The sequence below is a fragment of the Carcharodon carcharias genome, assembly GCF_017639515.1.
Source record: "Carcharodon carcharias isolate sCarCar2 chromosome 36 unlocalized genomic scaffold, sCarCar2.pri SUPER_36_unloc_2, whole genome shotgun sequence".
NCBI lineage: Eukaryota > Metazoa > Chordata > Chondrichthyes > Lamniformes > Lamnidae > Carcharodon > Carcharodon carcharias.
In genome coordinates this window covers 2332103-2403855 of record NW_024470737.1, presented here as the reverse complement: position 1 = coordinate 2403855, position 71753 = coordinate 2332103, and the positions used below count along the sequence as shown (strand labels likewise).

The window sequence follows — 71753 nt, the reverse complement described above, 5'->3', positions numbered from 1 at the left end:
AACCTCAGAACAGGTAGAGCAGAGGTCTAGATACAGAGTAAATCTCCTTCTACACTGTCCCCATCAAACAATCCCAGGACAGGTACAGCACGGGGTTAGATCCAGAGTAAAGCTCCCTCTACACTGTCCCCATCAAACACTCCTAGGGCAGGTACAGCACGGGATTAGATATAGAGTAAAGCTCCCTCTGCACAGTCCTCATCAAACAGTTCCAGGACAAGTGCAGTACAGGTTTAGATACAGAGTGAAGCTCCCTCAACACTGTCCACTTCAAACACGCCCAGGACAGGTACAGCACGGGGTTAGATACAGAGTAAAGCTCCCTCTACACTGTCCCCATCAAACACTCCCAGAGCAGGCACAGCACGGGGTTAGATAAATTGTAAAGCTCCCTCTACACTGTCACCATTACACACGCCCAGTACAGGTACAGAATGGGGTTAGATACAGAGTAAACCTCCCTCTACACTGTCACCAGCAAATATTCCGAGGACCGGTACAGCACGGGGTTAGATACAGAGTAAAGCTCCCTCTACGCTGTCCCCATCAAACCCTCCCAGGACAGGTACAGCACGGGGTTAGATACAGAGTAAAGCTCCCTCTACACTGTCCCCATCAAACCCTCCCAGGACAGGTACAGCACGGGGTTAGATACAGAGTAAAGCCCCCTCTACACTGTCCCCATCAAACACTCCCAGGACAGGTACAGCACGGGGTTAGATACAGAGTAAAGCTCCCTCTACACTGTCCCCATTACACACGCCCAGGACAGGTACAGCACGGGGTTAGATACAGAGTAAAGCTCCCTCTACACTGTCCCCATCAAATATTCCGAGGACAGGTACAGCACGGTGTTAGATACAGAGAAAAGCACCATCTACACTGTCCCCATCAAACAATCCTAGGACAGATATAGCACGGGGTTAGATACAGAGTAAATCTCCTTCTACACTGTCCCCATCAAACAATCCCAGGACAGGTATAGCACGGGGTTAGATCCAGAGTAAAGCTCCCTCTACACTGTCCACATTACACACGCCCAGGACAGGTACAGCACGGGGTTAGATACAGAGTAAAGCTCCCTCTACACTGTCTAAATCAAATATTCCGAGGACAGGTACAGCACGGGGTTAGATACAGAGTATAGCTCCCTCTTCACTGTCCCCATTACACACGCCCAGGACAGGTAAAGCACGGTGTTAGATACAGAGAAAACCTCCATCTACACTGTCCCCATCAAACAACCTCAGGACAGGTAGAGTACGGGGTCAGTTACAGAAAATAATCTCCTTCTTCACTGTCCCAATCAAACACACACAAGACAGAAACATCACGGAGTTAGATCCAGAATAAAGCACCCTCTACCCTGTCCCCATCAAACAATCCCAGGACAAGTACAGCACGGGGATAGGTTCAGAGTAAAGCTCCTGCTACACTGTCACCATCAAACACTCCCAGGACAGGTACAGCACGGGGTTAGATCCAGAGCGAATCTTCTTCTACACTGTCCTCATCAAACATACCTGGAACAGGAAGGGTACAGGGTTAGATATGGAGTAAAGCTGCCTCTAAAGTGTCCCCATCAAACACTCCCATGGCAGGTACAGCACTGGGTAAGATACATAGTAAAGCTCCCTCTACACTGTCCCCATCAAATGTTCCGAGGACAGGAACAGCACGGGGTTAGATACAGAGTAAAGCTCCCTCTACACTGTCCCCATTACACACGCCCAGGACAGGTACAGCATCGGGTTAGATACAGAGTAAAGCTCCCTCTACACTGTCCACATCAAATATTCCGAGGACAGGTACAGCACGGGGTTAGATACAGAGTATAGCTCCCTCTACACTGTCCCCATCAAACACTCCCAGGACAGGTACAGCACGGGGTTAGATACAGAGTAAAGCTCCCTCTACACTGTCCCCATCAAGCACTCCCAGGACAGGTAAAGCACGGTGTTAGATACAGAGAAAACCTCCATCTACACTGTCCCCATCAAACAACCTCAGGACAGGTAGAGTACGGGGTCAGTTACAGAAAATAATCTCCTTCTTCACTGTCCCAATCAAACACTCACAAGACAGATACATCACGGAGTTAGATCCAGAATAAAGCACCCTCTACCCTGTCCCCATCAAACAATCCCAGGACAAGTACAGCACGGGGATAGGTTCAGAGTAAAGCTCCTGCTACACTGTCACCATCAAACACTCCCAGGACAGGTACAGCACGGGGTTAGATCCAGAGCGAATCTTCTTCTACACTGTCCTCATCAAACATACCTGGAACAGGAAGGGCACAGGGTTAGATATGGAGTAAAGCTGCCTCTAAAGTGTCCCCATCAAACACTCCCAGGACAGGTATAGCACGGGGTTAGATACAGAGTAAAGCTCCCTCTACACTGTCCCCATCAAATGTTCCGAGGACAGGAACAGCACGGGGTTAGATACAGAGTAAAGCTCCCTCTGCACTGTCCCCATTACACACGCCCAGGACAGGTACAGCATGGGGTTAGATACAGAGTAAAACTCCCTCTACACTGTCCCAATCAAATATTCCGAGGACAGGTACAGCACGGGGTTAGATACAGAGTAAAGCTCCCTCTACACTGTCCCCATTTAACACGCCCAGGACAGGTACAGCACGGGGATAGATATAGAGTGAAACTCGAACTAAATTGTACCAATCAAACACTCCCAGGACAGGTACAACACGGGGTTAGGTACAGAGTAAAGCTCCCTCTACACTGTCCCCATCAAACACTCCCAGGACAGGTACAGCACGGAGTTAGATACAGAGTAAAGCTCCCTCTACACTGTCCCCATCAAACACTCCCAGGACAGGTACAGCACGGGGTTAGATACAGAGTAAAGCTGCCTCTGCACTGACCCCATCAAACACTCCCAGGAGAGGTACAGCACGGGGTCAGATACAGAATAAAGCACCATCTACACTGTCCCCATCAAACACTCATCGGACAGATACAGCACTGGGTTAGATTCAGAGTAAAGCTCCTGCTACACTGTCACCATCAAACACTCCCAGGACAGGTACAGCACGGGGTTAGATACAGAGTAAATCTTCTTCTACACTGTCCCCATCAAACACTCACCGGACAGGTACAGCACGGGGATAGATATAGAGTGAAACTCGCACTAAATTGTACCAATCAAACACTCCCAGGACAGATAGAGCAGAGATTTAGATACATAATAAGTCTCCTTCTACACTGTCCTCATCAAAAAATCCCAGGACAGGTATAGCACGGGGTTAGATCCAGAGTAAAGCTTCATCTACATTTCCCCATCAAATAATCCCAGGACAGGTACAGCACGGGGTTGGATACAGAGTACAGCTCCCTCTACACTGTCCCAATCAAATATTCCCAGGGAAGGTACAGCACCGGATCAGGTGTAGAGTAAAGCTCCCTCTACACTGTCCCCATCAAACACTCCCAGGAAAGGTACAGCAATGGGTTAGAAACAGCGTAAAGCTCCCTCTACACTGTCCCAATCAAATACACCCACGAGAGGTACAGCACGGGGTTAGATACAGAGTAAAGCTCCCTCTACACTGACCCATCAAACACTCCCAGGACAGGTACAGCACGGGATTAGATATAGAGTAAAGCTCCCTCAACACTGTCCACATCAAACACGCCCAGGACAGGTACAGCACGGGGTTAGATACAGAGTAAAGCTCGCTCTACACTGACCCATCAAACACTCCCAGGGCAGGTACAGCACGGGATTAGATATAGAGTAAAGCTCCCTCAACACTGTCCACATCAAACACGCCCAGGACAGGTACAGCACGCAGTTAGATACAGACTAAAGCTCCATCTACAATGTCCCTATCAAATACTCCCAGGACAGGTACAGCAGGTTGTTAGATACAGAGTAAAGCTCCTTCTACACTGTCCCCATCAAAAACACACCCGGAACAGGCAAGGCACAGAGTTAGATATACAGTAAAGCACCCTCTCAAGTGCCCACATCAAACACTCCCAGGACAGGTACAGCACGGGGTTAGATACAGAATAAAGCACCCTCTACACTGTCTCCATCAAACACTCCCAGGACAGGTATAGCACGGGGTTAGATACAGAGTAAAGCTCCCTCTACACTGTCCCCATCAAGCACTCCCAGGACAGGTACAGCACGGTGTTAGATACAGAGTAAACCTCCATCTACACTGTCCCCATCAAACAACCTCAGGACAGGTACAGCACAGGGTCAGATAAAGAAAATAACCTCCTTCTTCACTGTCCCAATCAAACACTTACAAGACAGAAACATCACGGAGTTAGATCCAGAGCAAAGCACCCTCTACCCTGTCCCCATCAAACACTCCCAGGATAAGTACAGCACGGGGTTAGATTCAGAGTAAAGATCCTGCTACACTGTCACCGTCAAATACTCACAGGACAGGTACATCATGGGGTTAGATCTAGAGTAAATCTTCTTCTACACTGTCTTCATCAAACATACCTGGAACAGCCAGGGCACAGGGTTAGATACAGAGTAAAGCTCCCTCTACGCTGTCCCCATTACACACGCCAAGGAGAGGTACAACACGGGGTTAGATACAGAGTAAAGCTCCCTCTACACTGTCCCCATCAAATATTCCGAGGACAGGTACAGCACGGGGTTAGATACAGAGTAAAGCACCCTCTATACTGTCCCCATTACACACGCCCAGGACAGGTACAGCACGGGGATAGATATAGAGTGAAACTCGCACTAAATTGTACCAATCAAACACTCCCAGGACAGGTACAACACGGGGTTAAGTACAGAGTAAATCTCCTGCTACACTGTGCCCAACAAACACTCACAGGACAGGTACAGCACGGGGTTAGATACAGACTAAATCTCCCTCTACACTGACCCCATCGAATGTTCCGAGGACAGGTACAGCACGGGGTTAGATACAGAGTAAAGATCCCTCTACACTGTCCCCATCAAACACTCCCAGGACAGGTACAGCACGGGTTAGATACAGAGTAAAAGTCCCACTACACTGTTCCCATCAAACACTCCCAGGACATGAACAGCACAGGGTTGGATACAGACTAAAGCTCTCTGTACACTGACCGCATCAAATATTCTTAGGACAGGTACAGCACAGGGTTGGATACAGAGTAAAGCTCCCTCTACACCGTCCCCATCAAGCACTCCCAGGACAGGTACAGCACGGGGTTAGACACAGAATAAAGCTCCATCTACACTGTCCCCATCAAACACTCACAGGACAGGTACAGCACGGGGTTAGTTACAGAGTAAAGCTCCAGCTACACTGTCACCATCAAACACTCCCAAGACAGGTACAGCACGGGGTTAGATACAGAGTAAATCTTCTTCTACACTGTCCCCATCAAACACTCCCAGGACAGATATAGCACGGGGCTAGACACAGAGTAAATCTCCTTCTACACTGTCCCCATCAAACATTCCCAGGACAGGTATAGCACGGGGTTAGATCCAGAGTAAAGCTCCCTCTACACTGTCCCCATCAAACACTCCCAAGACAGGTACAGCACGGGGTTAGATACAGAGTAAATCTTCTTCTACACTGTCCCCATCAAACACTCCCAGGACAGATATAGCACGGGGCTAGACACAGAGTAAATCTCCTTCTACACTGTCCCCATCAAACATTCCCAGGACAGGTATAGCACGGGGCTAGACACAGAGTAAATCTCCTTCTACACTGTCCCCATCAAACATTCCCAGGACAGGTATAGCACGGGGTTAGATCCAGAGTAAAGCTCCCTCTACACTGTCCCCATCAAACACTTCCAGGACAGGTACAGCACGGGGTTAGATAGAGTAAAGCTCCCTCTACACTGTCCCCATCAAATGTTCCGAGGACAGGTACAGCACGGGGTTAGAAACAGAGTAAAGCTCCCTCTACACTGTCCCCATTACACACGCCTAGTACAGTTACAGCATGGGGATAGATATAGAGTGAAACTCGCACTAAATTGTACCCATCAAACACTCCCAGGACAGGTACAACACGGGGTTAGGTACAGAGTAAAACTCCCACTACACTGTCCCCATCAAACACTCCCAGGACATGAACAGCACGGGGTTAGATACAGAGTAAAGCTCTCTGTTCACTGACCGCATCAAATATTCTTAGGACAGGTACAGCTTGGGGTTGGATACAGAGTAAAGCTCCCTCTACACGGTCCCCATCAAACATTCCCAGGACATGAACAGCACGGGATTAGATACAGAGTAAAGCTCCCTCTACAATGTCCTCATCAAATGTTCCGAGGACAGGTACAGCACGGGGTTAGATACAGAGTAAAGCTCCCTCTACACTGTCCCCATCAAATATTCCGAGAACAGGTACAGCTTGGGGTTAGATACAGAGTAAATCTCCGTCTACGCAGTCCCCTTCAAACGCTCCCAGTACAGGCACAGCACGAGGTTAGATACAGAGTAAACCTCCCACTACACTGTCCCCATCAAACACTCCCAGGACAGATACAGCACAGGTTAGATACAGAGTAAAACTCCCACTACACTGTCCCCATCAAACACTCCCAGGACATGAACAGCACGGGGTGAGATGAAGAGAAAAGCTCCCTCTACACTGTCCCCATCAAACAATCACAGAACAGGTAGAGCAGAGATTTAGATACATAGTAAGTCTCCTTCTACACTGTCCCCATCAAACAATCCCAGGACAGGTATAGCACGGGGTTAGATCCAGAGAAAAGCTCCCTCTACACTGTCCCCAACAAACACTTCCAGGACAGGTACAGAACGGGGTAAGATACAGAGTAAATCTTCATATACATTTCCCCATCAAATAATCCCAGGACAGGTACAGCACCAATTTAGGTGAAGAGTAAATGTCCCTATACACTGTCCCCATCAAACACTCCCAGGAAAGGTACAGCAATGGGTTAGATGCAGAGTAAAGCTCTCTCTGCACTGTCCACATCAAACACTGCAAGGAAAGGTACAGCACGGGGTTTGATACAGGGTAAAGCTCCCTCGACACTGTCCCCATCAAACACTCCCAAGACAGGAACAGCACCTTGTGAGATGCAGAGTAAACGTCTTTCTACACTGTCCCCATCAAACACTCCCAGGACAGGTACAGCACGGGTTTCGATACAGAGTAAAGCTCTCTCTGCAATCTCCACATCAAACACTCACAAGACAGGTACAGCATGGGGTTAGATACAGAGTAAAGCTCTCTCTGCACTGTCCCCATCACACACTCCCAGGACAGGTACAGGATGGGGTTAGATACAGCGTAAAGCTCCCTCTACATTGTCCCCATCAAATAAACCCACAAGAGGTACAGCACGGGGTTGGATACAGAGTAAAGCTCCTTCTACACTATCCCCATCAAACACTCCCAGGACAGGTACAGCACAGGGTTAGATACAGAGTAAAGCTTCATCTACATTTCCCGATCAAATAATCCCAGGAGAGGTACAGCACGGGTTTGGATACAGACTAAAGCTCCCTCTACACCGTCCCCATCAAACACTCCCAGGACAGGTACAGCACAGGGTTAGATACAGAGTAAAGCTCCCTCTACACTGTCCCCATTACACACGCCCAGGACAGGTACAGCATGGGGTTAGATACAGAGTAAAGCTCCCTCTACACTATCCCAATCAAACACTCCCAGGACAGGTACAGCACGGGGTTAGACACAGAGTAAAGCACCTTTTACACTTCCCCATCAAACAATCCCAGTACAAGTACAGCACGGGGTGAGATACAGAGAAAATCTCACACTACACTGTCCCTATCAAACACTCACAGGACAGGTACAGCACTGGGTTAGATAAAGAGTAAAGCTCCCTCTACACTGTCCCCATCAAACACTCCCAGGACAGATATAGCACGGGGTTAGATACAGAGTAAATCTCCTTTTACACTGTCCACATCAAACAAGCACAGAAGAAGTAGAGCAGAGATTTAGATACATAGTAAGTCTCCATCTACACTGTCCCCATCAAACAATCCCAGGACAGGTAAAGCACGGGGTTAGATCCAGAGTAAAGCTCCCTCTACACTGTCCCCATCAAACACTCCCAGGACAGGTACAGCACGGGGTTAGATACAGAGTAAAGCTCCCTCTACACTGTCCCCATCAAACACTTCCAGGATAGGTACAGAATGGGGTTAGATACAGAGTAAAGCTTCATCTACATTTCCCCATCAAATAATCCAAGGACAGATACAGCACGGGGTTTTATACAGAGTAAAGATCTCTCTACACTGTCCCCATCAAATATTCCCAGTAGAAACAGCACCGATTTAGGTGTAGAGTAATGCTCCCTCTACACTGTCCCCATCAAACACTCCCAGGAAAGGTACAGCAATGGGTTAGATACAGAGTAAAGCTCTCTCTGCACTATCCACATCAAACACTCACTGGAGAGGAACAGCACAGGGTTAGATACAGAGTAAAGCTCCCTCTACACTGTCCCCATCAAACACTCCCAGGACAGGTACAGCACCTTGTGAGATGCAGAGTAAACCTCTATCTACACCGTCCCCATCAAACATTCCCAGGACAGGTACAGCACAGGGTTCGATACAGAGTAAAGCTCTCTCTGCACTCTCCACATCAAACACTCCCAAGACAGGTACAGCATGGGGTTAGATACAGAGTAAAGCTCTCTCTGCACTGTCCACATCAAACACTCCCAGGACAGGTACAGCATACAGTTAGATACAGAGTAAAGCTCCATCTACAATGTCCCTATCAAATACTCCCAGGAAAGGTACAGCACGGGATTAGATACAGAGTAAATCTCCTTCTACAATGTCCCTATCAAATACTCCCAGGAAAGGTACAGCACGGGATTAGATACAGAGTAAATCTCCTTCTACAATGTCCCCATCAAACACTCCCAGGACAGGTACAGCACGGGGTTAAATACAGAGTAAAGCTCCTTCTACACTGTCCCCATTAAAAACACACCCGGAACAGGCAAGGCACAGGGTTAGATATACAGTAAAGCACCCTCTCAAGTGCCCCCATCAAACACTCCCAGGACAGGTACAGCACGGGGTTAGATACAGAGCAAAGCTCGCTCTACACTGTCCCCATCAAGCACCCCCAGGACACGTAAAGCACGGTGTTAGATACAAAGTAAACCTCCATCTCCACTGTCCCCATCAAACAACCTCAGGACAGGTAGAGCACAGGGTCAGATACAGAAAATAATCTCCTTCGACACTGTCCCAATCAAACACTCACAAGACCGAAACATCATGGGGTTAGATCCAGAGTAAGGCACCCTCTATCCTGTCCCCCTCAAACACTCGCAGGACAAGTACAGCACGGGGTTAGATTCAGAGTAAAGCGCCTGCTACACTGTCACCATCAAACACTCCCAGGACAGGTACAGCACGGGGTTAGATCCAGAGTAAATCTTCTTCTACACTGTCCTCATCAAACATACCTGGAATAGGCAGGGCACAGGGTTAGATATAGAGTAAATCTCCCTCTAATGTGTCCCCATCAAACACTCAAAGGGCAGGTACAACACGGGGTTAGATACATAGTAAAGCTCCCTCTACACTATCCCCATCAAATGTTCCGAGGACAGGTACAGCACGGGGATAGATATAGAGTGAAACTCGCAATAAATCGTACACATCAAACATTCCCAGGACAGGTACAACACGGGATTAGGTACAGAGTAAAGCTCCCTCTACACTGTCCCCATCAAACATTCCCAGGACAGGTACAGCACGGGGTTAGATACAGAGTAAAGCTCCTTCTACACTGTCCCCATCAAAAACACACCCGGAAAAGGCAAGGCACAGGGTTAGATATACAGTAAAGCACCCTCTCAAGTGCCCACATCAAACACTCCCAGGACAGGTACAGCACGGGGTTAGATACAGAGTAAAGATCCCTCTACACTATCCCCATCAAACACTCCCAGGACAGGTACAGCACGGGGTTAGATACAGAGTAAACCTCCATCTACACTGTCCCCATCAAACAACCTCAAGACAGGCAGAGCACGGTGTCAGATACAGAAAATAATCTCCTTCTACACTGTCCCAATCAAACACTCACAAGACAGAAACATCACCGTGTTAGATCCAGAGTAAAGCACCCTCTATCCTGTCCCCATCAAACACTCCCAGGACAAGTACAGCACGGGGTTAGATTCAGAGTAAAGCGCCTGCTTCACTGTCACCATCAAACATTCCCAGAACATGAACAGCACGGGGTTAGATACAGAATAAAGCTCCCTCTACACTAACCCCATCAAATGTTCCGAGGACAGGTACAGCACGGGGTTAGATACAGAGTAAAGCTCCCTCTACACTGTCCCCATTACACACGCCCAAAACAGGTACAGCACGGGGTCAGACACAGAGTAAAGCTCCCTCTACACTGTCCCCATTACACACGGCTAGGACAGGTACAGCACGGGGATAGATATAGACTGAAACTCGCACTAAATTGCACCCATCAAACACTCCCAGGACAGGTACAACCCGGGGTTAGGTACAGAGTAAAGCTCCCTCTACACTGTCCCCATCAAACACTCCCAGGATAGGTACTTCACGGCTTAGATACAGAGTAAAACTCCCACTACACTGTCCACTGTCCCCATCAAACACTCCCAGGACATGAAGAGCACGGGGTTAGATACAGAGTAAAGCTCTCTGTACACTGACCGCATCAAATATTCTTAGGACAGGTACAGCACGGGGTTAGATACAGAGTAATGCTCCCTCTACACTGTCCCCATCAAACACTCACAGGACAGATATAGCATGGGGTTAGACACAAAGTAAAGCTCCTTTTACACTTCCCCATCAAACAATCCCAGAACAGGTACAGCACGGGGTCAGATACAGAGAAAATCTCCCTCTGCACTGTCCCTATCAAACACTCACAGGACAGGTACAGCACGGGGTTAGATACAGAGTAAAGCTCGATCTACACTGTCCACATTAAATATTCCGAGGACAGGTACAGCACGGGGTTAGATCCAGAGTAAAGCTCCCTCTACACTGTCCCCATTACACACGCCCAGGACAGGTACAGCACGGGGTTAGATACAGAGTAAAGCTCCCTCTACACTGTCCCCAACAAACACTTCCAGGACAGGTACAGAACGGGGTAAGATACAGAGTAAATCTCCCTCTACACTGTCCCCAACAAACACTTCCAGGACAGGTACAGAACGGGGTAAGATACAGAGTAAATCTTCATATACATTTCCCCATCAAATAATCCCAGGACAGGTACAGCACCAATTTAGGTGAAGAGTAAAGGTCCCTATACACTGTCCCCATCAAACACTCCCAGGAAAGGTACAGCAATGGGTTAGATACAGAGTAAAGCTCTCTCTGCACTGTCCACATCAAACACTGCAAGGAAAGGTACAGCACGGTGTTAGATACAGGGTAAAGCTCCCTCGACACTGTCCCCATCAAACACTCCCAAGACAGGAACAGCACCTTGTGAGATGCAGAGTAAACGTCTTTCTACACTGTCCCCATCAAACACTCCCAGGACAGGTACAGCACGGGTTTCGATACAGAGTAAAGCTCTCTCTGCAATCTCCACATCAAACACTCACAAGACAGGTACAGCATGGGGTTAGATACAGAGTAAAGCTCTCTCTGCACTGTCCCCATCACACACTCCCAGGACAGGTACAGGATGGGGTTAGATACAGCGTAAAGCTCCCTCTACATTGTCCCCATCAAATAAACCCACAAGAGGTACAGCACGGGGTTGGATACAGAGTAAAGCTCCTTCTACACTATCCCCATCAAACACTCCCAGGACAGGTACAGCACAGGGTTAGATACAGAGTAAAGCTTCATCTACATTTCCCGATCAAATAATCCCAGGAGAGGTACAGCACGGGTTTGGATACAGACTAAAGCTCCCTCTACACCGTCCCCATCAAACACTCCCAGGACAGGTACAGCACAGGGTTAGATACAGAGTAAAGCTCCCTCTACACTGTCCCCATTACACACGCCCAGGACAGGTACAGCACGTGGATAGTTATAGAGTGAAATTCGCACTGAATTGTACCCATCAAACACTCCCAGGACAGGTACAGCACGGGGTTAAATACAGAGTAAAGCTCCCTCTACACTGTCCCCATCAAACACTCCCAGGACAGGTACAGCACGGGTTAGATACAGAGTAAAACTCCCACTACACTGTCCCCATCAAACACTCCCAGGACATGAACAGCACGGGGTTAGATACAGAGCAAAGCTCTCTGTACACTGACCACATCAAATATTCTTAAGACAGGTACAGCACGGGGTTGGATACAGTGTAAAGGTCCCTCTACACTGTCCCCATTACACACGCCTAGGACAGGTACAGCATGGGGATAGATATAGAGTGAAACTCGCACTAAATTGTACCCATCAAACACTCCCAGGACAGGTACAACACGGGGATAGGTACAGAGTAAAGCCCCCTCTACACTGTCCCCATCAAACACTCCCAGGACAGGTACAGCACGGGGTTAGATACAGAGTAAAGCTCCCCCTACACTGTCCCCATTACACACACCCAGGACAGGTACAGCACGGGGTTAGATACATAGTAAGTTACCTTCTACACTGTCCCCATTAAATATTCCGAGGACAGGTACAGCACGGGGTTAGATACAGAGTAAAGCTCCCTCTACACTGTCCCCATCAAACACTCCCAGGACAGGTACAGCACGGGGTTAAATACAGAGTAAATCTCCCTCTACACTGTCCCCATCAACCACTCCCAGGACAGGTACAGCACAGGGTTAGATACAGAGTAAAGCTCCCTCTACACTGTCCCCATTACACACGCCTAGGATAGGTACAGCACGGGGTTAGGTATAGAGTGAAACTCGCACTAAATTGTACCCATCAAACACTCCCAGGACAGGTACAGCACGGGGTTAGATACAGAGTAAAGCTCCCTCTACACTGTCCCCATTACACACGCCTAGGATAGGTACAGCACGGGGTTAGGTATAGAGTGAAACTCGCACTAAATTGTACCCATCAAACACTCCCAGGACAGGTACAGCGCGGGATTAAATATAGAGTAAAGCTCCCTCTACACAGTCCTCATCAAACAGTTCCAGGACAGGTACAGCACAGGGTTAGGTACAGAGTAAAGCTCTGTCAACACTGTCCTCATCAATCATTTCCAGGACAAGTACAGCACTGGTTTAGATACAGAGTGAAGCTCCCTCAACACTGTCCCCATCAAACACTCCCAGTACAGGTACAGCACGGGTTTAGATACAGAGTAAAGCTCTTTCTACAATGTCCCCATCAAAAACACACCCGAAACAGAAAAGGCACAGCGTTAGATATACAGTAAAGCTCCCTCTCAAGTGCCCCCATCAAACACTCACAGGACAGCTACAGCACAGGGTTAGATACAGAGTAAAGCTCCCTCTACACTGTCCCCATTACACACGGCTAGGACAGGTACAGCACGGGGATAGATATAGAGTGAAACTCGCACTAAATTGTACCCATCAAACACTCCCAGGACAGGTAATGCACGGCTTAGATACAGAGTAAAACTCCCACTACACTGTCCCCATCAAATACTCCCAGGACATGAAGAGCACGGGGTTAGATACAGAGTAAAGCTCTCTGTACACTGACCGCATCAAATATTCTTAGCACAGGTACAGCACGGGGTTGGATACAGAGTAATGCTCCCTCTACACTGTGCCCATCAAACACTCCCAGGACAGGTACAGCACGGTGTCAGACACAGATTCAAGCTCCATCTACACTGTCCCCATCAAGCACGCCCAGGACAGGTACAGCACGGTGTTAGATACAGAGTAAACCTCCATCTACACAGTCCCCATCAAACAACCTCAAGACAGGTAGAGCACGGTGTCAGATACAGAAAATAATCTCCTTCTACACTGTCCCAATCAAACACTCACAAGACAGAAACATCACCGTGTTAGATCCAGAGTAAAGCACCCTCTATCCTGTCCCCATCAAACACTCCCAGGACAAGAACAGCACGGGGTTAGATTCAGAGTAAAGCACCTGCTACACTGTCACCATCAAACACTCCCAGGACAGGTACAGCACGGGGTTAGATCCAGAGTAAATCTTCTTCTACACTGTCCTCATCAAACATACCTGGAACAGGCAGGGCACAGGGTTAGATATCGAGTAAAGCTCCCTCTAAAGTGTCCCCATCAGACACTCCCAGGGCAGGTACAGCACGGGGTTAGATACATAGTAAAGCTCCCTCTATACTGTCCCCATCAAATGTTCCGAGGACAGGTACAGCACGGGGTTAGATACAGAGTAAAGCTCCCTCTACACTGTCCACATTACACACGCCCAGGAATGGTACAGCATGGGGTTAGATACAGAGTAAAGCTCTCTCTACACTGTCCCCATCAAATATTCAGAGGACAGGTACAGCACGGGGTTAGATACAGAGTAAAGCTCCCTCTACACTGTCCCCATTACACACGGCTAGGACAGGTACAGCACGGGGATAGATATAGAGTGAAACTCGCACTAAATTGTACCCATCAAACACTTCCAGGACAGGTACAACCCGGGGTTAGGTACAGAGTAAAGCTCCCTCTACACTGTCCCCATCAAACACTCCCAGGAAAGGTACTGCACGGCTTAGATACAGAGTAAAACTCCCACTACACTGTCCCCATCAAACACTCCCAGGACATGAAGAGCACGGGGTTAGATACAGAGTAAAGCTCTCTGTACACTGACCGCATCAAATATTCTTAGGACAGGTACAGCACGGGGTTAGATACAGAGTAAATCTCCCTCTACACTGTCCCCATCAAACACTCCCAGGACAGGTACAGCACGGGGTTAGATACATAGTAAGGCTCCTTCTACACTGTCCCCATCAAATATTCCGAGGACAGGTACAGCACGGGGTTAGATACAGAGTAAAGCTCCCTCTACACTGTCCCCATCAAATATTCCGAGGACAGGGACAGCACGGCGTTAGATACAGAGTAAAACTCCCTCTACACTGTCCCCATTACACACGCCTAGGACAGGTACAGCACGGGGATAGATATAGAGTGAAACTCGCACTAAATTGTACCCATCAAACACTCCCAGGACAGGTACAGCATGGGATTACATATAGAGTAAAGCTCCCTCTACACTGTCCTCATCAAACAGTTCCAGGACAAGTACAGCACTGGTTTAGATACAGAGTGAAGCTCCCGCAACATTGTGCATATCCAACACTCCCAGGACAGGTACAGCACGGGGTTAGATACAGAGTAAAGCTTTCTCTACACTGTTCCCATCAAACGCTCCCAGGACAGCTACAGCACGGGGTTAGATACAGAGTAAAGCTCCCTCTACACTGTCCCCATCAAACACTCCCAGGACAGGTACAGCACGGGGTTAGGTACAGAGTAAAGCTCCCTCTACACTGTCCCCATCAAACACTCCCAGTACAGGTACAGCACGGGGTTAGTTACAGAGTAAAGCTCCCTCGACACTGTCCCCATCAAACGCTCCCAGGACAGGTACAGCACGGGGTTAGTTACAGAGTAAAGCTCCCTCTACACTGTCCCCATCAAACACTCCCAGGATAGGTATAGCATGGGGTTAGATTCAGAGAATATCTGCCTCTCTGCTGATTCAGCGTGAAGTTCAAAGTTTGAGCTAAGATTAAGATTAGAGGTAGAGCTGGGGTTAGGATTACGATTAACCTGAATTTTATGATGACGAATCCGGTTAGGCTTAGCGTTACAGTTAGTTTCAAGGGTTTAGGGTCTGGTTTAGCTTTAAGTTTCAGTGTTAAGTTTCGTGTCAGAGTTAAACGTTAGGGTTTCTGTTGAAGTTTATTGTTTGGGTTAGTGTTACGGGTTAGTCTTAATGTTAAGGTTTAAGGTTAGGGTTAGGGTTACGGTTAGGGTTATTGTTAAGGGTTAGGGTTAAGGATGCGGGAAGGGTTAGATTTAGGTTTGAGAGTTAGGGTTAGGGTTACAGTTAAGGGTTAGGGTTAGTGTTAGGGAAGTTTTATTGTTAAGTGTTAGGGTTAAGGGTTGGGGTTAGGGTTAGTGTTATGGTTAAGAGTATTGGTTAGGGTTATGGTAGGGTTAGGGTTAGGGTTAAGTGTTTGGGGTTAGGGTAAGGTTAGGGTTAGGGTTAGGATAAGGGTTAAGTGTTAGGGCTAGGCTTAGGGTTAGGCTTAAATGTTAGGGTTAGGATCGGGTTAGGGTTAGGTTAGGGTTAGGATTAGGGTTAGGGTCGGGTTAGGGTTAGGGTAGGGTTAGGGTTAGGCTTAAGTGTTAGGGTTGGACTTAGAGTTAGGGTTAAGTGTAATGGTTAAGGGTTAGTGTTAGGGTAGGGTTAATCTTATGGTAGAGTAGGGTTAGGGTTAGGGTAGGGTTATGGTTAGTGTTAGGGTTAAGAATAAGGGTTATGTTTTAGGGTAGGGTTAGGGTTAGGGTTGAGATTTATTTTTAGGATTAGTGTTAGGGTTAAGGGTTAGGGCGAGGGTTAAATGTTAGTGGTTAAGGTTGGGTTTAGGCCAAGATTATGGGTTAGGGTTAGGGTTAGGGTTCAGGCTGAGGGTTAGTGTTAGGATTAGGGCTATGGTTAAGGTTAGGGTTAGGGTTAGGGTTAATGTTAGAGTTCGTTTTAGGGTTAGGGTTAGGTTTAGTGTTAGGGTGACGGTTATGGTTAGGGTTAGGGTTAGGGTTAAGAGTTAGGGTTAGGGTTAGGGTTAGGGTTAGGGTTAGGTTTAAGTGTTAGTGGGAAGTGTTTGGGCAGGGTTAGGATAGGGTTAGTGTTAGGGTTAAGTGTTAGGGTGAGGGTTAAATGTTAGTGTTAAGGTTGGGTTTAGGCCTAGGGTTATGGGTTAGGGTTAGGGTTAGAGTTCGGGTTGAGGGTTAGTGTTAGGATTAGGGCTATGGTTAAGATTAGGGTTAGGGTTAAGGTTAAGGTTAGGGTTAGGGTTAGGGTTACGGTTTGGGTTAGCGTTAGTGTTAATGTTAGAGTTCGTTTTAGGGTCAGGGTTAGGGTTTGGTTTAGGGTTAGGGTTAGGGTTATGGTTAGGGTTAGGGTTAGTGTTAAGAGTTAGGGTTAGGGTTAGGATTAGGGTTAGGATTAAGGTTAGGTTTAAGTGTTGGGGGAAGGGTTTGGGCAGGGCTAGGGCTAGGGTTAGGGTTAATGTTAAGTATTAGGGTTAGGGTTAGGGCTAGTGTTCAATGTCAGGGTTAGGGTTAAGGGTTCGGGCATTAAGGTTAGGGTTATGGTTATGGTTAGGGTTCAGTGATAGGGTTAGGGTTAGGGTTATATTTTGGGTTAGGATTCAGGTTAGGGTTCAGTGTTAGTGTTAGGGTTAGGGTTCAGTGTTAGGGTTGGGGTTTGGTTCAGAGTTAGGGTTAGGGTTAAGGTTAGGGTTAGGGTTAGGGTTAGTGTTAGGGTTAGGGTTAGGGTTAGTGTTAGAGTTAGGGTTAGGGTTAGGATTAGGGTTGTTTTAAGTGTTAGGGCAAAGGGTTTGGGCAGTGTTAGGGTTAGGGTTATGGGTTAGGGTTCGGTGTTAGGGTTAGGGTTAGGGATAGAGTTAGGGTTAGGGTTAGGCTTAGGGTTAGGTTTAGGGTTAGGCTTCAGTTTTAGGATTAGGTTTAGGGTTAGGCTTCAGTGTTAGGGTTAGGGTTCAGTGTTAAGGTTAGGGTTAGGGTTAGGGATAGGTTTAGAGTTAGGGTTAGGTTTAGGGTTAAGGGTTAGGGTTAAGGGTTAGGGTTAGGGATAGTGTTAGGGTTAGTGTTAGGGTTAGGCTTAGGGTTAGGGTTAGGGTTAGTCTTAGAGTTAGGATTAAGGTTAGAGTTAGGTTTAGGGTTACGGTTCAGTGTTAGGGTTAGGGTTAGGATTAGGTTTAGGGTTGGGGTTCAGTATTAGGGTTAGGCTTCAGTGTTAAGGTTAGGGTTAGGGTTAGGGTTAGGGTTCAGTGTTAGGGTTAGGGTTAGGATTAGGTTTAGGGTTGGTGTTCAGTGTTAGGGTTAGGCTTCAGTGTTAAGGTTAGGGTTAGGGTTAGGGTTAGGGTCAGGGTTAGTTTTAGGGTTAGGGTTCAGTGTTAGGGTTAGGGTTCAGTTTTAATGTTAGGGTTAGGGTTAGGGTTAGGGTTAGTATTAGGGTTAGGGATAGGTTTAGAGTTAGGGTTAGGGTCAGGTTTTGGTTTAGGTTTAAGTGTTAGGGTGAAGGTTTTGACCAGGGTTAGGGTTAGGGTTAGGCGTTAGGGTTTGGGTTAGTGTTAGGGTTAGGGGTTAGGGATAGGGGTTCAGGTTAGTGTTAGGGTTAAGGGTTAAGGTTAGGGTTAGGGTTGGGGTTCAGTGTTAGTGTTAGTGTTACGGTTAAGTGTTCGGGCATTAGGGTTAGGGTTAGGGTTAGGGTTAAGGGTTAGGGTTAGGTTTAGGGTTAGTTTTAGGGTTAGGGTTCAGTGTTAGGGTTAGGGTTCAGTGTTAATGTTAGGGTTAGGGTTAGGGTTAGTGTTAGGTTTAGGGATAGGTTTAGAGTTAGGGTTAGGGTTAGGGTCAGGTTTTGGTTTAGGTTTAAGTGTTAGGGTGAAGAGTTTGACCAGGGTTAGGGTTAGGGTTAGGGTTAGCGTTAGGGTTAGGGTTAGGGTTAGTGTTAGAGTTAGGGTTAGGGTTAGGATTAGGGTTGTTTTAAGTGTTAGCGCAAAGGGTTTGGGCAGTGTTAGGGTTAGGGTTATGGGTTAGGGTTAGGTGTTAGGGTTAGGGTTAGGGATAGAGTTAGGGTTAGGGTTAGGCTTAGGGTTAGGTTCAGGGTTAGGCTTCAGTGTTAGGGTTAGGTTTAAGGTTAGGCTTCTGTGTTAGGGTTAGGGTTCAGTGTTAAGGTTAGGGTTAGGGTTAGGGATAGGTTTAGAGTTAGTGTTAGGTTTAGGGTTAAGGGTTAGGGTTAAGGGTTAGGGTTAGGGATAGGGTTAGGGTTAGTGTTAGGGTTAGGCTTGGGGTTAGGGTTAGGGTTAGGCTTAGGGTTAGGATTAAGGTTAGAGTTAGGTTTAGGGTTACGGTTCATTGTTAGGGTTAGGGTTAGGATTAGGTTTAGGGTTGGGCTTCAGTGTTAGGGTTAGGCTTCAGTGTTAAGGTTAGGGTTAGGGTTAGGGTTAGGGTTCAGTGTTAGGGTTAGGGTTAGGATTAGGTTTAGGGTTCGGGTTCAGTGTTAGGGTTAGGCTTCAGTGTTAAGGTTAGGGTTAGGGTTAGGGTTAGGGTTCAGTGTTAGGGATAGGGTTAGGGTTAGGGTTAGGGTTAGTGTTAGGCTTAAGTGTTCGGGCATTCGGGTTAGGGTTAGGGTTAGGGTTAAGAGTTAGGGTTAGGGTTAGGGTCAGGGTTAGTTTTAGGGTTAAGGTTCAGTGTTAGGTTTAGGGTTCAGTGTTAATGTTAGGGTTAGGGTTAGGGTTAGTATTAGGGTTAGGGATAGGTTTAGAGTTAGGGTTAGTGTTAGGGTCAGGTTTTGGTTTAGGTTTAAGTGTTAGGGTGAAGGGTTTGACCAGGGTTAGGGTTAGGGTTAGGCGTTAGGGTTTGGGTTAGTGTTAGGGTTAGGTGTTAGGGATAGGGGTTCAGGTTAGTGTTAGGGTTAAGGGTTAGGGTTAGGGTTAGGGTTGGGTTTCAGTGTTAGTGTTAGTGTTAGTGTTACGGTTAAGTGTTCGGGCATTAGGGTTAGGATTAGTGTTAGGGTTAAGTGTTAGGGTTAGGGTTAGGGTTAGGGTTAGTTTTAGGGTTAGGGTTCAGTGTTAGGGTTAGGGTTCAGTGTTAATGTTAGGGTTAGGGTTAGGGTTAGTGTTAGGTTTAGGGATAGGTTTAGAGTTAGGGTTAGGGTTAGGGTCAGGTTTTGGTTTAGGTTTAAGTGTTAGGGTGAAGAGTTTGACCAGGGTTAGGGTTAGGGTTAGGGGTTAGGGTTAGGGTTAGTGTTAGGGTTAGGGGTTAGGGTTAGAGTTAGGGTTAGGGTTAGGGTTAGGGTTAGAGGTTAGGTTTAGGGTTAGTGTTAGGGTTAGGGTTCAGTGTTAATGTTAGGGTTAGGGTTAGGGTTAGTGTTAGGTTTAGGGATAGGTTTAGCGTTAGGTTTAGGGTTAGGGTCAGGTTTTGGTTTAGGTTTAAGTGTTAGGGTGAAGAGTTTGACCAGGGTTAGGGTTAGGGGTTAGGGTTAGTGTTAGGGTTAGGGGTTAGGGTTAGAGTTAGGGTTAGGGTTAGGGTTAGGGTTAGAGGTTAGAGGTTAGGTTTAGGGTTAGTGTTAGGGTTAGGGTTAGAGTTAGGGTTAGGGTTAGGTTTAAGTTTAAGGGTTCGGGCATTAGAGTTAGGGTTTGGGTTAGGGTTAGGGATAGGTTTGGATTTAGGGTTAGGGTTAGCATTAGGGTTAGTGTTAGGTTTGGGTTTAGGGTTAGGGTTAGAGTTAGGGTTAGGGTTAGGATTAGGGTTAGGTTTAAGTGTTAGGGTGAAGGGTTTGGGCAGGGTTAGTGTTAGGGTTAGAGTTAGGGTTTAGGGTTAGGGTTAAGGATAGGGTTAGGGTTAGGGTTAGGTTGAGGGTTAGGGATAAGGTTATGGTTAGGGTTAGTGTTTTGGTTAGGGTTAAGGGTTCGGGCATTAGGGTTAGAGTTAGGTTTAGGGTTAGGGTTAATGGTTCGGGCAGGGTTAGGGTTAGAGTTAGGGTTAGGGTTAGGTTTAGTGTTACGGCGAGGTTTAGGGTTAGGGTTAGGGCTAGGGTTAGTGTTGAGGGTACATTTTCTCCTCTTGGGCTTTGTTTTGTTCCCTTTCCCCATTGACAATATTCCAATCTGCCAACCTGTCTGGAGTCGATGAATTTGCCTATCACCAGCTCCTCGGGCATTAAGGTTAGGGTTATGGTTATGGTTAGGGTTCAGTGATAGGGTTAGGGTTAGGGTTATATTTTGGGTTAGGATTCAGGTTAGGGTTCAGTGTTAGTGTTAGGGTTAGGGTTCAGTGTTAGGGTTGGGGTTTGGTTCAGAGTTAGGGTTAGGGTTAAGGTTAGGGTTAGGGTTAGGGTTAGTGTTAGGGTTAGGGTTAGGGTTAGTGTTAGAGTTAGGGTTAGGGTTAGGATTAGGGTTGTTTTAAGTGTTAGGGCAAAGGGTTTGGGCAGTGTTAGGGTTAGGGTTATGGGTTAGGGTTCGGTGTTAGGGTTAGGGTTAGGGATAGAGTTAGGGTTAGGGTTAGGCTTAGGGTTAGGTTTAGGGTTAGGCTTCAGTTTTAGGATTAGGTTTAGGGTTAGGCTTCAGTGTTAGGGTTAGGGTTCAGTGTTAAGGTTAGGGTTAGGGTTAGGGATAGGTTTAGAGTTAGGGTTAGGTTTAGGGTTAAGGGTTAGGGTTAAGGGTTAGGGTTAGGGATAGTGTTAGGGTTAGTGTTAGGGTTAGGCTTAGGGTTAGGGTTAGGGTTAGTCTTAGAGTTAGGATTAAGGTTAGAGTTAGGTTTAGGGTTACGGTTCAGTGTTAGGGTTAGGGTTAGGATTAGGTTTAGGGTTGGGGTTCAGTATTAGGGTTAGGCTTCAGTGTTAAGGTTAGGGTTAGGGTTAGGGTTAGGGTTCAGTGTTAGGGTTAGGGTTAGGATTAGGTTTAGGGTTGGTGTTCAGTGTTAGGGTTAGGCTTCAGTGTTAAGGTTAGGGTTAGGGTTAGGGTTAGGGTCAGGGTTAGTTTTAGGGTTAGGGTTCAGTGTTAGGGTTAGGGTTCAGTTTTAATGTTAGGGTTAGGGTTAGGGTTAGGGTTAGTATTAGGGTTAGGGATAGGTTTAGAGTTAGGGTTAGGGTCAGGTTTTGGTTTAGGTTTAAGTGTTAGGGTGAAGGTTTTGACCAGGGTTAGGGTTAGGGTTAGGCGTTAGGGTTTGGGTTAGTGTTAGGGTTAGGGGTTAGGGATAGGGGTTCAGGTTAGTGTTAGGGTTAAGGGTTAAGGTTAGGGTTAGGGTTGGGGTTCAGTGTTAGTGTTAGTGTTACGGTTAAGTGTTCGGGCATTAGGGTTAGGGTTAGGGTTAGGGTTAAGGGTTAGGGTTAGGTTTAGGGTTAGTTTTAGGGTTAGGGTTCAGTGTTAGGGTTAGGGTTCAGTGTTAATGTTAGGGTTAGGGTTAGGGTTAGTGTTAGGTTTAGGGATAGGTTTAGAGTTAGGGTTAGGGTTAGGGTCAGGTTTTGGTTTAGGTTTAAGTGTTAGGGTGAAGAGTTTGACCAGGGTTAGGGTTAGGGTTAGGGTTAGCGTTAGGGTTAGGGTTAGGGTTAGTGTTAGAGTTAGGGTTAGGGTTAGGATTAGGGTTGTTTTAAGTGTTAGCGCAAAGGGTTTGGGCAGTGTTAGGGTTAGGGTTATGGGTTAGGGTTAGGTGTTAGGGTTAGGGTTAGGGATAGAGTTAGGGTTAGGGTTAGGCTTAGGGTTAGGTTCAGGGTTAGGCTTCAGTGTTAGGGTTAGGTTTAAGGTTAGGCTTCTGTGTTAGGGTTAGGGTTCAGTGTTAAGGTTAGGGTTAGGGTTAGGGATAGGTTTAGAGTTAGTGTTAGGTTTAGGGTTAAGGGTTAGGGTTAAGGGTTAGGGTTAGGGATAGGGTTAGGGTTCGTGTTAGGGTTAGGCTTAGGGTTAGGGTTAGGGTTAGTCTTAGGGTTAGGATTAAGGTTAGAGTTAAGTTTAGGGTTAGGTTTCAGTGTTAGGGTTAGGGTTAGGATTAGGTTTAGGGTTGGGATTCAGTGTTAGGGTTAGGCTTCAGTGTTAAGGTTAGGGTTAGGGTTAGGGTTAGGGTTCAGTGTTAGGGTTAGGGTTAGGATTAGGTTTAGGGTTCGGGTTCAGTGTTAGGGTTAGGCTTCAGTGTTAAGGTTAGGGTTAGGGTTAGGGTTAGGGTTCAGTGTTAGGGATAGGGTTAGGGTTAGGGTTAGGGTTAGTGTTAGGCTTAAGTGTTCGGGCATTCGGGTTAGGGTTAGGGTTAGGGTTAAGAGTTAGGGTTAGGGTTAGGGTCAGGGTTAGTTTTAGGGTTAGGGTTCAGTGTTAGGTTTAGGGTTCAGTGTTAATGTTAGGGTTAGGGTTAGGGTTAGTATTAGGGTTAGGGATAGGTTTAGAGTTAGGGTTAGTGTTAGGGTCAGGTTTTGGTTTAGGTTTAAGTGTTAGGGTGAAGGGTTTGACCAGGGTTAGGGTTAGGGTTAGGCGTTAGGGTTTGGGTTAGTGTTAGGGTTAGGTGTTAGGGATAGGGGTTCAGGTTAGTGTTAGGGTTAAGGGTTAGGGTTAGGGTTAGGGTTGGTTTTCAGTGTTAGTGTTAGTGTTACGGTTAAGTGTTCGGGCATTAGGGTTAGGATTAGTGTTAGGGTTAAGTGTTAGGGTTAGGGTTAGGGTTAGGGTTAGTTTTAGGGTTAGGGTTCAGTGTTAGGGTTAGGGTTCAGTGTTAATGTTAGGCTTAGGGTTAGGGTTAGTGTTAGTGTTAGGGCTAGGTTTAGAGTTAGGGTTAGGGTTAGGGTCAGGTTTTGGTTTAGGTATAAGTGTTAGGGTGAAGGGTTTGAACATGGTTAGGTTTAGGGTTAGGGGTTAGGGTTAGGGTTAGTGTTAGGGTTAGGGTTTAGTGTTAGGGGTTCGGGTTAGGTTTAGAGTTAGGTTTAGGGGTTAGGTTTAGGGTTAGTGTTAGGGTTAGGGTTAGAGTTAGGGTTAGGGTTAGGGTTAGGGTTAGGCTTAGGTTTAGGGTTAGGTTTAGCGTTAGGTTTAGGGTTAGGGTCAGGTTTTGGTTTAGGTTTAAGTGTTAGGGTGAAGAGTTTGACCAGGGTTAGGGTTAGGGGTTAGGGTTAGTGTTAGGGTTAGGGGTTAGGGTTAGAGTTAGGGTTAGGGTTAGGGTTAGGGTTAGAGGTTAGAGGTTAGGTTTAGGGTTAGTGTTAGGGTTAGGGTTAGAGTTAGGGTTAGGGTTAGGTTTAAGTTTAAGGGTTCGGGCATTAGAGTTAGGGTTTGGGTTAGGGTTAGGGATAGGTTTAGATTTAGGGTTAGGGTTAGCATTAGGGTTAGTGTTAGGGTTGGGTTTAGGGTTAGGGTTAGAGTTAGGGTTAGGGTTAGGATTAGGGTTAGGTTTAAGTGTTAGGGTGAAGGGTTTGGGCAGGGTTAGTGTTAGGGTTAGAGTTAGGGTTTAGGGTTAGGGTTAAGGATAGGGTTAGGGTTAGGGTTAGGTTGAGGGTTAGGGATAAGGTTATGGTTAGGGTTAGTGTTTTGGTTAGGGTTAAGGGTTCGGGCATTAGGGTTAGAGTTAGGTTTAGGGTTAGGGTTAATGGTTCGGGCAGGGTTAGGGTTAGAGTTAGGGTTAGGGTTAGGTTTAGTGTTACGGCGAGGTTTAGGGTTAGGGTTAGGGCTAGGGTTAGTGTTGAGGGTACATTTTCTCCTCTTGGGCTTTGTTTTGTTCCCTTTCCCCATTGACAATATTCCAATCTGCCAACCTGTCTGGAGTCGATGAATTTGCCTATCACCAGCTCCTTTGCCTTTTCTCTGTTTGTTGTCACAGAGGTTTGGTTTGGAGAGATAGACAAGTATTGACAGCCGTGGGTAGACCCACTCCCCTCCCAGGTATTCAGTTCGATTGCTAAAATCAGGCTCGCCCCTGTCACTGCACATCAAAGTATTTTAATTGCAGAGATTCACCTCGATAAGCACTCACTCGTTGGCGTGAAGAATATTATTAGTATGGAGATTGGATTATTTCGCAAAGGGACTCCTGTCATAAATTCCGATCAAAACCCAGCTCCTTCGTCCCTGGGAGGTTCTGCCAGTTGTTGGGGTTGGAATTAACCTTCAAGCCTGTGCTCCTGATCCCTAGATAAAGTGGGGGGGAAAAAACATGGGAAGAGACTGTATTTCTCTAGCGCCGTACACAACCTCAAGCTGTCCCTCAAGCATTCTCTCCCCTCTGAGTCAGAAGGCGGTGGGTTTGAATCCCCACTCCATAGGCTTCAGCACAAAATCCAGGCCCCACACACGCAGTACTGCGGGAGTGCTACGCTGTCAGAGGCAGCGTCTTTAACAATGGTAGTAGAATATTGTCCACAAAGGGTAATCGGGGACATGAAGAGCTGAATGGCCTCTTTCTATGCTGTAACTTTGCGATTGTTCTATGGTTCTAAGTCGGGGAGGAAGAATTAACAACATCTCTGTGGCCGACAGGACGTGTGGGCTGAAAGTAATCTTCACTGGCCGAATACACAGTGATAGAGATAATGGACACACACTCACACACTCACACACACTCATGCTCACACACCCACACTCACACCCACAAACACACAGACACACACACTCTCTTACACAAACTTGTGCAATCACACACATTCACATACACACACGTGCAAATACAGTCACACGTACACTGATACTCACACACATACACAGGTAGACATGCACTGACACACGCTCATACACAAAATTTGCACACACACGCTCACCCTCTCTCACACACACAAACTCTCACTCACACACTCTCACTCACACACACACACTCACTCACGCACACACGCTCACACACACACACATTATCATTCATACACATGCTCACACACACTCACACACACACACACACACGCTCTCACTCACACGTACACACACATTCTCTCTCTCTTGCACACACACACATACTCACATACACTCACACTCATATATGCACAGACACACACTCACACACGTTCACGCACACAGACATAGACACACACACACTCTCATACACACACACTCCCTCTCTCTCACACACACACACTCACACATACTCACCCTCTTTCACACACGCTCTCACTCACACATACACACACTCACACACACTCTCACTCACACACACACAAACGCACTCACACACACACACTCTCTCTAACATATGCACAGGGACACACACTCACACACACTCTTTCTCACACAGACACAGACTCACACACACATTCTCCCTCACACACAAACACTCACCCTCTTTCTCACACACACACTCATACACTCTCATTCACACACACAGACACACTCACACACACACATTCACACACAAACACACAGTCACACACTCTCTCTCACACACACACACACACACACACACACACATACACACACATGCACACTCTCTCTTGCACACACACACTCACACACACACTCTCACACACACTCAAACACAGTCTCTCTCTCACATACACATGCACTCACACCCACAGACACTCACATCCGCAAACACACAGACACACACAATCTCTTACACACACTTGCGCAATCACGCACATTCACATACACACACATGCAAATACACTCACACATACACTGATACACACACTCACACACATACACACACTCACACAGGCAGACATGCACTGACAGACACTCATACACACAACATACACACACACACTCACTCTGTGAAGAGCATTTAAGATTGGTCGGTGGCTTTAAAAACTACCATGGCTGCAGTTTAAAAGAGATGTTCATTCAAGCAGGAAGAGGAGAATCTACAATGTTGCTTTCTCCTGAAACAGTGTGTGCCAGATTGGACAGAATGGTGCTGGAATGGAGACCTGGCTTATGAGGGAATTGCCTAGCAACAGCATTTTGATTGGTTCCTGACCAAGTGGCCAGGTTCTGTGTGAGGATAGTGCAGTAGATCAGTTCCCAGCCTGAAAAGAGGAAAGACCCGAAACCTCTCTCTCCTGTGTTCTGTAAGACTCCAGTAACCCTGCCGTAGTAGCTAGCTGGCTATTCCTCACATCGCTGTATCCTACTTTCTTTGAGAAACCCCAGTCAGGAGGAAAAAGGGAAAAATTACCAGTCGAGAGATTAAGAGCAAGTTTCAACCAGAGAACCACAGACGGCAAGTGCTGGGACGCCCCCCCCCCCTCCACCCCCCCCCCCCACCTCTTGTCAGTCACAACAACCGGAGAGAAATTTGGGAAAAGCAGTCAAAGCCAATCCATCTAATCCTGAGCTCCAGATTGGTGATGTTGAACTGTTTTATCTCACTCTTAAAATCCATGTTTTGTCTGTCTTGTGTGTGTTTGTATGGGTGTGTGTTTGTGTGGGTGTGTTTGGGTGTGGGTGTGGGTGCATTTCTGTGTGTGTGTGTAAGTGTGTGAGTGTGAGTGTCTGAATGTGTGAGTGTGTGTGTTTGTGTATGTTTCTGTTTGTGTGTGTGTGTTTGTGATTGTGTGTGAGTGTGAGTGTGTTTTTGTGTGTGTGGGTGTGTGAGTTTGTGTGTGATTGTGTGTTTGTGTGTGACTGTGTGTGTGTGTGTGTGTGATTGTGTGTGTGTGTGTTTGTATGTGATTGTGTGTGTGTGTGCGTGTGTGTGAGTGTGTGTGTGTGGGTGATTACGTGTGTGTGTGTGTGTGATTGTCTGTGTGTGTGTTTGTATGTGATTGTGTGAGTGTGTGTGTGTGATTACGTGTGTGTGTGTGTGACTGTGTGTGTGTGTGTTTGTATGTGATTGTGTGTGTGTGCGTGTGTGTGAGTGTGTGTGTGTGTGTGATTACGTGTGTGTGTGTGTGATTGTGTGTGTTTGTATGTGATTGTATGTGATTGTGTGAGTGTGTGTGTGTGATTATGTGTGTGTGTGTGTGTGTGATTGTGTATGTGTGTGAGTGTGTGTGTGTGTGTGATTGTGTGTGTGTGTGTGATTGTGTGTGTGAGTGTGTGTGAGTGTGTGTGTGTACAGGGGTTTAAGGGGGTAGAGTTTAAGCTACAGTGTTCAAAGTTAGCAGTTCATATCTCTTTCTTTTGCCACTGGTTAACAACAATTTGTTTAATAAACAGTTATTTACTTATTAAGTTTACAAACCTGGTGCTCGTGTTCTGTTAATCTAAATTAAACAGTTAGCTAGAATTGGGGCAATCTGGTGGTCACATTTGTCTTGGCTTGGGGAGCCAAGTACTGTCACAGCACACTGTCCCCAGGGAGGGGTGACAACTCACACATACACATTCACTCACACAATCACACACACTCACACACACTCTCTCACACACACACTCTTCACACACACACTCACCCACACAATCACACACCCACACAAACATACACCCACACACTCTCTCACACACATCCACACTCACACGCTCTCTCACACACACACTCTCACACACACACTCTCTCACACACACGTTCACTCACACAATCACACACACTCACACAGACACACCCACACACTCTCACACACACATTCACTCACACAATCACACACAAAAACATACACCCACACACACTCTCTCTCACACACTCTCACACACACACGTACTCTCTCACACACACAAACATACACCCACACACACTCTCACACACTCTCTCACACACACGCACTCTCTCACACACACAAACATACACATACACCCACACAACTGCACTCACACACACACTCTCTCACATGCACACTCTCTCTCACACTCTCTCTCACACACACTCTGACACACACTCTCTCTCATGCACACTCTCTCTGACACTCTCTCTCACACACACTCTGACACACACTCTCTCTCACACACACTCTCTCACACACACTCTCACACACACGCACTCTCTCACACACTCTCTCACACACTATCTCTCTCTCACACACACACTCTCACTGTTATGACCGATGCAGTTGGTAAATTGGAGTTACTTAAAATTCCCAGAGGGAAACTTTAAACAACTGTCATAACCAATAATTTTAAGTGTTATGTTTGAGATGCGACTCTAAATTCAGGAATCAGACCACCAGTTCTCGAGGTTTTACATTAAACTAAATGAAACATTTTATTAATTTACACAGGTTAAAATATATATATACACATGGCTACAAATTACTATTATCATAACTTTTAACAAATTCCCAAACTAATTTCCATTAAGGCAACAGCAACCCACAGACTTAACCAAACACCAGGCAAAGCATTTTCACCTTACGAATCCAAAATGAGGTTCTTTTTACTTTGGTTCCTGTGGAGCCAGTTGGAGGCTTACAGCTGCCTTTTGATCTCACATTGCCTCTGCTCTCCACACCCAAAAACTACTGAAGTTACACCCACCACCACTGATTGAATTCAAATTCTCATTGTCTCACCAGCCTCTTGGAACTTCCCCTTTTAACAATGAAACCCCTTTCATAGTACCAATTGTATTAGGAATATAAACATATTGCTTGGCATCTGCTAGAAAAGTGTCAGTTATCACCCCACTTCTTGAATGCTCTATTCAAAAATTGCAAATGCACGCTATCTCTCTCACATATCAAAACTAGTACATATCAAAGCACCCGGACTAGCTAGCTTTATCCCAATTAAAACACACCCATGGGCTAAACCTCTATTTTAAAAGAGAAATACTTTCCAATAATATTATATACATTAATAGCTTCATGACACTCACACACATACTCTCACAGACTCTCTCTCACACACATACACTACCTCTCACACACTCTCTCACACACACCCTCACACACTACCTCACACACACCCTCTCACACACATTACCTCTCATACACTCTTTCACACACTGTCTCACACACACACACTCTCACACACATACCCTCTCACACACACACTACCTTTCACACACTCTCTCACACACACTCACTCTCACACACACTACCTCTCACACACACCCTCTCACACACATACCCTCACACATACCCTCACACCCTCGCACAGACTCACATACATACTCTCTCAGATACACACACATACACTTTCAGATACACACTCATACATACCCACAGTCATACACACATACACTCACATACACACACACACACACACATACACACACACACACATACACACTCACACACATACTCACATACACATACACTCACACACACACACTCACACACGCACACACACACACACACATACACACACTCATAGACACTCTCTCACATGCACAAACTTATGCATGCACTCTCTTACACACGCATACTCACGCACTCTCTCACATACACACAAACAACACACACATATTCACATTCACTCACAGAAACTTTCTCTCTCACACAAACACTCTTCCATATTCACACTCATAAACACATACACTCACACACAGACGCTCAACACATACTCTCTCACATACACTGATACACACACTCACATGGGCACACAGACACACTAACTCATATATACACACACACAAATTCAAAACTACAGACTCACATCAGTGACATGGGGAATGCTGGTTCCCAATCTGAGACAGGGGTGATACTGGGAATTCTTTATCTCTTACACTTTAGGAATTTGACTATATTCCCAAACAGAGCAGTCTCAGAGACATAGAGACATAAAACTAGGAGCAAAGCAGGCCATTCAGTCCTTCAAGCCTGCTCCACATTCAATATGATCATGGCTGATCCTCTATCTCAATACCATATTCTCGCTCTCTCCCCATACCCCCAGACATCTTTAGAGTCCAGAAATCTATCGACTTCCTTCTTAAATATATTCAGTTACTTGGCCTCCACAGCCTCTGTGGTAGAGAATTCCACAGGTTCACCACCCTCTGAATGAAGAAGTTTCTCCTCATCTCAGTCCTAAATGGTCTACCCCGTACCCTGAGACTGTGACCCCTTGTCCTAGACCCCCCCCAGCCAGAGGAAACATCATCCCTGAATCCAGACTGTCCATCCCTGTCAGAATTTTATATGTTTCAATCAGATCCCCTCTCATTCTTCTAAACTCCAGTGAACACAGGCCTAGTCAGCCCAATCTCTCCTCATACGACAATCCTGCCATCCCAGGAATCAGTCTGGTGAACCTTCGCTGCACTCCCTCTATGGTAAGTATATCCTTTCTTAGGTAAGGAGACTAAAACTACACGCAATACTCCAGATGTGGTCTTGCCAAGGCCCTGTCCAGCTGCAGTAAGACATCCTTGCTCCTGTACTCAAGTCCTCTCACAATGAAGACCAACACTCCATTTGCCTTTTTAACTGCTTGCTGCACCTGCATGTTTGCTTTCAGTGACTGGTGTACAAGGACTGAAAACTGAGAAACAGTGAGTGTAAAAGAGAGGAAAGCGGAACAGATAGGAAGATCGGAGACCATAAGAGGGAGGGGGGGGTGGGGGTGGTGGAGGGGGGGTGGGGTAGAGAAACAGAGAGGAAGGCAGATGGAGAGAGAGGGACAAACAGGGACAGGGAGGGAACAAGGGAGTTGCAATGCGGCAGAGATAAAGAGGGAGAATGAGAGAGGGATGGAGACAGGCTGAGAAAAGGGAATAAGAGTGAGAGAGATGAGAAAGCAAACGAGGGAAGTAGAGAGAGAGTTCTAGGATGACAGAGAAATGAAAGACAGGGGAAGAGAGAGTGGGAATGAGAGAGCGATGGAAAAGAGATAGGGTGAGATAGAGCCCTGTCACTGTGGGTGATAGTATAACACATCCCAGAAGGAATATCACTGGGATTCGTCACGGAGAGCCAGACAAAGACCACTGGAAATCTGAAATAAGAATTCTGGAAAAGTTGAAGCACATTTCTGAAAAATTATTAACCCAGAGAGAGAGAGAGAGAGAGAGAGACAGGGAGAGAGAGAGAAAGGGCTGTTCCAGTTGGAGGTGATGGGTGTGTTCCCTCGATTAATTATGTTTTTTTTAAAAAAAAGTGATTTGTTCAGCCGATGGGTGGGGACTTAAACACCCAGTCGGTGAGATCACCTTTGGCACCCTCCAATGGAGGTTGATGTCCACGCCCAGGATGGGGGGAGGTGAGAGGGTTCGGGTGGGTATAAAGGGTTGGGATTGGCTGCCAGACACGCACACATCATCCTCCTGAAGAGTTCCTGCATCCACTGCTCAGCGGGTGAGTGACTGAGGACAGCCATGGGGGTGGAGGGGTGTGGGGCGCAGAGGTGGTCGAGCAGGGGGTGCTGCTGACTCGGCAGGCGCGGGCTCTGCCCGGGGTTTGTAGAGCGTGCCCAGGCGCGGCGCCAGCTCACAGCTTCCTCTCCTGCACGGACCCCGGGCCAGACAGCCCCGTGCAGCCCTTAAGTGCGGACGGGTGATGCCCCCAGGGTTCAATAGCCTGCCCCACCACCCCTGCCAGCTCCCTTGCTGCGTGGCGCCAGCCGTAGCTCAGCGGTGAATGCTCTCGCGTCGCCGAGTCAGAAGGAGGTGAGTTCGAGTTCCCTTTTCAGGGGCAGGAGTACATATCCCAGGCTGACACTCCCAGTGCCGGTGCCGCATTGTCGGAGGGTCAGTACTGAGGGAACGCCGCACTGTCGGAGGGTCAGTACTGAGGGAGAGCCGCACTGTCAGAGGGTCAGTACTGAGGGTGCGCTGCACTGTCGGAGGGTCAGTACTGAGGGAACGCCGCACTGTCGGAGGGTCAGTACTGAGGGAGAGCCACACTGTCGGAGAGTCAGTACTGAGGGAACGCCGCACTGTCGGAGGATCAGTACTGAGGGTGCGCTGCACTGTCAGAGGGTCAGTACTGAGGGAGCGCCGCTCTGTCAGAGGGTCAGTACTGAGAGAGTGCCGCACTGTCAGAGGGTCAGTACTGAGGGAGTGCCACACTGCCGGAGGGTCAGTACTGAGGTAGTGCCGCACTGTCGGAGGGTCAGTACTGAGGGAGTGCCACACTGTCGGAGGGTCAGTGCTGAGGGAGTGCCGCACTGTCGGAGGGTCAGTACTGCGGGAGCGCCACACTGTCAGAGGGTCAGTACTGAGGGAGCGCCGCACTGTCGGAGGGTCAGTACTGAGGGAGTGCTGCACTGTTGCAGGTGTCATCTCTCAGGATGAGAAGTTAAGTCGAGTCTCCCAATTACCCCACCAGGCGGATCGAGAAGATCCCACAGCCTCTGTTGGAAGAAGAGCTGGGTGGAGTTCTTCCTACCTCTGTAACCTCCTGCAGCCCCTATACCCCTCCCTATCTCTGTAACCTCCTCCAGCCTCTATACTCCTCCCTATCTCTGTAACCTCCTCCAGCCTCTACACCCCTCCCTAGCTCTCTAACTTCCTCCAATCCCTACACCCCTCCCTATCTCTGTAACCTCCTCCAGCCCCTACGCCCCTCCCTATCTCTGTAACCTCCTCCATCCCTTACACCCCTCCCTATCTCTGTAACCTCCTCCAGCCCCTACACCCCTCCCTATTTCTGTAACCTCCTCCAGCCCCTACACCCCTCCCTATCTCTGTAACCTCCTCCAGCCCCTACACCCCTCCCTATCTCTGTAACGTCCTCCAGCCCCTATACCCCTCCCTAGCTCTGTAACCTCCTCCAGCCCCTATACCCCTCCCTATCTCTGTAACCTCCTCCAGCCCCTACACCCCTCCCTATCTCTGTAACCTCCTCCAGCCCCTATACCCCTCCCTATCTCTGTAACCTCCTCCAGCCCCTACAACCCTCCGAGATCTCTGCGCTCCTCCAATTCCGGCCTCTTGACCATCTCCCGATTCCCATCGCTCCACCATTGGCGGCCGGGCCTTCAGCTGCCTGGGGGCAGCCCTGAGCTCAGTAATTCCCTCCCTAATCCTCTACGTCCCTCTTTCCCTTTCTCTCTCTCTCTCTCCTCAAAAGCGACCTCTTTCCCCGAAGCCTGACCCTAATAGCTCATGCACCTCTGGTTTTGGAGTATAACACCACTGGGGAGCACCTTGAGGCATTTGGTGCCTTAAATGCGCTACCTAAAAACAGAGAATTGTTTTTGCTCTCCATGGCCTGAGCCAGTGAAGTGAAGGGGATGTGAGGTATTCATCTTCCTTCACGCTTTTGCTTTTGATTGGCTTCAATGGATTAATACACGTGACACATTATTCTTTTGCCCGGACACAGCTGTATAGATCCCAAGATGGGCAAGCTGGAAGACTCTCTGCGCGCAATTCACAGCATCTTTACCACCTACGCCTCACAACAGGGGAAAGCGGACACCTTGAACCAGGTGGAACTGAAAAATTTACTTCAAGCTGAAATATCCAGCTATGATGTGAGTACAACATACTGAGCTCACTTTGCATAGGGAGCAGGTACAATCCCTCGTGTCGCCTTCCCCTCATCGCCCCTGAGTTGAGCATCTCGCCTGGCCATTTAAGAGTCGACCACGTGGGCTGTGGGGTCTGGAGTCACGTGTAGGCCAGACCGGGTAAGGAGGGCAGATTTCCCTCCCCGGAGGGGATTTAGTGAACCAGGTTGGGGTTTTTACGACAACCGATGATGGTCGTCATGGTCACCGTCACTGAGACTAACTTAGTAACTCCCGATTTATCAATCGGATTTAAATTCCACCAGCCGCCGGGGTGGGATTTGATCCTGCGTCCCCCAGACCATTAGCCTGGGGAACTAGATTATTCGTCCAGGGGCATTACCACAATGCCACCACCGCAACCCCCCCCCACCCCACAACCTTCAGACTCTCGGTTCGTTCAAAATAATTCTGCTGCTTTGATCCTGAAAGTGTTGCCGGGTGGGTGGACAGGTGCATTTCAGCTATGTGACCGCACAGGGGCAGATAATGATTGTTTGAAAGACCCACTCTCCCCTCCCCCCCCCCCACCCCCACCCCCGCCCCGCCCGCCCCCCCCACCCCTCAACCCCGCACCCTGGGAGTAAGTGAAATCACAAGGGGCACCGAAGCCACACTTGACATTATTTTGAGAGTTCGAATCACGGAGCTGGGAATGATACCACTGCATGTCCCAGAAAGGTTAGGTTGTAGCTACAATAAATGATTAGGAAGGCAAGTGGAGTGTTGGCCTTTATTGCAAGGGGGATGGAGTATAAAAAAAGAGAATTCTTGTTCTAACTTGATAGGGTTTTGGTGAGGCCGCACCTAGAGTAGTGTGTCCAGTTTCCTTACTTAAGGAGGGATAGTCTTATATTGGGAGCAGTCCGGAGAAGGTTCACTGGGGCTGATTCCTGGGATGAAGGGGGTTTGTCTTATGAGGACAGGTTGAGCAGGTTGGGCCTGTACCCATTGGAGTTTAGAAGAATGAGAGGTGATCTTATTGAAACATAGAAGATCCTGAGGGGGGGGTTTGACAGGGTGGATGCTGGGAGGATGTTTACCCTCCCCTCATGGGGGAATCTAGAATGAGGAGGGGGGCACAGTTTCACGATAAGGGGTCTCCCATTGAAGATGGAGATGAGGAGGAATTTCTTCTCTCAGAGGGTGGTCAGTCTGTGGAATTCTCTTCCCCCCCCCCCCCGCCAGGGAGCAGTGGGGGCCGGGTCACTGAATATATTCAAGGCCGAGTTAGAGGGATTTCTGATTGACCGGGGGGGGAGGGGTTAGAGGCAGGAAAGTGGAGTTGAGACCAGAACCAGATCAACCATGACCTTATAGAAGGGACCATGATGGAGGGGCCGAATGGCCTCCTCCTATTCCTGTTTCTTCTAATCTCATGTCATTATAAGCGGATGGGTCAGGGTTGGATGATGGTTCAGGGTTGGATGATGGTTCAGGGTTGGATGATGGGTCAGGGTTGGATGATGGTTCAGGATTGGATGATGGTTCAGGGTTGGATGATGGTTCAGGGTTAGATGATGGGTCAGGGTTGGATGATGGTTCAGGATTGGATGATGGTTCAGGGTTGGATGATGGTTCAGGGTTGGATGATGGGTCAGGGTTGGATGATGGTTCAGGATTGGATGATGGTTCAGGGTTGGATGATGGGTCAGGGTTGGATGATGGGTCAGGGTTGGATGATGGGTCAGGGTTGGATGATGGTTCAGGATTGGATGATGGTTCAGGGTTGGATGATGGTTCAGGGTTGGATGATGGTTCAGGGTTGGATGATGGTTCAGGATTGGATGATGGGTCAGGGTTGGATGATGGGTCAGGGTTGGATGATGGGTCAGGGTTGGATGATGGGTCAGGGTTGGATGATGGGTCAGGGTTTGATGATGGGTCAAGGTTGGATGATGGGTTAGGGTTGGATGATGGTTCAGGATTGGATGATGGGTCAGGGTTGGATGATGGGACAGGGTTGGATGATGGGTCAGGGTTGGATGATGGGTCAGGGTTGGATGATGGGACAGGGTTGGATGATGGGTCAGGGTTTGGTGATGGGTCAGGGTTGGATGATGGGTTAGGGTTGGATGATGGTACAGGGTTGGATGATGGGTCAGGGTTTGATGATGGGTCAGGGTTGGATGATGGGTTAGGGTTGGATGATGGGACAGGGTTGTATGTCTAAAAGCTGAGACATAATTCTATGGTCTTTTTTTTATTCTTTCAAAGGAAGCAACATTGAGCTGTTTAACCAATGAAATAATCAAGATGGATTCTTCTCAAGATATAGATTTTTTCGAGTTTGTAACCATAGCTCTGTGCCTGGTCTCCAACCAGAGGCCTCGGAAGTGAACGGTGTTTGGCCGGCCCTCCAAACTGACCGAGTGCGGACACAGAGAATGTGGAAGCACCAAATTTAGTCCCCCTTCCTGGTTTTTGTGTTCCCCATGAACCAATAAAGCTTGACATACAGTCACCATAGTTTGTGCTCCCTGCGTATGTTCAACAGTTTCACCTGGGTTGGTGAGAAGGGTATGGGGTCGGAAGTGGGTGGGGAGTGGGTGGTGTGTGTGGAGGCAGGGAAAGGGAAAAATCTAAAGGCGGAATAGCTCTCTGGTCCCAACAGGCTCCCATATTGGTCATTCTTGGGATGTGGGCAATGCAGACACAGCTGGCATTTAGCATACCCTGTTCCTGGTTGATCATTTGGGAAGACGGGTGGTGCTGGTTAATAGGACCGAGAGCCTCACATCGGAGAACTGTTAAGAGTCAAATACGTTGGGCGTGGTCACATGGAGGCCTAGACTGGGTCAGACGGGCAGATTTCCCGCCACCCACCGCCCCCCCCCCCCCACCCTCCCTCCCAGCTAAAGGGATGTTAGTGGACCAGATGGCTTCTCACGACAACCAGCAGGTCCATGCCCGCCTCCACCAAAATGGAGCCTGGCGTTCCCGGGAATGAGCGTGCGGACCTGAAACGAGGTGGGATTTGAACTTCACAGTGTGGGCGGAGGCCATTCGGCCCATCGAGTTGGCACCGGCTCTCTGAAAGAGCCTCCTACCTGGTCCCACTCCCCTGCCTCCTGCCCCGAACCTTGCCCATTCTCTCTTTTCAGGTGGCTATCCCATTCCCTCTGGAATACCTCAGTCAAACCCGCCTCCACCACCCTTTTGGGAAGTTCCTTTCAGACTCCAGCCACCCTCCGGGTGAAACATTTTTTCCTCACATTACTTTTTACTCGTTTTGCCGATTACTTAGAACCGGGGTCCCTTTAGTTCCTGATGCTCTCGAGTGGGGACAGTTTCTCACTATTTACCCTGTCCATACCCCTCAGGATCTTGAACGCCTCTATCAAGTCTCCTCTCAGCCTTCTCTTCTCCAAGGAAAAGAGTCCCAACCTCTCCAACCTATCCTCATAGCTACAGTTCTTCATCCCGGGAATCGTTCTTGTGAATCTCCTCTGTACTCTCTCCAATGCTTGCATATCCAGAACTGGTTGCAAATACTCCAGATGAGGTCGAACTAGTGTCTTATACTTGCTCTCTCTATATTCCCAGACATTCACATTGCTGTTAAGGAGTTAAGGTAAAGCTCAGCCACAATCTAATCGTATGGTGGACCAGGTTCGAGGGGCTGAATGGCCCCCTGCTGCCCCTGACAGAACCCACCACACCAGCACTATCGGCATGTCGTTCCTTCTTCCTTCAAGGACGAACACTCACCTCTCTCTACCCGGAACCACTTCTCTAGCAAGGGTTAGACCCATTCCCCTTTTCCCCAAAATTAGCTCCTCCCTCCCTCCCCTACCACCCCCCCTCCACCCCCATAAAAGAGGTCAACATCATCCCATCTTGGGAAACTCCCTGCGCCATTCGCTAACTGCCTCCTCCCTCACCACCTCTCCCCAACCACCCCAGTCCACAAGCAAGACCTCTAGCCAAACCACAAGCCTACCCCTCCCCCCAATTACTCTGAGCGAGATCCCAGTGTGTGTGTGTGTCCCCCCACCCCACCTCCCTCCCACCCGACCCGTTCCACCTCCTCCCCAATGAGCAAGATGACAACGCCCTCAACCCCATTCTCAGCAAGTCTGTGGACCCCCGCACCCCAACTGGGCCCCATGCCTCATAGACCGTACATCGGGGGAGGGGGTGGTGAGGGGTCCAACCACACCACCCCCCCCACCGCCTACAGAATTGGGGCAGCATCAAATCACCCAGCCAGTCAGGGGAACCCCCCCCCCTCCCCCACAGTCCATTCAAACAAAATGAGCAGGTGAGCGAATGGTGATCCACAAATAAAAGCTTCCAGCTCAGGATCCAGGAACAAAGGGCATTGGGCACAAAAGCAAGGAATTGATGCCGCACCTTCGTAAGGCTCTGGTTAGGCCACAAATAGAGTATTGCATCCAGTTCTGGTCACCACACTTTAGAGAGGATGTGAGACTTGGGCTCTTGAGATCTCTGCGCTCCTCCAGTTCCGGCCTCTCGAGCATCACCCCGACTCCCATCGCTCCACCATTAGCGGCCCTGCCTTCAGCTGCCTGGGGCCCCGAGCTCTGGAATTCCCTCCCTAAACCTCTCCACCCCTCTCTCTCTCCCTCTCAAGACGCTCCTTAAAACCGACCTCTTTCACCGAGCTTCTGGTCTCCTGACGTGTTGTGTGTTTTAGTTGAACAGGGGAGCCAGGGGTTTGGGGAGTGTGGCAGGGGAGTGCAAGTGAAACCCAAGGGTCAGCCCCTCAATCCCACCTACCCTCCTCTCCCCAACCCCTCAATCCCACCTACCCTCCTCCCGAATCCCACCTCCTCCAATTGCCTGCCTTCTAGCCAAACCTCTACCCTTCCTCTTGGTAGAAAAGCATCCAATTACCTCTTGATCATTTCTATTATCCACATCGCTATCAGTGCCTGGTGCTTTGCTCCACAATTCTGGGTGGAATAATTGAGCCTGTATCCCTTGTTCTTGCTGTTTTAGCAAGCCTTTCATTGGGCTACTCCTGACCCTATTTCTTGTGTTTTATATTACAACGCACCGCAAAGCCTTGGAATGTTTCATTACATCAAAGGCGCTATGCCAATGCAAGTGGCTGTCACGGGAAGAAGTGAGGCGCTCTGTCTTTCTCTCTCTCTCCCACAAAATAATGGTAGATGCTAGCTGAGTCGATCATTTTAAATCCAAGATTGATGAGAGTTTCATAAACCAGAGGTGGGCAAACGTTTTAACCAGGCCTTCACACCCGAGTGTGGAGATGGGGTGTTGCTGGCTAGGCCAGCATTTAGTGTATGGGGGGAGGGCAAGGGGGCTGCCGGCCATAATCGCTCAAGAAAGGGGCAATTGTGGTAAAAGATCGCTTGGCGAAGTCTTGGGCCACTCATCACAGAAGATGCAGAGTCGACCGAAGGAATTGGGGGCAGGCTTAACAAGGGTTGCGGCGCTGTGGGCTGACTTAAAAGAGTTTGGAGTCACCCCAGCATCTGGATTAAGATGCAAATTCCTCTTCTGAAAGCCCTTGTGTGGCCGGTCACAATGTCTGGCTGTGAAAGGTGAGCTACCAAGAGGAGTGGATATGGCTGGAGTGAGAGCGTTTGAAATGAAAGGATGCAGACAGATATTACGTGCTCCATGGATGGCCAAGCAAGTGGGTGCACGAGGAATCTGGTGTTAAGAGGAGCCCTTTTTTGAGGCAGTGCTATCAAGGAAGCGAGCATGTCCAACATGAGATGTGATTCCACAATTGGACAGCACTTGCTAAACAACCCTGAGTGTGCTAAGAATTACACTGAAAGCCAATTCGGACCCGCAGCATGGCTCACTTACACGTGCTAGAAGCTACACATATTCACACACACACGGTCCTGCTCCTTGCAAACAGAAAGAACACGTACACACATTGTGCCCTTTTCAACACAACAGCCACTCCCTGGTTCATTCCCCAGGGCAATGCCTGGACCAGTCAGAGTCAACCTGACTGGTTTAATTTTAAACAAAGCTTGGCAGTTAACTGTCTGCTAAATAGTCCTTAGTGTACCAAGAATTACAAGAATGACAACCAATTTAAGATTGTCAGTTAGGCTCACAGTGTGGTGTGTTTACGTGTACTGGATGCTACATTTATTAATGCAATACAATCCTTTACAGACAGAAAGAACATGTACACACATTGAGCCTGTTTCAGCTAAACAAAATAAGTGACAGCCATTCGCTGACTCATTCCTGAGGTCAACGCCTTGACCAATCATGGTCAAGCAGCCTGGTTTAAATTTCAATCAATGCTTGGCAGGTAACTGTCAGTCATCATAACTGGTGCATTCTCCATGCCAGTGCCTCTACCAATCAATATCCACTTGCCAACCAATCAGCACTTTCTTCACACAGTATAAATTGTTGTCTCCCCTCCTGTATCAGTATTCTTGCAAAATGCCCTGAAGAGGGAAAGACGAAAGTCTTTGACACTGCTGGAAAAGAGACATGCCAGCCATCGGTTCAATGGCGCATTCTCCGTGGTGATACCTCGACCAATCAGAGTCCGCTTGCCAACCAATCAGCACTCTCTTCTCACAAAGTATAAATTGCAGTTCCCCTTACATTTGGTATGCGAGCGAATTGTCCTGAGCGCAAGATGAAAATCTTCGACAAGGTGTCTTCTTTTCACTTCACCGATACACAAGTTCTGTCTCACCGAACGACGAACTGGAGCGCACACATTTTGGGCGCGTGATACGAACAGGAGGGGAGCGGAGCGTTTGGGAAAAGAGGGAAATGTGAGGTTTTAACACCTGGAAAACGGGCACAAGCAAGACCCAAGATGGCGTGGATGAATAATATCAGAATGTGGACTGGCCTCTCTTTGGGACAGTGGGGAGATATAGAAATCAGCGGAGGAAGATTGTCCAAAGTATGGCCAACCTTCAGAAGGAGGGTGGAGGAAAGCAAGGCCCTTGGTAATACAGATCTTGAGCATTGTTAATAAAAGACGTGTGGTTGAAGCATCTTGCCCCACACTCATCGAAGCAAATGCAAGAATTCCAAATTTAGGAGATGGCAACAATTTATACTGCAAGAGAAAAGGATGCTGATTGGTTGGCAAGTCAACTCTGACTGGCTGCTGTTGCCTTGGATCCAAATTATAATGACGATACATCTTGGTACAAATAATTACAGGGACATAGGAAATAGGAGCAGTAGGCCATTCGGCCCCTCGAGCCTGCTCCGCCATTTAATATGATCATGGCTGAACTACTTTAATGCCATTTTCCCACACTATCCCCATAAACTTTGATATCTTTAATATCCAGAAGTCTATCACTCTCGGTCTTGAACGTACCCAGTGACTGAGCCTCTACAGCCCTCTGGGATAAAAGATTCCAAAGATTCGCCACACTCTGACGAAGTAAGTTCCTCCTCATCTCAGTCTAATTCTGAAACTGTGTCCCCTCTTGACCCTCCCCACTCCACCACCCCACCCCCCCCCCACCAACCCTCTCCCAACCCTTGGGGAAACATCCTTCCTGCATCTACCCCTGTAAGAATTCAGTAAGTTTCAACGAAATCAGCCCTCATTCTTCTAAACTCTGGAGAACACAGGCCCAGTCTCCTCAATCTCCCCTCATAGGACAATCCCACCAGCCCAGGAATCAGTCTGCTGAACCTCTGCTGCATTCTCTCTAGGGCATGCATATCTTTTCCTTTCTGAGGAGACCACAAAACCGCACACAACATTCCAGCTGTGGTCTCACCAAGGCTCTATTAATTGCAGCAAGACTTCTTTACTACTGTACTCAAATCCTCTTGCAGTAAAGGCCACCATACCAATTGCTGTAAAAACCCATCTGGGTGACTAATGTCCTTTGAAGGGAGGGAAATCTGCTCCCCTTACCTGGTCTGGCCTACATGTAACTCCAGGCCCACAGCCATGTGGTTGACCCTTCAATGCCATCTGGACCAGGGTAAATAGGGATGGGAAATAAATGCTGGCACTAAACCAGTGATGCCCACACCCAACGAATACATTTTTAAAAAGGCTAATTGAAGGGATGCAAACTCTTTGACTTTCAGGAAACCACACTGGATGCTGTTGCAGATTGAACGCACTAACTTTAAATTAACAATTGGTTTTATTTACACAAAATGGATGAACAAATGCCATTGAAAACAGTGAGATACATGCCTCCTATGTGGCCCGGGAAACAAAAGATCACGCTGGGGAAACGTAAAACACACACACCTCATGGCTGAATACATACAGGCTCTGAAACCATGGAAAGTTAGTTTTAAGTTCTTGCCTGCAGAGTTCATCCACCCTCCCTCTGCTTTCACGGAGAACGCTTAGGATTGATTTTCCGTACTTTATTCAGGATGCAGGGCGTAATTGGAAATTTTTGCACATACCCCATGTTTGCCCTTGAGAAGGTGGTGGTGGTGGTGGGTGAGCCGCCTTCTTGAGCCGCTGCAGTCCCCGTGTGGTGTAGGTACACCCACAGTGCTGTTAGGGAGGGAGTTCCAGGATTTGGACCCAGCGACACTTCATCGGTCAGGTGAAGGCTCCGCCCATCGAGCAGTCAATCACAGTGCACTCCAACCAATCAAGAGTCTCATCTTCCTCTCAAACAATTCCCCCATGTTGGAAGCCATTCCAGGGGCAACCAGTCTCTGTGCCTCAGCAGGATGAATGAATAGAATATTAGACCAGCCGCTCTCCATATTATAAGGATATAGAGGCACTGGGGAAGGTGAATAAAGATCAATCGGAAAGACAGTAGAACTGGTTCAGGACACCGGGGAGAACTCCCACCAACCCCGCCTCTTCCAATAGCAGCTGTGAGATCTTGCACATCCACCTCAGAGGGCAGGATAAGCCTCATTTTGACATCTTATCTGAAATACTGACCCTCCGACAGTGTGGCACTCCCTCTATACTGATCCACCAACAGTGCAGCACTCCCTCAGTGTTGACCCTCCAACAGTGCGGCACTCCCTGTGTTGACCCTGACAGTGCGGCGCTCCCTCAGTACCGACCCTCCGACAGTGCGGCACTCCCTCAGTACTGACCCTCTGACAGTGCAGCTCTCCCTCAGTACTGACCCTCCGACAGTGCGGCACTCCCTCAGTACCGACCCTCCGACAGTGCGGCACTCCCTCAGTACCGACCCTCCGACAGTGCGGCACTCCCTCAGTACTGACCTTCCGACAGTGCGGCGCTCCCTCAGTACTGACCCTCTGACAGTGCGGCACTCCCTCAGTACTGACACTCCGACAGTGCGGCACTCCCTCAGTACTGACCCTCCGACGGTGCGGCACTCCCTCATTACTGACCCTCTGACAGTGCGGCACTCCCTCGGCACTGGGAGTGTCGGCTTGGATTACGAGGCTCAAGGCTCTTGGGCGGGGACTTGAACCCACAACCTTCTAAATGAAAGATGGGCGTGCTATTCACTAAGCCATGATATTTGAACTCTGAGAAGTGAAGCTTTGCTTCTGTCATTTTACATTCTCTTCTCCAGGAGGTGCTGATCACAGGCTGGTGAGTAGGAGGAGCACCCAGTAGAACAGCTCCTATTCACAAGTCATTCCTTTATTACAGACACTTCAGACACATCATTCAGATCAAAATGGATGGCAGTGGAGATATTAAGGGTTGGGGTAACTAGTAGCTTGGTCAAAGAGCTGAATTTTAAAAGGAGGGTCTTAAAGGGAAAGAGAGGTGGAGAGGGTTGAGTAAGGGAATCCCACAGAATGGGACCTGGAAGGCTGAAGGCATGGCTGCCAATGCTGGGGCAAAGAAGATGGACATGAGGCTGGAACGGAGACTGATGTGAGAGTGGGGTGTAGGGGGTACAGACATAGGGAGGGGTAAGGGCACAGAGAGGTAAACATGAGGCTCACCACACACACAGCACTGGCAGTGCCGCTGGATTTTCCCTACGTGGTAACGGCGACTCTGGGAAGAGCTTCATCGGCCAGTGGAGGGACAGCGGGACATCCTGAGGCTGTGAAAGGCGCTACACAAATGCAAGCTTGGTCTCTCTCCACCACCCACCCCCTCCCCCCCAACCGGGTGGAAATCCAGCCCCCTTTTTGCTCATGATCCTGCCGGGTGGTCCAGACCCATCGCTCCAGCTCCGGGGCGGGGGGTCTCTCTCTCTCTCCCGGGGCAGCAACCTTCAAACGGGTGGCTGGTTCTTCCCCACCCACCGCCCATCTCAGGCAGGCAGCTACAAAGGCCATTCGGCCCCCCCGGGGGGGGAGGGTCGGTGCTAGCCCCTCTGCATGGGGCAGCCCAATGGGGTCTGTGGGGTGGGGAGGTGGGGTTAGATGTTGACTTTTGGGGTGGGGGGTTTCTTGGAGCCCTGGACACGGAGCTTCCCCCCCCCCCCACCCCTACTCTCCCCGGCTGGGCATCAGTGGACGGACCTGCTCGAGGGGGCCTGGTCCCGGGGCCCACGCCTGTGCTGGCGGAGGTCGGGGATGGGTCGACGAAGCCCCCCCCACGAGTTCCTGCCGCACTCGGGGGGGTGGGGGCAGCTGAAAGGCCTCGGGCCTCCCCCACCGCGCCCCCTCCCCCCCCAACCCCCGCCTGCCACCAAGGGGCGAGGGGCCTGTCTGAGGCCCCCAACAGCCTTGGGGGCTGGGGCTGGGCCACGCCGTCTTGGCTTGGGGGGCGGGGGGGGAGGGAGGACAGAGTCTGGTTGATGCACGTCAGGCAGCGGGGTCATCGGTAACTCCTGGAACAGAGAGAGAGATTGAGGGAGGGGGGGTCAAGGCAGAGAAAGCTCGTGGCTCCGGCTGAGTAGGAGAGAGATCACATGACTCAGGGAGGGGGGTCAAGGAGGAGAAAGCTCATGGCTCCGGCTGAGTAGGAGAGAGATCACATGACTCAGGGAGGGGGGTCAAGGAGGAGAAAGCTCATGGCTCCGGCTGAGTAGGAGAGAGATCACATGACTCAGGGAGGGGGGTCAAGGAGGAGAAAGCTCATGGCTCAGGCTGAGTAGAAGAGAGTCACATGACTCAGGGAGTGGGGTCAAGGAGGAGAAGGCTCATGGCTCAGGCTGAGTAGGAGAAAGTCACATGACTCAGGGAGGTGGGGTCAAGGAGGAGAAGGCTCATTGCTCAGGCTGAGTAGGAGAGAGTCACATGACTCAGGGAGGGGGGTCAAGGAGGAGAAGGCTCATGGCTCAGGCTGAGTAGGAGTCACATGACTCAGGAAGGGGGGTCAAGGCGGAGAAAGCTCGTGGCTCCAGCTGAGTAGGAGAGAGTCACATGACTCAGGGAGTGGGGTCAAGGAGGAGAAAGCTCATGGCTCAGGCTGAGGATCCCTCTGTAGTCTGGTATATCTGTCGTGATGTTCCCCCCAGTGACAGCTCAGTCTGCAATCGCCCTGAGCCAGGCACCGACCAACAGGGCAGCTGAACCTCTGAATGAAAATCATCGCCACTGACACGAGGGGCATTTACCGACAAGCAGCATGTCATCTCACAGGTCAGCGCCAGTCATTGGGGCACACAGAGGGTGGCCATTCGGCCCAATGAGTCCATACTGGCTCTCTCTTGTAGAGCAATCCAGCCAGCCCCATTCTCCCGCCCTGTCCCTGAATTTCTAGGTCCCTCATGTGCCCCTCCGAATTCCCATTAAAATCATTCACCACCCCCCCCCCCCACTCTGCTTGTCATCCTGGAACACACGACCGTACAGGACCTGATGTCTGCGTTGGTCAGGCTGTCTCATAAGTTGCGTCTGGGTTACAGGTTTGTATATCTCTGGGGGAGAACCCTCTGAGTTTTTCATTACGATAACAATTGTACAATCCGACACTGCAGAGGATGAGGCCATTCATCCCATCGTGCCTGTGCTGGCTCTTTGAAGGGTCTATCCAATTAGTCCCCTCTCCCTCCCCTGCTCTTCCCCCCCCATATCCCTGCAAATGTTTCCCCTTCCAGTATTTATCCAATTCCGCCCCCTTTTGAAAGTTCCTATTGAATCTGCTTCCACCGCCCTTTCAGGCAGCGCCTTCCAGATCACAACAACTCGCTGTGTAAATAAAAACAAACTTTCCTCATCTCCCCCTCTGGTTCCCTTCCCGATTCTCTTCAATCTGTGTCCCCTCTGGTTACCGACCCTCCTGCCCAGTGGGAACAGTATCTCCTTATTTACTCTGTCCGAACCCCCCTTCCTGATTTTGAACGCCTCGATTCAATCTCCCCCTTAACCTTCTCCGCTCTAAGGAGAACAATCCCAGCTTCTCCAGCCTCTCCACATGAACTGAAGTCCCTCATCCCTGGTCCCATTCGGGGTCAATCTCCCTCCGCACCCTCTCCGAGGCCCTGGATGTCCTTCAAAGCTCCCTCCAGATGAAAGGTGTTGAAGACCTAGAACATGCTGTTGACATTTTATCTTCAGTGAAGGAATTCCCAGAACAGCTCGGCCACGACTGCAGACCCTGCCTGGGTTACCTGCCCTGACGCTCTGCGTGAAGCACTTTGGGCACCAACACTCCCTGTCAGCGGTGGCAGCTATCCTAATCATGCTGCACACAGGTCCCACCACTTCAAAAGGTTTTCTGTTGCTCTGAGCGAGGTAAACAGCTCATGCTGCTGCCCCGTGTCCTAACAGGGAGTCCCATTCACCCATCGGCCTCGGTGCTCGCTGACCAACCTTGGCTCCGGGGTCTGGCAACACCCAAACATTAACATTCCCATCCTTGTTCTTAAATCTCTCTGTGGCCCTCACACCCTCCCCATCACCTCCTCCTCCAGCCCCAACACCCCTCCCTATCTCTGTACCCTCCTCCAGCCCCTACACCCCTCCCTATCTCTGTACCCTCCTCCAGCCCCTACACCCCTCCCTATCGCTGTAACCTCCTCCAGCCCCTACATCCCTCCCTATCTCTGCAACCTCCTCCAGCCCCTACATCCCTATCTCTGTAACCTCCTCCAGCCCCTACAACCCTCCCTAAATCTGTAACCCCCTCCAGCCCCTACACCCCTCCCTTTCTCTGTAACCTCCTCCAGCCCATACACCCCTCCCTCTCTCTGTAAACTCCTCCAGCCCCTACACCCCTCCGTCTCTCTGTAACCTCCTCCAGCCCCTACACCCCTCCCTATCTCTGTAACCCCCTCCAGCCCCTACACCCTTCCCTATCTCTGTAACCTCCTCCAGCCCCTACACCCCTCCCTATCTCTGTAACCTCCCCCAGTCCCTACACCCCTCCCTATCTCTGTAACCTCCTCCAGCCCCTACACCCATTCCCTATCTCTGTAACCTCCTCCAGCCCCTACACCCCTCCCTATCTCTGTAACCTCCTGCAGCCCCTACACCCCTCCCTGTCTCTGTAACCTCTTCCAGCCCCTACACCCCTCCCTATTTCTGTAACCCTCTCCAGTCCCTACACTCCTCCCTATCTCTGTAACCCTCTCCAGTCCCTACACCCCTCCCTATCTCTGTAACCTCCTCCAGCCCCTACACCCCTATCTCTGTAACCTCCTCCAGCCCCTACACCCCTCCCTATCTCTGTAACCCTCTCCAGTCCCTACACCCCTCCCTATCTCTGTAACCTCCTCCAGCCCCTACACCCCCTCCCTATCGCTGTAACCTCCTCCAGCCCCTACACCCCTCCCTATCTCTGTAACCTCCTCCAGCCCCTACACCCCTCCCTATCAATTGCATCATTCATAACAGGTCCTAAACTCTGGAATTCACTCCCTAAACCTCTCTGCCCCCTCTCTCTCTCCTCCTTTAAGATGCTCTTTAAAACTGACCTGCACTGGGGTTTAGAAGAGTGATTTGATTGAAGTTTACAAGATCCTGAACGGCCTTGACAAGGTGGACATGGGAAGGATGTTTCCTCTTGTGGGTGAGTCCAGAACTAGGGGGGGGGTCACTGTTTTAAAATTAGTGGTCGCCCTTTTAGGACAGAGACGAGGAGAATTGTTTCCTCTCTGAGGATTGTGAGACTTTGGAACTCTGTCTCCGAAGGTGGTGGAGGCGGGGGTCAATGAATATTTTTAAGATGGAGATAGATAGATTCTTGTTCGGCAAGGGAATCGAAGGTTATCAGGGGGTGGATGGGAATGCGGAAATCGAAATACAGGAGGATCAGCCACGATCTTATTGAGTGGGGGAGCAGGCTCGAGGGGCCGAATGGCCTCCTCCTGCTCCTATTTCTTATGTTCTGTTCTTTGACTGAGCTTTTGGTTACCTGTCCCTAATATCTCCTCTGTGGCTCGAGGCCAAATTTTAACCTGATAACGTTCCTTTGAAGAGTCTTGGGCCTTTTCATTACTATGTAAACGTAAGGTGTTGTATGGGGGAGTGAGCCATCCTCTGGTATATATCAATAACATTAGCCTTATTTTATTGACTGGATGATTCACGTAATATACAATGCAGTAACAGTGCAAGGGAGCAGGAAGCCAAGGGTTAATTTGACCATATATAGCTTCGGGCTAGCTGTGGTGAGACAGCGAATGAACTTTCCTCAAGTGTTTGGCCAGGTCAAGCATACCATCCTTATTGTGACCTTCAGCCACCTCGAAATGCTTCTACTGGACAAGTGGGAGTGTGGCACACGCAACACAGTGGGCCTGCGAACACTCACGTGCCTTGGCAGTCGCTGGAGGCTTGTGGTCTTGGCTGTGTGGTGCCTCCCACGTTAAATGGCCAGCACTGTCGCTCTGCTGGGTTGAGCTCTGCTTTGATCTGTTTATTCTCACTCTTTCCTTCCTGTGTATGCTCTGCAGGAGAGGAGCGGGGGGGGCTACAGCAACACGTCCATTCACTAGCTTCTCGATCAATGCCATGCACGCACTGAGTCAGGGTGCGGACTCTCTCTCTCACCCGCCTCTGAGCTCTCTCTGTTGCTGTTTTTCCTGATCTCTCCAATTCTGCCTCTGTATCCCTCCTAACCTTTCTGTCTGTGTCTTTCTTCATTCCTTTCCCGTAGGTGGTGTAGTGGGCGGAGGTGCTACCATTGGTCGTATTTTGGGTGGGTGCGAGGGTGTGGTGGTGGGGGGCAGGCGGGAAGTGTTCAGGCAAAACACGCACATCAGCAACTCATTTCCTACTCTTTCCCCCACCCTCTCTCCAGCCAATCATTTGTGGTTCCCACTTCCCCCACCCCAAAAGCATCAGTTCCCATTACATCGCCCACCCCTTCACCAGCTGACTGCCCTATTTCCTCCCTCCGACTCCATTCTCCCATTTCTACACCTTGCCCTTGAATTACCCCCTTGCATTCCCCACTCATTTCACTTTTACCACTCCACCCTGACCCTCCATTCCGACCTCCCTCCAAGGGCAGCTGACAGAAGGCTCGCATATTCCCTTTCTCCCATCTGTTTCCTTCAGGGGCTTCCTTCTGCTTTCGAAATTCAACTCATTTGTTAAAAAATGAAATCAAATTAGAATGAGGAAAGACTCCCTCTCTCTCTATATATATGTTAGAAGTTATCGATGCTGTCTCAGACAAAAGCCATTTCTAACTATCAATAAAACACAAGTGAGATATCAAGTTGGTTTTCAAATTCACTTGGTGTTTCTTTTGAAGGCATTCCCTCTTCCTCAGCTTAATACATTTTCTGAGGTTGACAGAACACCCAGAAGTTACCAAAGCCGCGTAATCAGGGTGCTGCTACCTCCCTGCCTTTTCTTTTAAAAGAAATACATATAGGCTTTACGTGAATTATGTTTTTTGGAATTTGCCCACAAGCTTTTCTTCCAAAAGTCGCAGAGAACAACCGAACAGAAACCGCAACCAAAAAAAAAGGCCAGGGGAAAAACATTCTACCAACTCAGCTAAACAAGTGCTGACAAAGCCTGGGAAATTGGACTCACATCGCTAACTTAGAATTGCACAGTCCAAATTCCGGTTGCAGCAGGACAGGTCTGCGCAAAACGATCAAGTCCGAGCCCAGGCTTTCGAGAGGGGCCAAATCTTCAAGTCAAAAACCTCAGGGAGGCATCGAAGGGGCAAAAAAAAAGTCTTTTTTTAAGGGGGCATTTTGAGTGATTTTTTTTTGGGGGGGGAGGGGACGGTGGGCAAGCCATTCACGACAATAGTAGGCGTTCGGTGGCACGCAAGGTTACGTGACAGGTAAGAGATTCACACCACCCTCATTGAGAGTCCTACTTTAACCGCACAATGGTCATGATCAATTGCAAAAAAACAAATGTAGAAACTTTTATAATGAGGTTTCCCATAGGAGTTGGTGGAAGACTTAACAGGACTGGACAGAGCAGAAGCAGGAAGGATGTTCCCGATGGTGGGGGGAGTCCAGAACCAGGGGTCACAGTCTGAGGGTATGAGGTAGACCATTTAGGACTGAGATGAGGAGTAATTTCTTCACCCAGAGAGTGGTGAACCTGTGGAATTCACTACCACAGAAAGTAGTTGAGACCCAAACACTATGTTTTCCAGAAGGAGTTAGATATAGCTCTTGGGGGCGAAAGGGGTCAAAGGGTATGGGGAGAACGCGGGGGAGCAGGCTATTGAGTTGGATGATCAGCCGTGATCGTAATGAATGGCGGAGCAGGCTCGAAGGGCTGAATAGCCTCCTCCTGCTCCTAGTTTCTATGTTAAGACGAACTCCAAATTCTACGGACAATGGGAATCTTTACTAGTTCTGTCGAGCAAGACATTTCTCCAACGTGATTGGCAAGTGGGGTTGGCCAGCCCTGCACAGTGATCGGTTAGAGGGCGGTGTTGGCAGCAGCTTTCCTTCCCTGCGATAGCGCTTGCTCGTGCTGCCCCCTCCCAAGGAACTGAAAAGCAGCTGCCTCGTAGGTAGGAGATGGGCCTTGGGACATCGGCGGGGGGGGGGCTCTGGTCACAGGTTCTACCAGCCAGGCAGTAGGCACGCCTCGGGAGAGCCTGAGCTTTGCGGCAATCGCTCCTGGTCGCCACTGTACCCCCGGGCTGGTGTGAACACTACACACCCGGACCGTGGCCAGGTTATGATGACAGACGGGCAACCAGTGCCGGGTGAAGCTCAGTGCCTTTGTCCGCTGGTACCTCTGTGGGGTACGCCCTGTGGGATCAGGTCGTGTTCGGGAGGGCTGGCAGGGGGTGGGGGGAAGAGTAGGTTATTGCACATTTTAAGTGGGGCTGCCACTATGGCCTCCAGTTCTTCCCCCCCCCCCGTCCACCCCAGGTTACCCCACAAGAGCTTGGTCCCAACTGGGCAAGGCACGAGGCATAATCCTGGAACCTCGGCTATTGCTGACCTGCACTGAATCTCTACAGCCTAGGACAAAAAGGGGGCAAGGATGGGCTCCTGAATAGGGCAAATATAATCTCTTCGAGTGTGTACAATTCTCAATAGCAGCGGAATCTCTTTCCTGAGAACGGCAGTGATGGTTAGGCTGGGCCTGCCCTCTGACTCTCCTTCCTAAATCTCCTTTGATCCTAGACGTGTCTTGAAAAAGTTGGCAAACTGTGCGGAGCAGCAGCTAAATTTCTAATCAGACTTCTCTTCACCCGCTGATGGAAGGGTCGCTGGGCCGGGCCCAGCGCTTATTGCCCATCCCTAATTGCCCCCCTTGAGAAGGTGGTGGGTGAGCTGCCTTCTTGAGCCGCTGCAGTCCCTGTGGTGTAGGTACACCCACCGTGCTGTTAGGGAGGGAGTTCCAGGGTTTGGACCCAGCGACAGCGAAGGAACGGCCGATATATTTCCCAAGTCAGGGTGGGGGGTGAGACTCAGAGGTGGTAGTGCTCCATTGCCACCCGCTTCCTTCGTCCCGCTGGGTAGTTGGAGCTCAGGGAGAGGTCATCCGAAGGACTTGGCGTCTCTCAGGAGGCGGGGCGCCGCGCTCAGGGTGACTCCTGCTGTTTTGGGCTGGTCCCCCGAAACTCCGGCAAAGGGCCTCCGGAGCCTCACTTACCCCGTCTCGGCCACCGCCACCGGCATCTCCCGCGTGGATCCTCCTGTGCTTGCGGAGGCTGGAGGGGTTGCTGAAGCCCTTGGGGCAGGCGGGGCACTGGAATGGTTTCTCACCCATGTGCGTGCCCTTGTGGTTGCGGAGACTAGACGGGTCGATGAATCCCTTGCCGCAGACCGGGCACTTGAAGGGCTTCTCCCCGGTGTGGGTGCGCTCGTGCTTGCGCAGGTTGCACTGCTTGTTGAAGTCCATGCCGCACACCGGGCAGCGGAAGGGCTTCTCCCCGGTGTGGGTGCGCTGGTGAGCCACCAGGGTGGAGGACTGGCTGAACTCCTTGCCGCAGACGGCGCACTTGAAGGGCTTCTCCCCGGTGTGGGTGCGCTCGTGCTTGCGCAGGTTGGACGAGTTGCTAAAGCCTTTGCCGCAGTCGGCGCAAGTCAGGGGCCTCTCGCCCGTGTGCACCCGCAGGTGCAGCTTCAGCCGCGAGTTCTGGTCGAAGCCCTTGCCGCACTCGGGGCAGCTGAAGCGTCTCGGGCCCTCCGGGGGCTCCGGCCACCAGGAGCACCTCGGCGTCCGCACTGTCCCATCCCGGCCCGAGTCCGGATCCTGGGAGTTCACCGCTCGATTCACCAGCCTCTCCTGCAACAGACAGCTCATGGTTACAGCCTGGTACAGGGGGGGTGGATGGGGGGGAGGGGGTTGGGGGGGGAGGGGGGGGGGGGGGGGGGTTGGCGTGGTGGTGCGAGATGCACGCTGCTCTGCCTATTATCAGGACACAATTCATATTAAGATTGAGATTCCACCCTCACCGCCCCCCAACCCCTCACCTCCTGCCTGTTCGACCCTTCCGGTACCTCAGAAGGGGAACAGGAACAGTCAGCCCCTCGAGCCTCTTCCGACATTCAGTGAGACCATGGCCGATCTGTGATCTAACTCCACGTACCCACCTTTGCCCCCCGTATCCCTTAACACCTTCGGATAACAAGTCACAGATTTAAAATTAATTGACCAAGCCTTTTGCGGACGAGAGTTCCACACTGCTCCCTAATTTCACTCCTGAAAGACCTGGCTTGGAGTTTTACACTCTGCACCACCCCCCACCCCACCGCCGGTCCCAGGCTCCCCGGTCAGTGGGAATAGTTTCTCTCTCCTTTTTTTTGCCCTGTTGTGTCACTGATTCTGACATGGTCCAAGGCTCCAGGCTCTTCCCATTTCACCTGCAGAACGCTCTGCGCCCTCTCCGTGATGTCACAGAATCCGGCCCATCGATCGATCCCACGCCAGCTCCCCACGGAGCAACCCATTCAGTCCCATTCCAACACCCCCCCACCCCACCCCGGCTCCATCCCTGTAGCCCTGCAAGCTTACTCCCCTCACGTGCTCGCCCAATTTCTGTTTGAAATCATTCGTCGTCTCCGGGGAGAGCAACCTCAGCTTCTCCAACCTAACCTTGTAGGTAAAACCACCCCCATCCCTGAAGCCATTCTGACAAATCCCCTCTGCACCCTTTCAAGGGCCCTCACATCCGTCCCAACAGGAGTTATGATGTCACTTGGTGAATACAGGTCTCCAAATATTGGGAAGGAGACGGAGGAGCAGATTTGCACAGAAATGATTGAGCTGCGAGAACCATAGTGTGGAGACGTTAACTACCCCAATATTGAATGGAGTAGTGATTGTGTTAAGGGCAAAGTGTGCTCAGGGGTATTTTCTTTCTCAGTATGCTACCTGCCTAATGAGGATGGAGGCATTTTTGGTTCTGGGGAATGGAGTGGGTCAAGTGGAGAGTGTCACAGTCGGTGGGGGAGCATCTCAGGAATAGTGATCATAGTATAGTAAGTTTAGATTAAGTTATGGAGAATGAGAAGTAGAACAAATGTACTTAACCAGAGAGGAGACAAATTTGGCAAATTGAAGGTGAGTCCAGAACTAGGGGGCAGCATCGGTGGAGAAGAAAAGAGTTGACATTTCGAGTCCTCATGACCCTTCAACAGAACCAGTTCTGTTGAAGGGTCATGAGGACTCGAAATGTCAACTCTTTTCTTCTCCGCCGATGCTGCCAGACCTGCTGAGTTTTTCCAGGTAATTCTGTTTTTGTTTTGGATTTCCAGCATCCGCAGTTTTTTTGTTTTTATACCAGAACTAGGGGGCACTGTTTTAAAATTAGGGGTTACCCTTCTAGGACGGAGATGAGGAGAATTTTTTTCTCTCCGAGAGTTGTGCGACTTTGAAACTCTCTACCTCAGAAGGTGGTGGAGGCGGGGTTATTGAATATTTTTAAGGCAGAGGTAGATAGATTCTTGTTAGGCAAGGGATTCAAAGGTTATCGGGGGGTGGATGGGAATGTGAGAAATCGAAACACAAGATCATCAGCCATGATCTTATTGAATCGCGGAGCAGGCTCGAGGGGCCGAATGGCCTACTCCTGTTCCTATTTCTTATATTCTTAACAGAGAAAAATAAGGATAAATGGGCGATGTTCAGCTTGGCAAGCTGTAGCTAATGGAATATCACAGGGATCAGTGCTGGGGCCTCAACTCTTTAAAATCTATATCAGTGATTTGGGTGAAGGGACAAAATGTGTGGTTGCTAAATCTGATATGACACAAAGATAGGTAGGAGATTAAGTTGTGAAGAGGACATAAGGAGTCTGCAAAAGGATACAGAAAGGTTAAGTGAGTGGCCAAAAATTTGGCAGATAGAGTATAATGTGAGAAGCTGTGAGCTTATCCACTTTGGCAGGAAGAATAGAAAAGCAGCAGATTATTTAAGTGGAGAGAGATTGCAGAGTTCTGAGGTACAGAGGGATCTGGGTGTCCTGGGACATGAATCAGGAAAAGTTAGTATACAGATGCAGCAAGTGATTAGGGAGGTGAATGGAATGTTGTTTATTGCAGGGGGAATGGAGTATAAAAGTAAGGATGTTTTGTTATAGATGGACTGAGCATTGGTGAGACCACAGCTGGAGCAGTGTACAGTTTTGGTCTCTTTATTTAAGAAAGGATATAAATGCATTAGAGGCAGTTCAGAGAAGGTTCATTTAACTGATTCCTGGGATGAGGAGGTTATCTTATGAGGTGAGGTTTGACAGGCTGGGCCTGTATCCATTGGAGTTTAGAAGAATGAGAGGTGACCTTATTGAAACATATAAGATCTTGAGGCGACTGGACGGGGTGAATGCTGAAAGGATGTGGGAGAGACTCGAACTAGGGTCACATTTTAAAAATAAGAGGTCTCCCATTTGAGACCGAGATGAGGAGAATTTTTTCTCTGCGGGTTGTGAATTTGTAAATTCTCTTCCCCAGAGAGTGGAAGAGCCTAGGTCACTGAATACTTTTAAGGCTGAGTTAGATAGATTCTTGATAAACAAGGGAGTCAAAGGTTATTGGGTAAGAAGCAAAGTGAAGTTGAGGCCACAATTAGATCTTATCAAATAGCGAAACAGGCTTGAGGGGCCGAATGGCCTACTCCTGCTCTTAATGCATATGCTCGTAATCTATTCTGCCACTTGCCCCCTGACTGTACATCCCCTGCCGTTATTCATTAGTCTATTATGGGGCATCTTATCGAAGGCCTCTTGGAAGTCTAGATATATTACATCTACCATGTTACCACTGTCGACTCTCCATTACCCCTTCAAACAATTCAGTAAGGTTGGTGAAGCAAGACATTTCCTTCTGAAATCCATGCTGACTATTCCTTCATATATTTTTGTTTCTATTTGTTGTTTCTAGTTTCTCCTTAGTAAGGATTCCAATATTATTTCCTGCTACTGATGTTAAGTTCCCTGGAGCTACGGATAAGTAGATGCTAGTTCATGGCCAGTCTAGAAACATTCGAAAGCTAAGGCGTGTGAACAGCGCAGAGGGCGACTGACCTCGTGTTCTCTCCGCCGCTTCTCCGCCACGTGGTACAGCTTGTGGATGCCCAGCGCCGACCTCTGCTTGAACTCCCGGCCGCAGATGCCGCACTGGAGGGGCCAGTCCTCCTTGTGGCGGCGCTGGTGCTTTGTCAGCGAGGAAGAGTGGCTGAACTCCTTGCCGCAGTCGGGGCACTTGTAGGGCTTGGCACCGGTGTGGGTCACCTCATGTCGGCGAAGGGTACCCGAGCGACTGAAGCCGCGGCCGCAGGTGGGGCACTGGAAGGGCTTCTCCCCGGAGTGGGTGCGCTGGTGCTGCGCCAGGTGGGAGGAGCAGCTGAACCTCTTGGAGCAGCTGGTGCACTGGTAGGGCTTCTCGCCGCTGTGGCAGCGCTGGTGGGTCAGCAGGGTGGAGGCCAGGCCGAATTCCTTGCCGCAGGTGGCGCAGCGGTGGGGCAGCTCGTTGCCGTGGCAGCGCCGGTGCCGCGCCAGCTGCGAGGGGCAGCCGAAACGCCGGCCGCACACGGGGCACGGGAAGCGGGGCTCAACGCCGTGGGACGCCAGGTGCAGTTTCAGCTGGCAGTACTGGTCGAAGCTCATGCCGCACTCGGAGCATATGAAGCAGTCGTCCTCCACTTCGGCCCGCCGCCTGGCGATCGGTGTCGGACTCGTCTCCCACAACGTCTCCGCGGGTCGGAAGGCACTGCCCGCTCCCTGCACCAGCTCCATTGTGGAGCTCCGTATACCCTGCAACACAGATGACAGTCACTGCTTGTTACAGATTACAGTGGGAATCACACTGCCTGTGACACGTGAGGATTGGGTCACTCACTCTCATTGCATATTGTCAGGTCACACTGGGATGCTCACTGCATTTAACAGATTAGGTGGGACCCTCGCTGCCTGTCATGGTCACACTGGGACCCTCGCTGCCTGTCACAGGTCACACTAGAACCCTCAGTGCCTGTCATGGGTCACGTTGGGACCCTCGTTCCCTGTCACGGGTCAATCTGGGACCATTGTTGCCTGTTTGGGGTCACACTGGACCCCTTACTCCCTGTCACTGGACACACTGGGACCCTCGCTGCCTGTCACCGGACACGCTGGGACCCTCGCACCCTGGCACAGGTCACACTGGGACCCTCGCTCCCTGTCACGGGTCATGCTGGGGTCACACTGGGACCCTCGCTCCCTGTCACAGGTCATGCTGGGGTCACACTGGGACCCTCGCTCCCTGTCACAGGTCACACTGGGACCCTCACTCCCTGTCACGGATCACACTGGGACCCTCGCTCCCTGTCACGGGTCACACTGGGGTCACACTGGGATCCTCGCTCCCTGTCACGTGTTGAAGACTGAAGGAAGGGGAGGTGTGGGTTTGAGGCCTAGGATAGGGACTGAAGCCTGGGGCTAGATTTTCCCCTCCCCGGCCGGCGTGCAGCCTCCCCCCGGGGGCAGGGTTTACCTGAGCCCGGGGATTTGGAGGCCTCTCGGTCCGCCCCAGCCCCGGGAATTTTCTGGAATCTCCCCCAGCCCCCCCTCCCCCCCATTTCTGGAACATTCTCTCTCCCACCCCGGGTTGGTTTTAGTCCCTGTTTGCGGAACCTACCCGGCACAGCCGAAGCCTCTAGGTGACTGACAGCCGGAGGAGCCAATCAGCGCCCGGATCACGGGCCCGCCTACCCACTCTCTGCCAATCACCCGTCACATCCGGTGGAGGCCGGGACAATCGTCTGGACCAATCAGCGATGGGGCTTCCACACATACGTCTCGACTATTCGTCGAGGGACAACCGCCTGGACCAATCAGCTCTTATCAGGTGCACGCCCTGGCCAATCAGCATCCTCCCCAGCCTGGCGACTGGCACCGGGGAAGGGGCGGGGGGTGGAATCGGAGGGAGTAGGCGGGGTCTGTGTTGGGGGGAGGGGGGAGATGTGGGAGGGTGAGTGGGGAGGGGGCTGTGTGGGTGTGGGGGGGCAATGGGGATGGGGAGGGGGTGTGGGGGAGGGGGTGGGGGGTGTGGGTGTGGGGGGGCAATGGGGATGGGGAGGGGGTGTGGGGGAGGGGGGATGTGGGGTGGAGATGTGGGTGTGGGAGGGGCGATGTGGAAGGGGGAGGATGTGGGAGGGGGGATATGAGGGGGGGATGTGGGTGTGGGGGGGGATGTGGGAGGGGGGATGGGGGTGTGGGAGGGGGGATGGGGGTGTGGGAGGGGGCATGGGGGTGTGGTGAGGAATGGGGGTGTCGGGGGGAGATGTGGGTGTTGGAGGGAGGATGTGGGTGTGGGAGGGGGGATGTGGGGGGGATGTGGGTGCGGGAGGGGGAGATGTGGGGGGGGATGTGGGTGTGGGAGGGAGGATGTGGGTGTGGGAGGGGGGTTGTGGGTGTGGGGGGGGGATGTGGGAGGGGGGATGTGGGTGTGGGAGGGGGGATGTGGGAGGGATGTGGGTGTGGGGGGGATGTGGGAGGGGGGATGTGGGTGTGGGAGGGAGGATGTGGGTGTGGGAGGGGGGATGTGGGTGTGGGAGGGGGGATGTGGGGGGGATGTGGGAGGGGGGATGTGGGTGTGGGAGGGGGGATGTGGGTGTGGGAGGGAGGATGTGGGTGTGGGAGGGGGGATGTGGGGGGGATGTGGGAGGGGGGATGTGGGTGTGGGAGGGAGGATGTGGGTGTGGGAGGGGGGATGTGGGGGGGATGTGGGTGCGGGAGGGGGAGATGTGGGGGGGGATGTGGGTGTGGGAGGGGGGGATGTGGGTGTGGGGGGGGCGATGTGGATGTGGGAGGGGGGATGTGGGTGTGGGAGGGAGGATGTGGGTGTGGGAGGGGGGATGTGGGGGGGATGTGGGTGCGGGAGGGGGAGATGTGGGGGGGGATGTGGGTGTGGGAGGGGGGTTGTGGGTGTGGGAGGGGGGATGTGGGGGGGATGTGGGTGCGGGAGGGGGAGATGTGGGGGGGGATGTGGGTGTGGGAGGGGGGGATGTGGGTGTGGGAGGGGGGGTTGTGGGTGTGGGAGGGGGGATGTGGGGGGGATGTGGGTGCGGGAGGGGGAGATGTGGGGGGGGATGTGGGTGTGGGAGGGGGGTTGTGGGTGTGGGGGGGGGATGTGGGAGGGGGGATGTGGGTGTGGGAGGGGGGATGTGGGTGTGGGGGGGGGATGTGGGAGGGGGGATGTGGGTGTGGGAGGGGGGATGTGGGTGTGGGAGGGGGGATGTGGGTGTGGGGGGGGGATGTGGGAGGGGGGATGTGGGTGTGGGAGGGGGGATGTGGGTGTGGGGGGGGGATGTGGGAGGGGGGATGTGGGTGTGGGAGGGGGGATGTGGGTGTGGGAGGGGGGGATGTGGGGGGGATGTGGGTGTGGGGGGGATGTGGGAGGGAGGATGTGGGTGTGGGAGGGGGGATGTGGGGGGGATGTGGGTGCGGGAGGGGGGTTGTGGGTGTGGGGGGGGATGTGGGAGGGGGGATGTGGGTGTGGGAGGGGGGGATGTGGGGGGGGATGTGGGTGTGGGGGGATGTGGGAGGGGGGATGTGGGTGTGGGAGGGAGGATGTGGGTGTGGGAGGGGGCATGTGGGGGGGATGTGGGTGCGGGAGGGGGAGATGTGGGGGGGGATGTGGGTGTGGGAGGGGGGATGTGGGTGTGGTGAGGGATGGGGGGTGTCGGGGGGAGATGTGGAGGTGGGGGGAGATGTGGAGGGGGGATGTGGAGGTGGGGGGAGATGAGGGGTGTGGGGGGGATGTGGGGAGGGAGGAGGAGGATGTGGGTGTGGAAGGGGGGCATATGGGTGTGGGAGGGGGGATGTGGGTGTGGGAGGGGGGGATGTGGGTGTTGGGGGGGGATGTGGGTGTGGGAGGGGGGGGATGTGGGTGTGGGGGGGGATGTGGGTGTGGGAGGGGGGTGTGGGGTGTGGGAGGGGAGAGTAGGGGAGTGAGGGTGGTTGGGGGAGAGCGGAGGAGCAGGGGAAGGAGAATAGTGGAGGGGTGGGTGGGGGGCTGTGGGGTGAGGGGGAATGTCGGGGAGGGAGGGTGTGGTGGGTGAAGCAGGGATGGTAGGAAGTGAGAGTGGGGGGGAGTAAGGGAGGGTGGTTGGGTGGGAGGGATGTGGGGGAGGGAGGGTATGGGGGGAGTTGGGGAGGGAGGCTAGGTTTGTTTGGAGGAGTGGGTTGGGTGGGTGGAGGGAGTGCGGGGTAGCAGGGGAGGGGAGGGAATGAAAGTTGGGGGGAGTAGGAGAGGGAGGGTGGGGTGAGTAGGGGAGGGGAGTCGGGGAGAGTGGAGGGGAGGGTCGGAGACCGGGTGGGTGTGGGGGAGTGGAGAGGGGTGGGGTGGGGGGGGGGGGGGGGTAGCGGGGAGGGGAGGGGGTGAGTGGGAGTGAGGAGGGGGGGGGGGAAGTGGAAGTGGGAATGAGTGGGGGGGAGTGGGAGAGGGTGGGGGGAGTGGGGAGGGGAGGGATTGTGGGTGGGGGAGGAGTGGGGGTTCTGGTGAGAGAATGCTGGGGGGTTTGGGTGACAGGGGAGTAGGGGTCAGTTTGGGAGAGTGTAGGGAAAGGGAAGTGTTGGCGGGCGGGAGGGAGTGTGTTGGGGGACGATTGGGAGGAGAGTGGGGGTGTGGAGGATTGTTGGGGGGAGGGGAGAGTATGGAGGGGGCGGGGTGTGCATTTTTTTATTCATTCATTCATGGGATGTGGGTGTCACTGGCTGGTCTGGCATTTTGGCAAATTGGATCCAGAATTGGCTGAGTGGCAGGAAGCAGAGGGTGATGGTCAAGGGGTGTTTTTGTGACTGGATGCCTGTGTCCAGTGGGGTTCCACAGGGATCGGTGTTGGGTCCCTTGCTGTTTGTGGTATATATAAACGATTTAAACTTGAATGTAGGAGGGGTTGATCAGTAAGTTCGCTGATGACACGGAAATTGGTGAGGTGGTAAGTAGTGAGGAGGATAGCCTTAGATTACAGGAGGATATAGATCGGCTGGTCAGATGGGCTGATCAGTGGCAAATAGAATTTAATCTGGATAAATGTGAGGTGATGCACCTGGGCAGGACAAACAAGGCATGGGAATACACGATGAATGGTAGGACCCTGGGAAGCACCGAGGATCAGAGGGACTTTGGTGTGCATGTCCACTGGTCCCTTAAGGTAGCGGGACAGGGAGATAAGGTGGTTAAGAAGGCGTATGGGATACTTGCCTTTATTAGCTGAGGCATAGAACATAAGAGCAGGGAGGTTATGCTGGAACTGTATAAAACGTTGGTTAGGCCACAGCTAGAGTATTGTGTGCAGTTCTGGAATCCGCTTTATAGGAAGGATGTGTTGGAATAGAGAGAGGGCAGAGGAGATTTACCAGGATGTTGCCTGGGCTGGAGAGTTTTAGTTATGAGGAAAGATTGGATAGACCGGGGTTATTTTTCCTGGAGCAGAGGAGATGAGGGACATGATTGAGGTGTATAAAATTATGAGGGGCATAAATAGGGTAGACAGGAAGGAACTTTTCCCCTTGATGGAGGGTCAATAACCAGGGGTATAGATTTAAGGTAAGGGGCAGGAGGTTTAGAGGGGATGTGAGGAAGAATTTTTTCACCCAGAGGGTGGTGGGAATCTGGAACTCACTGCCTGAAAGGGTGGTAGAAACAGAAACCCTCATAACGTTTAAGAAGTATTTGGATGTGCACTTGCGATGCCATGGGATACAAGGCTATGGGCCTAGTGCTGGAAAATGGGATTAGAATAGTTAGGTACTTGTTTGATGGGCGCAGACTCAATGGGCTGAAGAGTCTTATCCTGTGCTGTAGACCTCCATGACTCTATGATCTATCTGCTGCCCTTATCCTTCTAGATGATAGTGGTCGTGGGTTTGGAAGGGGCTGTCTAAGGAACCCTGGTGAATTCCTGCTGTGCATCTTGTAGATGGTACACACACTGCTGCTACTGTGCGTCGGTGGTGGAGGGAGTGAATGTTTGTGGATGGGGTGCCGATCAAGCGGGGCTGCTTTGTCTTGGATGGTGTCGAGCTTCTTGAGTGTTGTGGGAGCTGCACTCATCCAGGCAAGTGGGGAGTATTCCATCCCACTCCTGACTTGTGCCTTGTAGATGGTGGACAGGCTTTGGGGAGTCAGGAGGTGAGTTACTCACTGCAGGATTCCCAGCCTCTGACCTGCTCTTGTAGCCACAGTATTTATATGGCTGGTCCAGTTCAGTTTCTGGTCAATGGTAACCCCCAGGATGTTGATAGTGGGGGATTCAGTGATGGTGATGCCATTAAACATCAAGGGGCGATGGTTGGATTCTCTCTGGTTGGAGATGGTCATTGCCTGGCACTTGTGTGGTGTGAATGTTACTTGCCACTTGTCAGCCCCAAGCCTGGATATTGTCCAGGTCTTGCTGCATTTGGACATGGACTGCTTCAGTATCTGAGGAGTGGCGAATGGTGCTGAACATTGTGCAATCATCAGCGAACACCCCCACTTCTGACCTTATGATGGAAGGAAGGTCATTGATGAAGCAGCTGAAGATGGTTGGGCCGAGGACACTACCCTGAGGAACTCCTGCAGTGATGTCCTGGAGCTGAGATGACTGACCTCCAACAACCACAACCATCTTCCATGGTGGGTAGCAGGGAAGTGGGGGGGGTGGGGAGAGTGGAGTGGGCGGCAGGGGAGTGTGAGGGTTGGGGGGAGTGTGTGGGGGGACGGTGGGGGGGGTTGGGTGGAGGATTGTGAGGTGGAGGGGGAGGGGAGACTGTGGAAGGGGTGGGGAGACCATGGGGGGAGGGGAGAGCGTGGGGGAAGTAGGGGTTGTAGGCGGAGTGGGGGGACAGGTGGGTGTGGAGGAGGGGGAGGGAGAGCATGCAGTGGGGAGTGGGGAGTGCCTGGGGGTACAGGGGAGATTGTGGCAGGGAGGGGAACTTGAGGGTGGGGGTTAGCATGAGGGGGTAGGGGTTGTGTGGAGGGGGAGGTGGGAGCATGGGGGCGGATTGGCGGTGTGGGTGTTTGGGGCAGAGTGGGGGGGGACGGGCAAGGGTCGGGGTGGAGTGAGGGGGAGGGGAGAGGGTGGGGTAGGGAAGAGCGTGGTGGGCAGGTGGAGCGTGGTGGGGGTATGGAGGAGGGGGAGTGTGGGGAGGGGGGACAATGGTGGGATGAGGGAGCATGGGGGAGGGGCGAGAGTGGGGGGGGTGAGGGGAATGTGGAGTGTGGGCGGAGTGGCAGGGATTGTGGAGGAGGGGGTAGTGTTGGAGGGAATGGGGAGGGAGGAATGTGGAGGGGAGGGGGACGGTGAGGGCAATGTGGGGGAGAAGGAAGTGTGAGGGGAGGGATAGTGTGGGAGGAAGGGGAGTGTGTGGAGGGGGGATTGTAGGGGTAAGGGGCAATTGAGGGTTAGTGTGGGAGGGAAAATATGGGGCGGAGAGTGTTGGGGGAATGTGGGGTGGAGACTGTGGATGGCAGATTGGAGGTGTGAATGTGGAGGGAAGAGTGTGGGAGGGAGAGTGATGTGAAAGTGTGAGGGGGGAGTTTCTCGGGGGTAGAGAGTGGGAAGGGAGTGGGTGGGGGTGTAATGGGGAGTATGCTGGGGGTAGTGAGGGGAGTATGTTGGAGGTAGTAAGGGGGCAGAGGGAGTGGGGAGAGTATGCTGGGGGCAGTGAGGGGGAGAGTTGGGGTTATGTGTGGAGGGGAGAGTGAGGGGTAAGTGTGAGGGGTGAATGCCTGGGAGTAGAGTGTGGGGGGAGAGAGTGGGGAGAGGGTGGGGGTAGTGAGAGGAGGAAAGTATGCTGGAGGTAATGAGGGTGAGTGTGGGAGGGAGAATTGGGGGAGAGTGGAGGGGGTGAGAGTGTGGGGATGAAAGTGTGTTGGGGTAGTGAGGGGGTGAGTGTTAGAAGAGAATGCTGGGGGAGAGTAGAGGGGGTGAGAGTGTGAGAAGAGAGTGGATGGGGCGAGAGTGTGTTGGGGTAGTGAGGGGGAGAGTATTAGAATATTAGGGAGAGTGTGAGGGCAGAGTGGAAGGGGGTAGTGGGGGGAAGAGTGTGAGGGGGAGTGTGTTGGGGAGAGTAGAAGGGGAGACTATGGGGTCAGGGAGGAGGGGGAAATTGGTGGGAGAGAGTGTAGAGGGGGGAGAGTGTTGGGCGAGAGTATGGGGGAAGAGAGGAGAGGCAGAGTATTGGGGAGTAGTGAGAGGGAGAGTGTTGGGGTAGTGAGGGGGAGAGTGTGAGGAGAGAGTATGAGAAGCCTGTGGGAGAGAGGAAGGAGAGTGTATGGAGGGGACAATGGGAGGGAGAATGAGGGGTAACTGAGGGGAAATGTCGGGGTAGAGTATGGGGGAAGGGAAAGTGTGGGGGGAAGGGAAAGTGTGGGGGGAGAGAGGGTGTGGGAGGAGAGGGTGTTGGGGGGCAGTGAGAGGGAGACAGTATGTCAGGGTATTGGAGGGGGGAGAACGTGAGGGGGGAACATGTTGGGAGAGTGTGTGGAGGGAAGAGTGGTGGTGGGGGGATAGGAGTGTCTGGGGGAGAGGGAGTGCATTCCACTCTACACAGGGGAGATGAAACGCAGACTGGGTGACCGCTTTGCTTCGCTCAGTCCACAAACTTGACCCCGACCCTGACCCCTTTGATTCACAGCCCTGCTCTCTTGCCCACATGTCCATCCTTGGCTTGCTGCATTGTTCCAGTGAAGCCCAACGCAAACTGGAGGAACAGCAGCTCATCTTCTGAGTAGGCACTTTACATCCTTCTGGGCTTAACGTCGAGTTCAGCAACTTCAGACCATGAACTCTCTCCTCCATTTTTTCCCCCAGTGTCAGTTTGGAACTTATTTTCATGTTTTGATTTCAGACAGCGCTGACCTTTAGTCTGCTATTGACACCCACTCTGGACCAATGCTTTGTTTCTTTACTATCACCATTACCACTCCCTTTGCCTTTTGTTCCATGACCTCTTTGGTATTTAATACTCCCCACCCTCTAACCTATCCCTGACCTTCTCCTTTGCTCCGCCTGACCCTCACCCGACCTTTCTCCACCTCTTCGGTTCTGAAGAAGAGTCACACGGAGTCGAAAAGTGAACTCTGTTTTTCTCTCTCTGCAGATGCTGCCAGAGCAGCTGTGCTTTTCCAGCACACTCTCTTTTCGTTTCAGATGTCCAGCCTCTGCACAGGGTTTTGCTTTTATCTTAGTGTTTAATTTGCTGCTGTTTGCCTTCCAGAAATGCCCACCTTGAATATGGGATTTCCGTTTGTCTCCTCCACCTCCATCGCTTTCCGTTTCCCCCCTGGTGTTTAACAAGGTGTTGACCAAAACCCGCTTTCGCAGCTGTATTTCCTTCCTCAGTGACTGTCTCCGTCTCCGACTTACCCCACATGGATTCCTGAACTGAAGTTCCATCCCTCATGTCTCGAACCCGCCCAGGATTACAGGATTCTCCGGGACACACGACGCTCCTCGGACCGCTGTTCTCGTCGCATCCTGAGATCCACACTCAGTGCCACACGCCCCCCCCCCCATGTGTACACACTCGACCTCTCCCTCCAGCAGCACTGGCTCACCCTGTCTCAAAGCTGTCCTGGTCCCCAGTTTCATTTCGTGCTTTGTCTCATTCGACGCTTTAACAATAAACCTTTTCTCTTCCTTTCAGGTGTTAAGGAACCAACAGCCCATCAGATCCTCCCCCCCCCGCTGACCCCATATGAGACCACCTCTGGAGCACTGTGATCAGGACTGGTCTCCTTATTTAAGGAAGGATGTAAATGCATTGGAAGCAGTTCAGAGAAGGTTTACCAGACTAATACCTGTTATGAGGAAAGGTTGGACAGACTAGGCTTGTATTCATTGGAGTTCAGAGTAAGAGGTGACTTGATTGAAACCTTTAAGATCTTGAGGGGTATTGACAGGGTGGAGGTGGAGCAGATGTTCCCTCTTGTGGGAGAATCTAGAATTAGGGGGTCACAGTTTAAATATAAGGGGTCGCCCATTTAAGACACAGATGAAGATTATTTTTTTTCTAAGCGTCGTGAGTCTTTGGAATTTTCTTCCTCAAAAGGCGGTGGAAGCAGAGTACATGAATATTTTAAGGCAGAGCGAAATAGATTCTTGAGAATTAAGGTGGGGTGAAAGGATATTGGGGGTGGGCGGGAATGTGGGGTTGAGGTTACATTCAGGTCACCCATGATCTTATTGAATGGTGGAGCAGGCTCGAGGGGCTGAGTGACCTCCTCCTCCTCCTAATTCATATGTTCATTCGCCTCCAGTGTTCTCCCTCCACCTGGACCCCTCCCTCTGGCCTCACCTGCTCTCGCCTGTTTCACTGAGAACTGTCAGCGTGACATCGGCTGTCTCAATTTCTCTGCTCCTCTCACCCACTGTCTCCTGAACTTACCACATTCTGTTCTCTCAGGTCCAACCCTGAGTTTGTTACCAAACCTGCCAACAAGGCTGGTGCCTGGCTCATCGACCTCTACCTCGCGGAGGCTGAGCGCCAACTCTCAGACACTTCCTCCTACGTCCCCTTGGACCATGACCCCACCACTGAACATCAAGCTGTTGTTTCCAGGTCTGTCACTGACCTCATCTCCTCTGGAGATCTTCCCTCCATAGCTTCCTATCTCATAGTCTCCTATCCGCAGACAGCCCATTTCTATCTCCTCCCCAAAATCCACAAACAGGACTGTCCTGGTAGACCCATCGTGTCAGCCTGTTCCTGCCCCACGGAACTCATTTCTTCCTATCTTGACACCGTTCTGTCTCCCCTTGTCCAGTCTCTTCCCACCTACATTCACGATTCCTCTGATGCTCTATGTCATATCAACAATTTCCAATTTCCTGGCCCCTACAGCCTCCTTTTCACCATGGACATCCAATCCCTCTACACCTCCATCCCCCATTGGGATGGTCTGAGGGCTCTCTGCTTCTTCCTCGAACAGAGGCCTGAAAATTCCACCAGCGTCCTGTGTCTGGCTGAACTTGTTATCTCATTGAACTGTTTCCCCTTTAACCTGTCTCACTTCCTCCATGTGGCTGTGTGTACCGGGAGGGCCCTGGTTATGTCTGTCTCTTTATGGGGTATGTCAAACATTTCTTGTTCCAGTCCTACTCCAGCCCCCTCCCACAACTCTTTTTTTGGTACATTGATGACTGTTTTGGTGCTGCTTCATGCTCTCGTCTGGACCTGGAAAAATTACTCCATTTTGCTTCCAATTTCCACCCCTCCATCACCTTCACATGGTCCATCGTTGACATTCCCCTTCCCTTCTTTGACCTCTCTGCCTCCATTTCTGGGGATAGGCTGTCCACCAATATTCATTACAAATGCACTGACTCCCACAGATGCCTCAAGTATAGCTCCTCACATCCTGCTTCCTGTAAGGACTCCATCCCATTCTCCCAGTTTCTCCACCTCCGTTCTGATAATGCTGCCTTCCAAAATGGCACTCCTGACATATCTTCCTTTGTTCTGGGCTGAGGTTCCCCCGCCCCCCCACTGTCATTGTTAGGGCCCTCAACCACGTCCAACCCATTTCCCACGCTTCTGACCTCACCCATTCCTCTTCCTCCCAGAACCATGATAGGGTATTCCCCTTGTCCTCACTTTCCACCCCACTAGCCTCCATATTTAAAAGATCCTCTGCCCATTCCAGCAAACGCAGTACCACACCACCACTGAACACATGGTCTCCTCCGCTTGCTTGTCAGCATTCCGAAGGGACTATTTCCCTCTGGGACACCCTGCTCCACTTCTCTATCGCCCCCAACTCCTCATCCCCTTCCCACGCAGCCGAAGGAGGTGCAACATCTGCCCCTTTACCTCCTCCATCCGAGGCCCCAAACACTCAGTCCAGGTGAAGCAGTGCTTCACTTGCACTTCTTTAGGTTTAGTCTATTGCACTTGCAGCCCCCTCTACATTGGGGATTCCAAACGCAGACTGGGTGACCACTTTGCCTTCACTCAGTCCGCAAGCCGACAGCACTAACCCTTATTCCGCCATTAACACCTACTCTGGGCCAATGCTTTGTGTCTTTAATACAATCATCACCACTCCCTTTGCCTTTTTTGTTCCATGACAGCTTTGTCATTTAATCTCCCCACCCTGGAACCTATCCCTGATCTTCCCTTCTGCTCCACCTGCACCTCCCCCACCCCCCCACTCTCTTTTTCAACAACATTAAACCCATCACATTTCTGCCTCTCCTCAGCTCTGAAGAAGATTCACATGGACTTGAAACGTTAACTCGGTTTCTGTCTCCGCAGATGCTGCCAGACCTGCTGCGATTTCACCCCCCCAATCCAGCATTTTATGTTTTTATTTCAGATTGACAGGGTTTTGGTTTCATTTATATTATTGAGAGGACCGGGCCCATGTTCTCTGGAGTTTAGGAGAACGAGAGGTGATCTCATTGGAGCAGACAAGACTCTTACAGAGTGCAACAGGGTGGATGCAGGAAGGATGTTTCCCTCTGGTGGTGGGGGTGGGAGGTCTGGAACCAGGGGACACAGTCTCAGAATAAGGACTGAGAAGAGGAGGAATTTCTTCATTCAGAGGGTGAATCTTTGGAATTCTCTAACCCAGAGAGCTGTGGAGGTTCAGTCATTGAGTATGGTCATGACAGAGATGGATAGATTTCTAAATATTAAAAACATCAAGGGATATGAGGATTGGGGGGGAAAACGAGGTTGAGGTAGAGGATTAGCATGATTGAGTTGAATGGTGCAATGGACTCGAGGGGCTGAATGGCCTACTCCTATTTCCTTTGATACTATGTGTTTGGAATCTGGCATAATTAACTATCTCAATGTGGTACTGTCTGCAAATCTGTACAGAAGGCCTGAATTCAATTTGTTTCTCTCTATGTTGAATATTAGTGGTCCCAGCACTGACATGTGCAAAAGGTCAGCAATCTCAGTTTTGTAGAAGCTGGCTGGAGGTTACAGAGATAGGGAGGGGTGTAGGGGCTGGAGGAGGTTACAGAGATAGGGAGAGGTGTAGGGGCTGGAGGAGGTTACAGAGATAGGGAGAGGTGTAGGGGCTGGAGGAGGTTACAGAGATAGGGAGAGGTGTAGGGGCTGGAGGAGGTTACAGAGATAGGGAGGGGTGTAGGGGCTGGAGGAGGTTACAGAGATAGGGAGGGGTGTAGGGGCTGGAGGAGGTTACAGAGATAGGGGTGTAGGGGCTGGAGGAGGTTACAGAGATAGGGAGGGGTGTAGGGGCTGGAGGAGGTTACAGAGATAGGGAGGGGTGTAGGGGCTGGAGGAGGTTACAGAGATAGGGAGGAGGTGTAGGGGCTGGAGGAGGTTACAGAGATAGGGAAGGGGTGAGGATGGATTTGAAAACGAGGGTGAGAATTTGAAAATGGAGGTGTTGCCGGACCGAGAGCCAGTGTGGGTCAGCGAGCACAGGGGGTGATGGGTGAACAGGGACTCGGTGTGGGTTAGGACTCGGGGGGGACAGCAGAGTTTTGGGTGGTGATGCCACATTGAGGAACGTTAACAAAATGAAAGCCAGTGAGCAGGGTAACACAATATCTTTAATTACTAAATACAGGAGGTGAACTCTGACAGAGCCAAGTGTCCACGATATTTTACTCATCCCGAATCTTGCATCAGTTTGGCAATTGCACTTGGAGCTGTCTGTCGAAGCCGTTTCTCTATGGGTGTCCAAAGCTTCAGAGCGAGTCTGTGCCCAATACTGTTTGCCCAGGCTGACCACAGTTGCTGTTAACGGCAGTGGTCACTCATGAGGTGCCCACGCTGGGTTAATAATGACGCTGGTGTGGAGTGAGTAACCAGGAGGGGGCAAGGGGGTGAATATTGCTCCCGATCACTGCGCAGCGGCCTCTCCGCTGTTAGTGTCACCTGGGTGGGGAGGGGGGGGGCACAACCAGCCTTGGCTGTGATGCCTCTCACAGTCGATCAACCCACAGCATTCCCAACTCCAGGTCTGCAGGGGCTGTGGGGCCCGGGGTGGTGATGGGGGCTGGCGGCCACTGAACGGGCGTGCTCAGTACCGGGGTGGGGGGCAAGAGAGGCATGGTTGAGATCATCAGACGCAGGTCAGTGGTGACGCACTCGCTCCTCGAGTCAGGTGTGGGTTCCAAGGCGGGAGCTCAGAATCCAGGCCGACGCTCCCAGTAGCCGTACTGAGGGACAGCCGCACTGCCGTAGGTGCCATCTTTCGGATGTTCAGCCCAGGCTCCCGTTCTGCCCCCTCAAGTGAATGCAAAAGATCGCACAGCCGCCGTTGGCCGAAGGGGTTTTGGGGAGCGGGGAGCGGGGTTGCGGGTGGGGGGAGGACTTCCTGGCCTCCTGGGGCCCGATATTTATCCCTCGACCAACGATCAGTTAAAAAAAAGGAATAGATGATCTGGGAGTTTATCACATTGCTGTCTGTGGGATCTTGCTGTGCACCAACTGGCTGCTGCTGCGTTTCCGACACTACAAACAGTGACCACCCTTCAGGGGGGGGGAGAAAAAAAAGGACCTCATCGGCTGTGAAGAGCTTCGGGACGTCTGGAGGTGGTGGCAGGCACTACGGAAATGCAAACCTCCCCCTTTCCTTTCCCTTCCACTCGGCGTCGGTCGGTGTTTGCCTTCCCCCCCCCCGCCTCGGTGAGGACCTCACTCGTGGGGGATGTACGCGGGCTCCAGTCGTCCTGAGGCGAGCCCTCTCCTTGGAGCACTCCCTGAGAGGAGCACTCCCTGAAACACAGTGGGGCCAGTCAATCCCGGTTTCATTCTGGGCCGTGGGCCAGTGAGGGACAGAGGTGTGGCTCTGGAGTCACACGTAAGCCAGACCAGCCAAGGCCGGCAGATTTCCTTCCCTGAAGGACTCTGGTGAACCAGAAGGGTTTTTAATGACAATCGGTGAAAGTGGCCGTGAAACTTCCAAGACCAGGTTTCTAATGTCCAGGGTTTGCTTCAATAAATTCAAAAACCCTTGGACTGGCACAGTGGGATTTGAACTCCTGTCGCCTGGGTTACTAGTCTGGCTCCAATTTCCATTTTTTTTTTGATGCGTTGGCTATTCCGACTGCTCACTAAAATCCTCATTCCTCGGCGAGCACGTTTACACCAGTTCCTGAAATATCCCTTCCTGAAGACTGTGCCACAGGGAAGCCTCTCTCGCTCGGTGTTTCCCTTGTGTATGTACTGCCCTGGAGGAGAGGGGGGTACAGAGAGAGAGGGGGGGGGGGGGGTGTGGACAGAGAGAGAGAGGGAGACAGAGAGAGAGAGGGAGATAGAGATAGATAGAGGGAGATAGAGAGGGAGATAGAGATAGATAGAGGGAGATAGAGAGGGAGGCAGAGATAGAGGGAGGCAGAGATAGAGGGAGGCAGAGATAGAGAGAGGGAGATAGAGAGAGGGAGGGAGATAGACAGGGAGATAGAGAGAGGGAGGGAGAGAGAGAGAAGAGAGGGAGACAGAGAAGGAGAGAGAGACGGAGACAGGGAGAGAAAGAGTTGGGGAGATGGAGGGAGAGAGACGGAGAGACACAGACAGAGGGAGAAAGACAGAGAGGAAGAGACAGGGATGGAGGGGGGGAATGGGGATGGAGGTTCACTGTGAGCTGTTACTCCAAGGTCCAACGATCACTGTCTAATTGAGAATCAATGTCTGGCTCAGGTCTGCAGGCTGCAAGTTCCCCATTGTTAACTCCCTGGAGCAGACTGGGCAAAGGAATCACCATTAGCGCGGGTCCCCACCACAGCCAAACCAAGACTGATGATCCCTCTCACTACCAGACAATTTTAAGCGATTCAGTCCCACCCGACCAACTGTTGGCATGGTTCTGCCTGGTCTATGTGAAGACCCTCCCGATCCACATGCCCTCGTACTGGTGCCTGCAACTTTTTCTGGAAGGATTTAGGGGAAGCTGTGCGGGCAGTGGGAGCGAGGCTCCAACCGTCTGCTAAAAGCACAAGTGGAGGCTGCAGTGGAATCACTGGAAAAGGACAGTGATCATCTGCATTTAGGAAAAAGCGGAGTATTAACCCTGCACCGCGGCCATGGGCAGGGCGGGGAGGAGGGTCCTCGGTACCCGCCAAGTAAGAAATTAAAGCAGGAGGAGACCATTCAGCCCCTCGAGCCTGCTTCGCCATTCAACACCATCGTGGCTGATCATCCAGCTCAACTCCACTTTCCCCCCCCCAC

The 71753-nt window shown here is 51.0% G+C and overlaps 1 protein-coding gene across 1 annotated transcript; it reads right to left on the bottom strand.

The window, feature by feature from the left end:
- Positions 1 to 50354: 50354 nt before the first annotated feature.
- On the bottom strand, positions 50355 to 57315 carry LOC121274412 (zinc finger protein 436-like). Its single transcript, XM_041181722.1, has 3 exons — positions 57247 to 57315; positions 55656 to 56384; positions 50355 to 52417 (listed from the first exon to the last, which is right to left on the bottom strand). Exons 2-3 carry the CDS (start codon positions 56364 to 56366, stop codon positions 51656 to 51658), a joined length of 1473 nt encoding a protein of 490 aa, XP_041037656.1. The 5' UTR covers positions 56367 to 56384; positions 57247 to 57315; the 3' UTR covers positions 50355 to 51655.
- Positions 57316 to 71753: the final 14438 nt, after the last annotated feature.

Coding starts and splice junctions, on each gene's coding strand:
- LOC121274412 (XM_041181722.1), bottom strand. CDS start 56,366: ATGGAGCTGGTGCAGGGAGCGGGCAGTGCCTTCCGACCCGCGGAGACG. Junction 52,418..55,655: donor AGCGGCGGAGAGAACACGAG/GTCAGTCGCCCT, acceptor TGTCTGTTGCAG/GAGAGGCTGGTGAATCGAGC.